We start from the raw sequence: 68,376 nt of genomic DNA, 5'->3' as shown, positions 1-68,376 counted from the left end.
TGGCCCCAGTGCAGTTGGTTACAAACAGGAAGTGCAATGCCCAGAGGGCGGAAAGAGAAGTGCATGACATCACCTGTCAGAGACTCCCAGGTAGCATCTGTCCTCTTGCCTTGAGATGTTTGCGATTCCCATTCTAGCCTCTCACACCTTCACCCAGCCCATGGCTCACAACCCAAGGGAAAAGACATCCTTTGCTGATTATCCAAACCCCCAATCCCTGGCTCCAAGCTGTAAGGAACGCTTCCTAAACACTGATCCTCTACCCACTGCTTTCCAGGAAAGGCCTGGCTCTTACATCACCTGCAGCCAGTCAGCCGCAACTGAGGTCCCAATGCTGAAAAAGAAACATGAGTAAAAGCCAGAGCTCTGCCTTGCCTGACCGGGGTAGATCAGTAAGAAGTCTAACCCTTTGTTTCCACCCCCGGAGGTCTTAGAACTCGTCAAGAACACTGTGGCCGATGACCGGGTCCAGCTGCAAGTGTTGAGAGCCTTTGACCCCCTGCCCATGAGCCCCTCTGACGACCAGGCCTTGGGCTACCAGCTGCTCCGCCAGACCATCCAGTCGGTCTTCCCGGAAGTCAACATTGTCACCCCAGGTAATGACTTCATCAGCTGGGGCCGGAGAGAGGTGGGGACTGGAACAGTTTCCTAGCCAATGTCCGCCGCCCCACACCCAACCCAGCTGTTCAGCCTGGAAACAGCTGGCTGCTTCTCCTCATGGGATTGGAGCTGTATTTTCCTCTTGGGGTGGAAGTCAGAAAGCAAACAGGAAAGGAGCAGAAACAATAAATCAGGTCAGTTAAGCCCCGGGCCTGACTTAACCTAGACCAGCCACTCTGGCATAGAGGGGAGAGTTGACTGGGACTCCCCCCTCCTCTGGAGGAGCCACAGAGGACACCCAGATCCCCTTAGATCCTAGATCTGGTCCATTCAGCAGCAGGGCTCAGGATCCTCAGTCCAGAAAAACTTCCTGGCCCATGCCGTGTCTGTTAAGCCCATTCCCTTCTCCCAGCAGCTCCCTCTTACCTCTCCCCCCAGCCTTCTAGTGTATCGTCCAAATCTATGCCGGGTCAGCCGTGGTTCTGCAACTTAAAGAGTGGCAGAGGATCAGCAGGGGACTACCTGGGCCCACCCCCAGAGTCCGGTGAGCCAGCTCTGAATGGGACCCTGGAACCTGCCCTGTTAACAGCCCCGGGGGATTCTGACACAACGAGGTGGTGGACCGGCTTCTAACACTCTCCCTGGCTTCTAACACTCTCCTTTCCATTAAGTGAGGAGCTCCTGCTCTGTTGGTAAGGCCTGGGGCCAGTTCCATTTTATTTAGCTTTGATCATGGATTCATCCAGGCATCCCGGAACCCTGGCCCTCCCGGTACCAAATTCTCCCCTCTTGACTCTCAGATGCCCCCCTACCCTTGTTAGGCATTTTCAGGAAAAAGGTGGGGCAGGGGGTAGGCAATGGTGGCATTGTGTCCCAGTGGGTTAAGCCACAACTTGTGACACTGTCATCCCGTATCAGAGCACTGGTTTGAGTCCTGGCTGCTCCACTTCCAATCCAGCTCCCTGCTATTGTGCCCAGGAAAGCAGTGGATGGTGGCCCAAGTACTCTTTCCACCCACGTGGGAGATCAGGATGAAGCTCCTGGTTCCTGGCTTTGTCCTGGCCCAATCCTGGTTGTTGCAGCCATTTGGGGAGTAAACCAGTAGGTGGAAGAGCTCTTCCTCTCTCTCTCTCTCTCTCTGTCACTCTGCCTTTCAAATAAATAAAATAAATCTTTTTTGAAAAATAGGCAGAAATCAACTGGCAGGGGCCCATGTTGTGGTGCACAGGGTGAGCTGCCGCTTGTGACACCGGCATCCCATATCAGTTCAAGTCCAAGCTACTGCACTTCTGACCCAGCTCCCTGCTAATGCATCTGGGAAGCAGTGGAAGATGGCCCAATTACTTCGGCCCCTGCCACCCATGTGGGAGACCTAGATGCAGTTCCTGGCTCCTGGCTTTGTCCTAGCCCAGAGCTGGTTGTTGTAGTCACTTGGGGAGTGAATCAGTGGATAGAAAAATCTTTTTGCCCCCTCTGTTGCTCTGCTTTCAAATAAATAAATAAATCTTTTTTAAAATGGAAAAGAAAAATCAACTGGCAGAAAATTCACAAAGCAAGGAACTATGAACAGCCTGGCTGTCCATTGGAAACCAAGAGAGGAAAAGAACAAAGCACAAATTGCCATCTCAGATCACCCAAGTGCTCTTGAACTGATGCTCCAAAATGTCATTTCTGAAAGAACGTGCCTCCAGGGACGTGTTCCAGCCCCTGCTGCCTTGGGGATGAGCAGCAGACTGGAGAGCGTTCTTGGACTTTCCGAACCTGAGGTTTGAGGCTAGGAAGGCAGGGGCATCCTTCAGAGGGTGAGAATAACAGGAACTATGTTTCAGTTGGAGAGGATTGCATTCTACTGCAGGTAGGCCCTCCAGAGGGGGTCATTTCTGACATCAGGTGATACAAGATAAAACTCAAGTGATGAAGGAACACTATCTAGACTTTTGGTTTCTAAAATAGCAAACGGCTGTGCCTATGGGTATAAAATAAAGATAACTGGTCTCCTTTGGTCATCACAGAGAAAGGACATTTAGCTGTGGACCATTCAAGAAATATTTCACCAGTGACCTTGGAACCAGAATCTGTGTTCCTCATTGAAAGGATATTTTTGTAAAATCATAGCCACAGGCTCACAAGAGGACCCAGGGCTCCTGTTTTCCAACCACCCCACCTCCTTGGCTCATAGAAAACCCTCTTCCCCTTATTCTTCCCTTTCTAGGCATTTGTATTGGCAACACAGACAGCCGACACTACACAAACCTCACCACCGGCATCTACCGCTTCAACCCCCTCTATCTGCAGCCCCAGGGCTTCAGTAGGTGAGTGGACCAGGTTTGACAGCAAGGAGGAGATACATCTGGCGTGTCCCTTCCCCCACCCAGCTCATGCTCCTGACAGTGCACAGAATAGGGGAATGCCGGGGTTTAGCAAACTAACATGAGACATTGTAGAACCAAACCAGCCGACTGTCATTCCAGAATCTTGCCAGTCCTCAGCAATTGTGGGAATTGACCCCTCTCCTCAAAGGATGGGGATAATCAGGTGACTGGGGGAGACCCTTGGGTGCTCCCCCAGTTCCTACCTTGGGAGGGTGTTCACACCCTGAGCCTCATCTCCTGCACCCTCCACACGAGGAGACGGCAGCGTCTGAAGCGGGCACGTGTGTGTGACTTCTCAGAGGAAAGCACCGTCATAGCCCAGGACACACCCACCAGCGTGACCCGCTGTGTGGAAATCACTTTTTGTGAGTTCTTCAGAAAATTGTTCATCTCAAGGCCTAGGAGGAATATTTCCACTTAGCTCCACATCCAGGCCAGAACTGCCCACCACAAATCAGGTGTAAAGAGAAGGACAACATTTGCATATGAGTTGAAGAACAGCCTTCACGCTTCTATTTTTTGAATGGAAGGATGTTGGGATGTTGGGTAGATACTCTCTGTTTCTTTCCATCTTTGATGTTCCTGTGTGGTTGGATTAGGTCTTTTTTTTTTTTTTTTTTTTTGGCTTGTGTTGTGTCGTGTGGTGGGGAGGTAGGTTGGTGGGCATGAGACCCGACAGTAAATTTCTAGGTAAAGCAGAGAACCAGATGGCTACCCTGGACAGTCGCCCTTTCTGGAAGTTGAAAGGTGGGGAACTAGCTTGGAGATGCGTCTGGCTAGGGACTCTGTCCTAAGAGGAGGAGAACTAGAAATCCAGCTCTCTCATATCTACCCCAATGTTCTTTGCCATGAGCACAGGTCTTTGAGAGATGGCCAACACGTCGTATGAAACCCCACAAACGGCCTCTCCCACCTTGCCCACGTCCTACCCCGAGAAGGTCAAGGCCATGGGTATCAGGGAATGATGCGAAGAGTAGGGAGAATGCTCTGTGCTAAGTCTTGTGTCCTAGCACATGGCTTCTTTCTCATACCCCAAACGCATCTCTCTTTCCCTCAGCATCCATGGAATCAACGAGAAAATCTCAGTCCAAGCCTATGAGACCCAGGTGAAGTTTATCTTTGAGTTTATCCAGAACGCTGACCTAGACAAGGAACCAGTTCCCCACCTGCATGAACTGTGAGGACAAGGAGCCAACTGGGCCAGGGGTACCCAACCTGGCCAGGGCTAACCCAACAGGGAAAGCCAATGCTCGAGGAACTTCGAGTCAAAACCGCATTGTAGGACATTGTCCCCCTCGCCTAGACTCACCCAGAGACAGGGCCAGGAGGTACAAGGACTCTCAGCAGAAACCTGGCTTCTCCACCCTCCCAGGGGGTGCCTCTCGCCACTGTCTGGCACTCACTGCCTTCTGGTCTCTCTTGGCCTTGTAAGTCTTACCCTGGTTGGCGAACTGCTCCACCTCTGGGCCTGAGCTAACACTGACTTGAAAAGTCTCACCGATAGCAGTGTGTCTAACTGAAGTCACCCTTACTGGAACGCCTTCTCCAGGGCTTATCTATTTCTTCTTCCTAGAACATCCTTTCCTGTTTTTCTCCTCTCTTCTTGGACTTCCGAGCTGTTTCTTCATCTCTCCTTGCCTTCTGCATTCAGACTACGCCTGGACAAGACTTAGTCAACCTGTGTTGCTACCATCAGCCAATTAAAGATGTCTGTGCATCACCAGCTGTCACTGAGGGCTGAATCTGAGTCGCACGGGCTCTGGGGGACTCTCAAACTCCTGGCTCTGGAGGCCGGGGCCTGGAGAAGTAACCTCCGTCCTTAGGATCCTCCTAAAGGCTCCCTGAGCTGTGCTCCCTCCCCTGCCCTGTTCCTGCCACCTGCTGCTGCTGCCCCACTCCAGGAGGTACTGATCTGGAACATTTCGCTGGCACATTCTACGGGCTGAGCTCCCATAACCCGGCCTGTCTGGGGAGCTCAGGACCAGCAGGGCCTGGCCCTGGCATCAGATCCTGGTTTACACCCATCTAGGGGAAGTGGAGGGCATGTAGGGGGAGGGGGCCTGGCTTGAGGGGCTCTGCCTTAGCTGCTGGGCTGGTGGAGGGAGGAGGGGCGAGCCAGCCTCCACTGTGGGACAGCAGCGCTCCTGTCCCTTTTTCTCTGGAGGCCAAGCCCGAGCATGCTGAACCTGCTCAGCAGCTGCCAGGCAGGGGGCACTGGAAGGCAGCATTTCTTGGCTCAGGGGTAGGAGCTGTGCTTTGTGGATCACAAGGGAGTTGGGGGCACAGAGGAAGAGAGAGAGGAAAACGGGACTCCCTTGCTTCCCCTCCCCAGGCCAGGCCCTTCCATGCCTTCCTGGGGTTTCTCAGCAGGGGCTCCTTTTCCCTCTCCTCTCCCGCTGCTGGTGCTTCTCACGCCCCCACTTCCTCACCTCCCTCCTGTGACATGAGCTGTTCCTGGAGCCCAGGCTTAGCAGCGTTAGAAACACAGTGTGGGGATTATTTCAGCTTTGTTGCTACTCCCCCTAAGATTCACATTCCTTCCCTTGCCCTCCTTTGTTTTTGGCCAATTCACTACTTACTTATTCAGCCTTTGTGAGAGGGCAAGCAAAAGCACGAAAATAACTTCGCACTTGCACGGAGCTGTGCACGGTGCTTTCAGACACCTAACCCCAAGGGAGCCCCCAAGGACCCAGGGGAGGAAGCATTGCTCTCCCCGACTCGCGGGGGAGGCCTTGGTTCTCCAAGGGGCTGCGCCTCCGGCTCAACCCCCGTGGCCTGGTCCTAAACTCACTGTTTCTCCATCATGGTAAATTAACTATGGAAGCTGCCTCCCATCAGTTATCTTGCTTATCCCCCACAATTAACCCCTTGGAAACTTGATCCCAAAGTCATTTGTTAATAATATTGAGAGACTGGAAACTCAGTGTCACCGTGGAGTTTAGAGATGATTAGGGGTAGAGAAGATCATTAGGTGGAGCCTTATGAGTGATTACTGGTAGCCTTTTAAGAGGGAGCGAGCCCAGAAGGTGCGGATGCTCCCCTTGTCTCTTGCCATGTGGTGCCCGGTGCCACCTCAGAACTCTGCCAGTAAGCAGGCCATCACTGGAGGCCAAACCACCACCTCAACCCCATCTGACCTTGAACTTTCACCTTCCAGAACCATGAGCCAGAATAAACCTTTCTTTATAATGCGCCCCATCTGTAGTGTGATTAGCATCAGAAAACAGACTAATACAACTCTGAGGTGTTACTGCCAAGGTAAAGTAACCCAAGGTGTCCAAGGTCATACAGGTATTAAGGGCAGAGGCTAAATGGAGAACAAAGGGAGATTGAGGAAAGCCATTTGCCCGAGATGATACAGTTCTTTATTTTTAAGGTTTATTTATTTCAGAGGCAGAGATCTTCCATCTGCTGGTTCCCTCCCCAAATGGCTCTCTCCCATGGGTGGCAGGGGCCCAGGTACTTGGACCATTCTCTGCTGCCTTCCCAGGCGCATCAGCAGGGAGCTGGATGGGAAGTGGAGCAGCTGGGACACAAGCTGGCGCTCCTATGGGATCCCGGCATTGCAACTTAACCTGCTGCGCACAACACCGGTCCCACTCACTCAGTTCTTGAGGAACCGCCCCAGAATTAAAATGCAAGTCAGAAATCCTAAGTCCAGGGCTTCTTCACTTGCACCATGTTGCCGGCCCCAAGAACCTGTGCCATGTGGGAGCTGGCAAGGACTAAGCCTTGGTTAGCTTTCAGCTCTCATTCTCGGTGCTCCCCTGGCCAGCCTCTCCATCTGCCGGGATTTCTTGTTGCCCTCAGCCCCAGCTTCTGGTTCAGTTCGTTTACCTTCTCTGAGTTTAGGGACAACCAAGTATTTAGTGAACTGTGGAGGACCTGGGAGAAGAATAAGCAGGCGGCCCTGCCCCATCCAGTCTCACTACCTTCTTCCTGCCTTGGACCCCCAGAGTGGGGTGGAATACCCCTGGGAGGGAACTGCCCCAAGCCCTGCCCCTGAGAACACAAATGCCCCAGCCTAGTGCCCCCTGAGGGCTTCTGGAGAGAGCAGCTCACAGTGCTGGCCTGGCTGGGACATTGTGAGCTCTGAGACCCTAGACCAGATGGGGCAATGGACCTGGGACAGTCCCCCCCCCCCCCATCTGCCACTCCCCACTTCCACCTTGCAAGAGCTGCAGCAGACAGCCCTGTGGGTCAGGCTTCTTACTCATACCCCACTACCACAAATGAGAAGGAAGACAAACATTCATCAGCAAAGAGAATAGAAAAGGTAAAGAAAAGTTTGGCTGGCCTCTCTTGATTTTGAACCTAAACCCCATACCTTTTTTCTTCCAGGGAGGTAAAGTCCTCATGTAGGAGCTGAATATTTCATTACCTTTGTTTTTGAAAATCTGGATCTATTTTAATTAAGATGAAGCTGTGTAATTCTAGGGTCCAGTGTCGCTCTAAGTAGTACCGTATTTCACACATGCTATATTTAGACCTACATATATAAAAGTTGAAAAGTAATATCAATTACTTAATACTACAAAGCATTCCTCAGCCGCTAATGTTGCAAAAAGGACACTAATTCATGGGACCTCCAGAACCAGGCCTTGAAACGCAGAGAGAAGCAAGAAAATGGGCGCTCAGCACTGCTGGGCACACCGCGGCACGCAAGCCTCTGCTGTAGACTTGCTAGCTGAGAGGAAGCTTCGACAAGTTCGTCTTCTTTGCTCTTGGCAAAGCACCTGGACAGCTCCGTGCCTCCCTGCACTCCAAGGCCACGCCTGTGTCCAAAGTTCCCAGTGACACAACCCGCAGACCTCGGGGCGCTCAGACACTCACCTGTTTCTCTGGAGGTCTAGATGCTTGCACATACCAGAATACCAGCACATACCAGAATACCAGAGAGAAGATGCGCACGGCCCCTGAGCAAGTATGACACGAAAACCTGGGAAGCGTTCCATGCTTTTAGTGTATATTTCAAAATATGTCGTACATAACAAGCATATACCATTTTTTATTTATTTGAAAGGCACAGAGGTGGAGAACTTCCATCTGCCGATTCACTCCCCAAATGCCCACAACAGCTGGGACTGGGCCAGGACAAAGGCTGGAGCCCAGAACTCTGTCCGGATCTCCTACATGGGTGGCAGGGGCCCAAGTACTTGAGCCATCACCTGTTGCCTCTCAGGGTTGCCTTGAGCAGGAAGCTGGAATCAGAAGCAGAGCTGGGACTGGACCCAGGCACTCTGTTCTGAGATACTGGCATCCCGAGCAGCATCTTAATTGCTGTGCCAAAGGCCCACCCTTATTTACCAATTTGAATAAATAAGACATAGGGCAAGATACACAGAGAAGAGTTTCCCTGGGGCCTGAATTGCTTGTAGTCTCAAGAATGGGTTCAGGATGCCAGTGTGTGGCACAGCAGTTTAAGCCATCGCCTGCGATGCCGGCATCCCATATGAGCGCCAGTTCATATGCTGGGACAGCAGAAGATGGCCCGAGTACTGGGACCCCTGCCATCCACATGGGAGACCCGGATAAAGTTCCTGGCTCCTGGCTTTATTCTGGTTCAGTCCTGGTTGGAGCATACCAGCATATGGAATATCTCTCTCTGTTTCTCCCTCTCTTTCACCTTTAAAATAAATAAAATATTTTTTAAAACAATGTGTTCAGGGTTACAGACTGCTGTATGCCAGTACTGAGTGCTAAATCCCAAGTGACAGAAACATTCCTGTGTTTTTAGTAACTTGACTCTTTTATGGACTTGAAAAAGATCACAGAAAAACAAAGTCAAAAGATAAGTCTACTCTGGTGCCAAAAAATGTGAAATCCAGGCATAATTTATAATTTGCATTTCCATGAACTTTGTGAAAGCCCCTCATAGTGCCTTCTAAAGCAAGAAGCCCGGTGGCTCTCCTACACAGATCTAGATAGAAGATAATATCTTCTTTTCTCATATCTCATCGTGCTTGGGCTGGGAAGTCAGGAGTCCTCTGTGGTGATGCAGGCAGCCTTTAAGCTGGGGATTCAAGGTTGGATAAGAGTTAGGCCGGCGCCGCAGCTCACTAGGCTAATCCTCCGCCTGCAGCGCCGGCACACCGGGTTCTAGTCCCGGTCGGGGCGCCGGATTCTGTCCCGGTTGCCCTTCTTCCAGGCCAGCTCTCTGCTGTGGCCCGGGAGTGCAGTGGAGGATGGCCCAGGTCCTTGGGCCCTGCACCCGCATAGGAGACCAGGAGAAACACCTGGCTCCTGGCTTCGGATCAGCGCGGTGCGCCGGCCGCAGCGGCAACCGGGGGGGGGGGGTGGTGGTGAACCAACAGAAAAGGAAGACCTTTCTCTCTGTCTCTCTCTCACAGTGTCCACTCTGCCTGTCCAAAAAAAAAAAAAAAAAAAAAAAAAAAGAGTTAACTAGGCACAGAGCTGGGGGAACGAGTAGGCATACCAGACAGAATCCAGAGTACAAAGCTGGCGGGCCAGTGAGAACCTGAGACCTTCATTAGACTGCAAGGGTTCCAGTTTGGACCTTGTAGGGCAGGAGAGGGATTCTAGCCTTAGACTTGAAGACAATAGGAAAGGGAAGTACAGTTAAGAAGCCCTTTGTTTCTCCTTTCCTTCCTTCAAGTCCTTCTTTTAATTCGTACACAGTATGCACTGTATGCCAGCAACAGTTCATACAGACTCCCATGATCCTAGTAATTACCCTATAAAGAAAGCTGCTAGCATTACAGATGGAAAAGGAAGTCAGTGAATTGGAGAAAGGCAGGTAGACTAAAAAGTTATTTAGGTTGGGGCTGGCACTGTGGTGTAGCAGTTGAAGCTGCTGCCTGCAGTGCCGGCATCCCATATGGGCGCTGGTTCGAGTCCCGGCTGCTCCACTTCTGATCCAGCTCTCTGCTATGGCCTGGAAAACAGTGGAAGATGGCCCAAGTCCTTGGCCCCTGCACCTGTGAGGGAGACCCGGAAGAAGCTCCTGGCTCCTAGCTTTGGATCAGCTCAGCTCTGGCCATTGCAGTCATTTGGGGAGTGAACCAGCCAGGGAATGGAAGACCTCTCCCTCTCTCTCTCTCTCTCTCTCTCTCTGGCTCTTTCTCTCTCTGTAAATTTGTTTTTCAAATAAATAAAAATAATAATTCTTTTAAAAAAAACATTATTTAGGTCGGGGCTGGCGCTGGGGCATAGGGAGTGAAACCACCACCGCCTTCGGTGCTGGCATCCCATATGGTGTTGGTTCGAGTCCTGGCTGCTCCACTTCCGATGATCCAGCTTTCTGCTGTGGCCTAGGAAAGCAGTGGAAGATGGCCCAGATCCTTGGGCCCCTGCATCCACACGGGAGACCCGGAAGAAGCTCCTGGCTCTTGGCTTTGGATCGGCACAGCCCTTCCCTAGCCATTGCAGCCATCTGGGGAGTGAACCACTGAATGGAAGACCTCTCTCTCTTTCTCTCTCTCTCTCTCTCTCTCCCTCTGCCTCTGCCTCTGCCTCTGCCTCTCTGTAATGCTTTCAAATAAATAAATAAATCCTTTAAAATTTTTAAAAAAATAAAAAGGGATTTTCTTCTTTAAAAAAGTTATTTAGGTTAATCACTTAGGAAATGCAAGTCAAAATCACAGTGGGATACTACTTTGAATCTACTAGGTTGACCATAATTAAAAAACGGAAAATAACAAATGCTGGCAAGAATGTGGAGAGACCGGAGCCCTTGTACACTTGCTGGTGGGAATGGAAAATGGTGCACGAACTGTGGAAAACAGTTGGTGTTGCCTCAGAAGTTTAAACTCAGAATTGCTCTATCCCCCAGCAAGTCCACTTCTAAGTACATGGTCAAAAGAAATGCAAAACGGAATGTATTCTGACAAGAGCTTGTACGTGGATGTTGGCAGAAGCACTATCTACAGTAGCCACAAGATGAACACTGCCCAAAAGTCTGTGGATGGATGGATGGGTGGATGGGTGGATGGAGGAACAAAATGCATTGTTTTCCCATATGGAATATTACCCAGCCATAAAAAAGGAATGAAGTGCTGATACGTGCTACAATGTGGGTTAACCTTGAAAACATGTCAAGGGAAGAAATCAGTTATAAAGGTCACATAGTTCACGGTCCCACTTGTGTGAAATACCCCACACAAGGAACTCCATAGACAGAAAGCCGGATGGTGGTTGCCAGGAACTAGGGGATGAAGCGAGTGGACGGTGACTCTAACGCGTGCAGGATTTCCTTTGTAGGAAATGAAAGTGCCTTGGAACTGATTATGCAACATTCCAGGTATATTAAGCACCAGTGACTCATACACTTGAAATGGTTAATTTTATATGAATTCTAACCTGATTTGAAAAAAAAATGCAAAACAGGAAAAAGCTGTTTAGGATGTGGAACTGGTAGATGGCATGGAATGATTAACAGGTAGTGGGGAGGTGAAGAAATACAGGAAGAGATCAGGAGTGACTCCCCGGTGCTGACTGGAACAAATTATGGGAGTGGGGGTGGGGGTGGGGGGTGGGGGCTGGAGCCGCATTCCCTGGGGTGGAGAAGACTGAAGAAGGAAGAGGTGTCTTGGAGGTGACAAGCTCATCAATTGGCTCTGTAAGAGTGGATGACGTTCACCAGCTAAGGGTCTTACAGACGAGTGACACCTAAGCTTGTAAATCTAAATTAGAATGTTTCAGCAAACATTACAGAAATTTTAAAATGTAAAGCAATAAAAAACTAACAAATTTTAAAATATAAAATCTCTGTGCTTGGGGTGAGTTAGTCTAGAGTTAAGACATCACTTGGAAGGCTCACAGGCCCTATCGCAGTACCTGGGTTCAAGTCCCAGCTCCTCCCCTGACTCCAGCTTCCTGTTAGTGCACACCCTGGGAGGCAGCACATGGTGCCTCAAGGAGCTGGGTCTCTAACACCCACATGAGAGACTGGAGTGAGTTCCCTGCTCTTGGCTTTGGCCTGGCCCAGCCCCAGCTGATTTGGAGAGTAAACCAGAGGATGGGAGCTCTTTCTCTGTCCGTCTCTGTCTCTACCTCTCAAATAAAAAAGGAGAGGTTGATCAGTTTGAGCCACTGCTCAGGACGCCCACATCCCATATCGGAGTGCCGGGTTGAGTCTTAGCTTCTGTCTTCCAATCCAACTTCCTGTTAATGCATCCTGGGAAACATCAAATAAGGACTCAAATGCAGGGGTCCCTGCTACCCGCCTAATGGAGTTCTGGGCTTCTGGCTTCAGCCTGACTCAGCTCTGGTTGTTGTGGGCATCTAGGGAGTGAACCAGTGGGTGGAGGTGCTCGCTCTCTCTCTCTCTCTCTCTCTCTGCTTTTCAAGTAGATGAAAACAAAGAAGTCTGTGTTCAAGGACCTTGGCAATCTAGCTGGGAAAAAAACCAAAGCATATCACAGTGACTGAATGTGAAGGAAGTCTCAAGCTGGGACAGCTGTTTAACCTGTCAGAGCCAACACGCTGCCTTCCAGGGCCTGCATCTGCAGGAGGCTGGATCTGGGAGCCTGAGCCAGGAATTGAACCCAGACATGTTGACGTTGGACCTGGATGTTTTAACTGCTAGGCCGAACGCCCACCCTCACGATTAACTTTCTGAGTGAGCACTGATCTGCTTCCTGCAGCAACAGCACTATCTGAGATGACCATCAGCAAACGTTCGAGGCCTTAGTTTCCCCACACCGTTGCCAACACTTTTTGCTGTGCTTTTCATGGCCAACCTAGAAGATAAGTAGTAACTCACCATGATTTTCATGGGCATTTTCTCTCTCTTTTTTTTTTTTTTTTAAGATTTATTTATTGGAAAGGCAGAGTTACAGAGAGGCAGAGAGAGAGAGAGATGGAGAGGGAGAGGGAGAAGGAGAGGGAGAGGGAGAGGGAGAGGGAGAGGGAGAGGGAGAGGGAGAGGGAGGGAGAGAGAGAGAGAGAGAGATCTCCATCTGCTGGTTCACTCCCCAAATGGCTGCAATGGCAGAGCTGGGCTAATCTGAAGCCAGGATCCAGGAGCCTCTTCTAGGCCTCCCACATGGGCACAAGGATTTGGGCCATCTTCTACTGCTTTCCCAAGCCATAGCAGAGAGCTGGATCAGAAGTGGAACAGCTGGGACTTGAACCAGCACCCATATGGGCTGCCAGCACTGAAGGTGGTGGCTTTACCTGCTACACCACAGTGCCGGCATTGGGCATTTTCTTAAAGACTAAGATAAATAGTTTATAAATCTGCGGTCCCCCCGCTCCATTTTCTGTACAGTCTACTTCCTAGGGTAAATATGAGGACTAAATGTGTTCATATATTAACCCAGACAGTCAAGGTCAACCAAGGCACTGCCACGTCTCTGAAGAACTCCTGGGCAGGGCGCAGTGTTTCCTCCGTGACAAGTGTGTCCTTTCGTTAAGGCTCCCTGGGAGGTTCTGATGTGCAGCCAGGAACCATGGGAGTCCCGGGGATGTCGTGACCCAGCCCCAGACCTCTGGAAACAGAATTTCCACAAGAGAGGCCTGGAAATCCCTATTTTAAAGGAAGTACCCACAGGGGATGCCTGGGTCCAGATTTTAGTTTAGGAAACCCTGGGCTAGGGGACATTCAAGTGTAGTAAACACAGAGAGTAGCTTGCAGATAGATTATCTGGTTTGTGAGATACTGTCTTCTTGAATCCTGGCCCTTATAAAATAAAGCTTACTCATCTTTGGCTTCTGACCCCGCACAGGGATGCTGCCCTGATTAGCTCCCACCAGCTTCCACGTGCTGCAACTGTCCAGCCTGTGTCACATTGCTGCATTACCACTAATGCTCCCAGCATCCCTGAGAAAGGGAGTTGTGTCTCCCTTCTATAGATGTGGCTCAGAGACATCAAGGAGCTTGCCCAAGGTCACATACCTCATATGTAGTGTAGCATGGATTCAAACCCATGTGATTGGGGGCCGGCGCTGTGGTGCAGTAGGTTAAGTTTTCACCTGCAGTGCCAGCATCCCAAGTGAGTGCAGGTTCGAGTCCTGGCTGCCCCACTTCCAATCCAGCTCCCTCATAATGTGCCTGGGAAAGCAGTGGAAGATGGCCCAAATGTTTGGGCCCCTGCACCCATGTGGAGACCCAGAAGAAGCTCCTGGCTCCTGGCTTCAGATGAGCCCAGCTCCAGCCATTGCGGCCATTTAAGGAGTGAACCAGCAGATGGAAGCTCGCTCTCTCTCTCTCTCTCTTGCTCACTCTCGCTCCCCCCACCCCGTCCGTAACTCTGCCCCTCAAAGATTGCTTCTCCACCCCTGTTAGAGTTTAACAGGCTGTGCTGCTTGCTGCTACATTTCCCAGCAACATTCAGTGAGTTCAGAATTGCACCTCCAAAACACTGGCACCATCCTCCCCAGAGGAACCCCAGGCTGAGCATCCAGAGGCCTTTGGGGAAGGAGGGCTCAGAGCACAGCCAAGGGGCTGGTGACAGCCACCAGCTCTGAGCCCAGATGGCCACACTTCCCTATCCCACCCCCATCACTGCATCCTCCTCAAACTAAATGAAGCCGGAAGGGGATGTCACCTTGGCTCTGGGCAGCAGGAAAGAGGTTGACCTCTGGGAGGGAGAGAGCAGGGCGAGGGTTACAGCAGGGGGAAAATGGGAGGGGGCAGCCGCCCCCAGCAGAATAAAAGTCGGAAAAGTTTCCAGCCATGTCAGGCAAGTCCTGTGACCGTGCCGCACTGGCTGGGGGGTCCGGACTGGATGGGGCTATGGAATTTTCTGACGTTTCAGGATGAGCATCCAGGTGTTCCAGGGAGAAGCCACTGGTAGGCAGCAGCCATGTCTGAAGGCAGGGAATGGGGTCCAGAGGACCTCAAGATAGGAGCTAAGTGAACTAAATACTGGGACAAGCGCCGAGCAAGACTGAAGAAGGCTGCCTCACAGAGGCTGTTCCCCAAAGGGCTCCTGCACGGGTTCCGGCAGTGAACCACTCTCCCCGGCCACCACCTCCACTACCACCCGCCCGGAGACACTCACACTATGTGAAAACTCTGTGCTTGCTCCACGGGCACCGCGTCATCTCAAGTTATCTAGCCCCTCTACCACTAGACTGCTGCCCAAGCTCAGCCTATATAGAAGTTTCTGGAGCCACCATTCCCTCCTTAAGTAAGTGCCACAGTGTCTTCTGGAGTACCTGGGAGTTTGCTAGGGTGCGGCGAGGGGGAACTCCGTCTCACCCACAGTAATGGGACCAGTCAGAGGCTCCGAAGCAGACCCAGGCTCGGCACTGGGGCTGAAGGAGAGACGGTGAGAGGAAGATGCTGTGCAAGAGGGCTTGGTGGGGAAGAAGGCACTGGAATGACTTAGCTGCCTTCCATCGCCAGCTGGACATTACGGGCCATATGGAAGGTAAAGCCAAATCTGGAAAGAGATTTTCCTGGGTGTGGACAGAAACAAGACCCTAAAAATGCAGTCTTCGGGGACCACCTTTGGAGAGGGCAACGCATTCCCGGGTGAGAAGAGTTCCTGGAGGTGACAAGCTTTGAGGGCGTGTGTCTCAAGGCAGGGAAGGGCCTACATGACTTTTGAGGATTCTTGTCATACTAAGGTCCACAACAACGCCTAGAGACCCGCACTGTGTACTTGACACTGGCCTGAGTCCCTCCTTGTGAACCATGTGGCTGGCTTGCTACCTGCTGCCAGTTCTGGGCTTTTCATCTGTGACCTCTGCTCCTCACCTCACACACTGCAGCTATTTCTGCTCCTCCAGTAGACAAGGGCTGGGGTGCCTTCCTCCTTCCAGGGTCACAGCTGGTTGGGCTGGAAGGAAATCCGCTGTCCCGGAGCCCTCTTGTTGTCTGTAAGAATCGTCACAGTGTAGGACAAATGGTCTCGATGAGTCTCGTCCATCTCACCTATCATTCAACATATTTATTGAGTACTACTATGTGTCTGCGACACACAGTGATCAAAATAGATACAGAGATTTATTGTCTCGTCCTAACGGCCCTGATGCTTCTGTCCTTATAATCATAGAAATATTTGTAGGCTAGCGTCATGGCTCAATAGGATAATTCTCCGCCTGTGGCGCCGGCACCCCGGGGTTCTAGTCCCGGTTGCTCCTCTTCCAGTCCAGCTCTCTTATTAGGAGTGCAGTGGAGGATGGCCCAGGTCCTTGGGCCCTGCACCCCCATGGGAGACCAGGAGAAGCACCTGGCTCCTGCCTTTGGATCAGCACGGTACGCAGGTCACAGCGCGCCAGCCGCAGCGGCCATTGTGGGGTGAACCAACAGAAAAGGAAGACCTTTCTCTCTGTCTCTCTCTCTCACTGTCCACTCTGCCTGTCAAAAAAAAAAAAAAAAGAAAGAAAGAAAGAAAAAGAAATACTTGTAACACCTGTAGAGAACAAAGAACTCCTATGTGCGATATATGAAGAACTACAAAGCGGTAAGATGGAAAGCCTCCTGGGAAATGGAAACAGTACTTGAACAGAGGGGCCTGTGTTGTGGCGCAGTGGGTTAAACCACCACCTGTGCTGCCAGCATACCTTATTAGAGCACCAGTTCAAGTCTCAGCAGCTTCACTTCCTCCATCTCCCCACTAATGTGCCTGGGAAAGCAACAGAAGATGGCCCAACTGCTTGGATCCCTGCCACCCAGGTGGAGTTCCTGGTTCCTGGTTTCAGCCTGGCCCGCCCAGGCCTTGGCAGCCATTTGGGAAGTAAACCAACAGAAGGAAGATCTCTTTCCTTCTCTCTGTCACTTGGCCTTTCAAATAAATGTTAAAAAAGATTTTTTTTTTTAATACTTGAAGAGATATCCAAATGGATTAAAAAAAAAAAAAAAAGAAAAGAAAGACAAGGTGCTCAGGGGCTGGTGCTATGGTGTAGCAGGTAGAGCCACTGAGCAGTGCCGGCATCCCATATGGGCGCCGCTTCGAGTCCTAGCTGCTCCACTTCCGATCCAGCTCTCTTCTATGGCCTGGGGAAGCAGTAGAAGATGACCCATGTGCTTGGGCCCCTGCTCCAGCCTGGGAAAACCCGGAGGAAGCTCCTGGCTCCTGGCTTCGGATTGGCATAGCTCTGGCCATTGTGGCCAACTGGGGAGTAAGCCAGCAGATGGAGACCTCTCTCCCTCTCTCTCTCTCTCTCTCTCTCTGCCTCTCTGTAACTCTGCCTTTCAAACAAATAAATAAATCTTTAAAAAAAGAAAAGAGAAAAGGTGCTCAGCCTCATTGGTTATCAGGACAAGCAATTTAAACCACGTACACCCTAACTATAATGGCTAAAATTTTGTTTACCTTTTTAGATAAACATTTCAAGTGTTGATAAAGATATAGAGCAACTGGAACTCAATGGCACTACTGTCGGGAGTGTAAATTAATATGAGCACATTGGAAGATTGTTTTGTAGCATTCACCAAGCCAAACAGACACCTACCCTATGCCCCAGTTATTCAGTTTCTAGGTATATAGCAAATAAAAGTGTGAACAAAAGGGTACCAAAGCACCTGAAATGAAATTTTATAGCAGCACTATTCATATTAACCCCAAACTGGGAACAACCCAAATATGTATGATCAAATGTGGCCTATTCATTTGACAGCATTCTGGACTATGAAAATGAATGAGCTACTGTTAGCACACCCCATGGGTATGTTCCTCAAACATATTGAGTTAGAGAAGCCAGACACAAAGTGATACCTACTGAATGGTTCCATTTGTATAAGAAGTTCAAAGGCAGGCAAAACCAGTCTGCAGTTGTAGATAGCGGGTACCTTTGAGGAGGCTGGGGGCTGGCCAGGAGGGGAGGGAAAGAGGGCTTCTGGGGTGGGAGTGGTGCGCTGGGCAGGGGTTACCTGGCTGTCTTCACTGTGGAGACCTACTGATCAGTACACCGAAGTGGTAGGCGCTGTCCCACACTTGGTATACACTGCATTTAAAACAGACACAGGTGGAGGAACTGTTTGCAAGTGGGGAAAAAAAAAAAAAAAGCAAGGTGAGCAGGAAACAGGAGGGAACCCAACCTTTTATACCTAGGTAGCCGCGCTGTGGCAAGATTAAATGGGGCAGGGCACTGTTGACTGCACAGGAGGGAAGTCCTCTCCAGCCCTGCAGGTCAACCTCCCCCAGCCCTGCACCTGCTAGCTACAAACCTGATTCCTCTGGGCCTGCCCAGGGTTTCCTGGTCGGGCAACTGTTTCTGTCTCCCCACAGAACTGGAGGAGCCGTGGGGGCCCTAGACCGGCGCAGGGTGCAGGGTGGGGCCGTGCACACACACGTGTTTGACCGGCTCAGGACGCTGTGCGCGTGTGCCGCCCTGGCACCGCGTTCTCTCTCCAGGCCCATCTCTGCTCCAGCCCCTTCCAGAGCGTTCCCAGAGCCACCTTCCAGGAGGAAATGGGCAGGGAGGAACCACTGGGCATAGGTTCCACCATCAAGAGGGGAAAACCTGCAGGCGGGGGTTCCTTTGTGGAGGTCACACCCCCTGCACAAAAACACGCCCGAGAGCCCGGGCACTGAGTCTGCGCTGGAGAGGTGGCGGTACCCAGGGCGGAAGTGCACGAGCCAGCCGGGAACACCCCCTCTTTGATCCCACAGGGTGCGTCAGGGAAAGTTGGATTTCGCTTAGGCCGGGATGAAGGCGCTGTGTCTCCCCACGCGGTCATCAGGCTGGCCCCCGCCCCTGACCCGGGCGTGCGCCGGGGACCCCGGCCGCGAGCCTGACCTCTGCACCCGCGCGCCCGCCCTTCCCCACCCCTTCAAGGCTGAGACTTTATTAAGGCCGGATCCGCCAGCGCGGAGCCGTTTGCTCAGAGGACGCGGAGCCTGGCGGAAGCACGAGGCGTCGAGCCAGCCGGAGAGCAGCTGGGTCCAAGAGCGAGGTGGGTTCGGTTCTGCCCGGGCTCGGAGCGCGGGGACGAGCCAGCACGGGGCGGCCGCGGGGCCAGGGCCGGCGGCGGGCGGGCTCCCCTGGGATGCTCGCCGGTTCTCGGCGAGGCCAGGGCTCAAGGGAAGGGCTCAAAACGCGGGGGTGGGCGGACAGGGGGGCACGCGCCTCCCGAGGGCCGTGGGCGCCCGGGCGCGGCAGGCCGGCTCCCCGGCCCTCGGCCGATGGGCGCTGGGACCCGCGAGCCCGCCGCTCCGGAGCCGGCGCCCAGTTCCCGGCACTCCCGGCCTCGCGTCCCCCGCGCTCCGCCCCCCGGGCTCGAAGCGCAAGAAGGGGGCGGGGCCTGCTCCGGCACGCCCCCTCTCCAGTCGCTGATTGGCTGCGGCGGGTGTCCATCCGGAATCTATTTTTGATGGAGGGGGGGTGCCACCCAGCCTGCCCCAGATCACGTTTGCCACCAGCAGCCAACCAGTCGGGCCCAAGTCTGCGGGCCAGAAGCGATTGGGGGCGAGTGAGCTCGGCCCCCCAGGCCCCGTCCGGGTCCCCCGCCCGGCCGCGGCGGTATATCCTGCCCTGCCGGGCCGCCTGTCCCTCGTGGAAGCGGAGCGGCGGCCTCCTGAAACGCAGAAGCGAAATGTAGCCCGCCGGGGGTCGCGGCTGGACGCTCGCCTAGGCTGGGGGTGTAGGGGGCACGTCGGGGCCGAGAGGACCGCCGAGGAGGAGGAGTGATGAGAAGAGGGGGAACTCTGCACCCCCCGAGACCGCGGGCCCCTGCTGCCACTCGCCCGGCGCCCCTCTCCCGCCCGAGCGAGGGCCAGGTCAGTCCTGGCGGGGCCGGGGGCGGTGGCGACGGTGGAGGGCGGGGGTCCCGGCGCGCAGCGCATTTGCGGAGCGGAGTCGTGGAGGGTCGGGCGGTGTCTCCCCCGCCCTGGGGTTAAGGAGAGCCCCAGCCTGGGAGGGTAGGGCGTCCCGGCTCACTTTTGCTTCTTTGGTCCCAGGGCCTTGTCCCGCGCGAATTCTCTTTCCTGGGGGAGTGGGTGAGGGGCCGGCTGGCTGCCAGCCCCCTTTCAGGTTAAGCGGCCTGCGGGGCCCGCCGGGAGCAGCAGCGGGGGCGCTAGGTCCGAGCGGACTCAAAGTTTCTTGGCATGGGGGCAGTGAACCTGGCGGATGCCCCCTGGCTCCGTGGTGAGGGTCTTTGAAAGGGCGGCAGGAGCCTGGGACAGGGGGTGGTGGCCGGTGGCCGCGCAGATGGAAGAGACCTTCCCATGGGCCGGGCCAGTGCCTGGGGTTTGCTCCAGGCTCTCCCACATTGGAGTTGAGTGTGTGTGTTTGGAATACTTAACAACCTGTTCACCCTACCTGGGGAAATGCACCGTGCTTTTATTTTTCGCTTGAAAGAGTGGTTGTGGTGAAATGGAATAGAGTGGAATCAAGGCTGGGAATTCCCTTAGGCAAAGGGAGATGGGCGCATTCTGGCATTTGGTAGCAAGTGCATTTCAGCTTATGGGGCTTAGGTGTTTGTTTGGCTTTTTTTGTTGTTGTTGTTGTTCTGTGCTGCTCTCAGTAACCCCAGAGGACCGAGGGGGAGCCCAGGGCTGCCCTCTGTGCCTTCTCACTAAGATAACTCCCTTGTCCTCCGAGGCCGAGCACAGGGGGAGAGAGGCAGAGGCCTGGATCCAAGTCGGCATCTGCGCTGTTTGTAACACTGTTGACTCTCAAGGGCAGGAGTGGGTAGGCCTTGGCTCTTGGCCCTGGGCTGGCAGACTTGCCCCACTGCCCAGGGAGTCTTCCTACTCTTTTACTTCTCAGGGGCTAGGACCTTTGGCCATGTGTGGCTCTCTTATGGCTGCTGTCTTGTGACTCTACAGTGGGGTGGCTGTGGGGCACGGAGTTTGTAACCGAAGTTATAAGTGATCACGCTTAGATGATCCTTGTTCTTAGTGGACATTCAGGAAGGGATCTCGCTGAAGACGGCAGTGCCCACCGCGGGTGCCAGGAAGACAATGCGTGTCGTCTTTGCAGTCGCAGGCGGTCACATCGCATTGCTGTTGACCCCAGTGGTGATCCCTGTGCTTGCTAGCTGGGAGGATGGGGGGAGTGCACCTGCTGGGCCTCCAGCTGTAGCAGCACAGGATGGAGTGAGTAAATTTAGTGGAAAGGGGGCGGCAAACAGCAAGCTGCCTGACACTTGTATAACAAACTCATAACTGCTTTGGGGAGAATTCTCCCAGTATGAGCTGTTCTTGACTATATCGTGACAGTCTCCCTCTCTTTTTTTTCCCCCTTTCTCCTTCCCACATAAGGTGTTCCACACAGATTCTCGTGACCTTAAGGACCAGGAATTCGGGGAGGCACAAGGTCTTCCCACGAAAGGAGCAGATATCTGGAAGAGAAAGGGTGCCCGGCAGATCCTGCCTTGGGGCCAGCAGTGTCCAAAGAGCCGTGGGAAGCCGGCAGAGCCCAGCGCAGGGAGTGGGAAGGAGCCCCAGCCCCAGGCTGAGCCTGTGTTCTGAAGGATTTGCTTGTTGGGCTGTCCTCTGGATGCCCTGCGCTCTGAGCCTGCCGCCGAGAACCAAAGAAGATACCAGAGCAGGCACCGGGCTGGGCGGCGGGAGTGCGGCCTCCGCACCCCTAGTGGCTGGCTGCGGGCTCTGGCGGGGGGACTCTCGCTTCCTGCCAGCTCGCGGCTCCAGTGCTTGATGGGGCTGCCTTTTGGTAGAGCAGCTTTTGCCGAGCCTGGTAGGAGCCAAGAGCCGTGGGAAGAGGTCCCGCGGCGCCCAAGCCTCGGGTCGCCCCAAGACTAAGTTCTTTCCCAAGTCAGAGAGGGAGAGAGAAAGCGACAAAAAAGAGGAGAGTTCTGTCCACCCGCCCCCTCCCTGCCCGTCATGTCCTCCAAGCCGGAGGCCAAGGACGCCCACCAGCGGAACGGGACCGGCCCACCTCCCTCTCCCTGCTCTTCGGATGGCCCCGGGCGAGAGCCCTTGGCTGGGACCTCAGAGTTCCTGGGGCCTGACGGGGCCGGGGTGGAGGTGGTAGTGATCGAGTCCCGGGCCAACGCCAAGGGGGTCCGGGAGGAGGATGCCCTGCTGGAGAACGGGAGCCAAAGCAACGACAGCGACGACGTCAGCACCGACCGCGGCCCCGCGCCCCCCTCGCCGCTCAAGGAGACCTCCTTTTCCATCGGGCTGCAAGTGCTCTTTCCCTTCCTCCTGGCAGGCTTTGGGACTGTGGCTGCCGGCATGGTGCTGGACATCGTGCAGGTAAGACCTGCGAGGGCCGCCCCGCCGCCCGGGAGCTTCAGAGCTGCTGCTGCTTCCCAGAACTCCACTTCCTCTTGGAGCATGGCCTCGGTGTCTTCTCGATCCAGTTGCTTCCTGCAGAAGGCTCGAGGAAGCCCCTGCGGCCCTGGGGAGGTGGTCAGGGCGGGGATGCTTCCCGGAAACGGAGTGGGTTCCAGGGCTCAGGTTGGCAGAGGCGAAGTGGATCATGGCTGCTGCTTGCCATCGCTCGTGGGCAGTCCTGCCAGGTCTAGCCCAGCAGGAGACATTGAGCTGGGCTCTCCCTTTGCCTTTCCCCCCCTCCTCTTGGGGTTTCAAGGATGCCCGGAGCCAAAAGTTCAGTTTCAAGCCTCTCCTCCATCTCCCTGCTGGGCAGGAATCTGTTCAGCTGCCAAGAGGGTCTCAGATTAAGAGAGAAGGCTCTTAAAGGCATTTTTGTGTTGCTTATCTTCCTGGAACCCCAGTCTGGTCTCAAGGAGTGCTGGTGGGCACATTCCGGGGAAGCGTGATTTGGAGAGTTGGCATAACAGGCCTTAATAACTGCATGCCGTGGTTGGGAACAAAATGCAGCCAGGGCACATTCTGGGCAGAACTGTCTCTCCTCTGCTCCTCGCCTGCCTTTCCTGAGCTCCTTCCGCAGTCACTGGGCAGGATAGAGGAGAATAGCTGGCAGGTCCCGGGAGCTAAGAGCCAGGGACGTGTTATGTCAGCTGATGGTGAGCTGGGACTCACCCAGCACCTCCAGCTCAGCGGGAGATCAAGTCTTACTTCCAGAGAAAAGGTTTTGAAGCCTAGTAAGGCACACAGAGCTTTCTAAAGATGCTAGGTTTGTCTGCATTGTCAGCAGGGTTGTCTCAAATTCACAGAGGCAGGAGGGAAGTGGTCTTTGCCCTTTGAGATCCCCCCAGTGTGCCCTGGCCATGACATCTCTCAGAAGGACTGGAGCTTGGCATCAGCTCCCTTGGCTCAAGCCAAGCCTGGACACTGTGCGTGTAGTCATGTAGATTGTCCTGCTGGCAGCTCACCCCTCACCCACGCCCCTGGGGACTGAAGGTGCTTGGCTCTGGGGGGTTCCTTCAGTAGTGTCCACGTGGGCCACTTGGACGTGAGCACTCCAGGAGAACCCTACACCTTTGGCTGCTGATGAGAATGGTGTCGATATGAAGCCAAAGTGCCTCATGCCGCCTCCCCTCTCCGCACACCTGTTAGCATGTGGATTGTTCCTACAGGGAGCTCAGGAAGCCAGCCTGGAGCTTTCGATTCCACTCCTTACCAGCTACCCCCCTCCAAGGGCACTGACTGTGGGGGGAGAAGGAGGAGGAGGAGGAGGAGGGTTGGAGGTGGAGGGGCGATTTCTCCGCCTCTTCCATCCGCTTCCGGTGGCCTTGGTTCTCATTCTTAAAGCTTTTGAGCTTTGGTTTGGTGTCTACAGAGAGGTGAAAAGCTGGGGCCAGTGGTGACCCGAGAGAGGTTGTTTTATTTCTGGATAATAGGAATGACGCTGGAGAGCGCTTTGGGAGCTGTTCTGTAGCCTGTGAGATAGGAAACATAATCAGCTCCACATTGTAGACAAGGAACCTGTGGCTTGAAAGATTAGGTGACTTGTCCCTGGTCATCTGGCCCCAGAGCCCCCTGCTGCTAACCTCTGGGGCCCGCTCCATGGCCAGTCGCTGGAAGACTCGGAGGAGTCTGCTTGCTTTGACTTCTCCTGAAGAGCAAGGTGGACTGGAGTCTGGAACAAGAGGAGTTAGCTTCTGATGTGAGCAAAAATGAGGCTTCCCCAGTGAGAAGGCAGCCCCCCATGCCCCTGCACCTGCCCATCCGCATCACACACACAGGGATTCCGGGGCTGGAAAGCCCTTTGACACCTTGTACTACCCTTACACCACACCCGTGACCCTGAGACCTTGAGAGCCCCCTCCCCCCCCACCTGCCCACAGAGGGCCAGCGTTTGCCCTCAGCATGGCCTCTTGGCTCACTGCAGAGCTAGGGTGCAGGTGGTGTAGATGACAATGGCTGGTCTGTCCTTGCCCCCTCCCCCAGCTTTCCCACAACAGCTGGGCTGGAGCAGACCCCGCAGATGGCTGCAGCAAGACCATGGAGAGGGCCGAGCGCAGAAGGACCGGACCCCGGGGGAGTGGCAGGGGTGAGCAGTGCTCTCGGTTTCAGGAATCTGAGCAGGACGATTTCCAAGGGTCCACGGTCGTCTTCTGCTCAAACAAGCGAAGGTGGCAGCCTTCAGTGAGAGCGAGTCTGGGAGTGCCTAAGAGCCTGGGGTGCTCTGAAGGAGGGGGCTGCAGAGGGCCCCCGTGGCTCAGAGAAACAGCACGAGTCTCGGCTGGCCGCAGCAAGACACAAGGTCCTTCTGTCGTTCTTTCCGTGAGGACTCGTCCACTGCTGGGTCACATGTCCCTTTCCTGCTTTGATGTCCTGTAACTTAAAACCGAGGTACAAGTTAACTGTTATTAGCACGTCTGTGTTAGGTGGTAGGAGAATGCAAGTGGGGAGAAAACCTCTTCTGGACAGTCACATCAAACGTGGACGGCTGTTCGCGTAATGTTCACAGTTCTCATTTCGGCAAGTGGCCGTAGTGAGTATTTGTCACTGCTCTCTTCTGCTGTCCGTCCCATATTCAGCTGTCCTGTTGCAGAAGACCCTGTCTCTTCCCCAGGGACCCAAGGCCGCCTGCTCTCCACAGCAGCAGCCTCTGCAGGGAAGTGAGGGGCTGGTGTGCAAGCCAAAGGCAGGACAAGGAGAACTGAACCTCCAACTGCTGCAGCTTCCCCATCGTGGCCCTGGGGAGGGAAGCAGGCCTGGGCTCTGTGCTGGGGTCAGGGGGAGCCTCCACGCTGCAGGTGCTCTGGTTCTGGGCTGTGCAGGGTATCTCCCTCCCTCCCGTGGTCAGCGTCGGGAGGGGTGGGGATGGCAGGAGGTTGTGTGCGTGGGAAATCCCAGTAAGGTGGGGACAGGGAGACTCCACAGGTCCTTATTTTAACTCCTCGCTTGCTAAAGATCCCAAGGAGAGGCCGGTGCCGTGGCTCAATAGGCTAATCCTCCACTTGCGGCGCTGGCACCCCAGGTTCTAGTCCCGGTCGGGGCACCGGATTCTGTCCCGGTTGCTCCTCTTCCAGTCCAGCTCTCTGCTGTGGCCTGGGAAAGCAGTGGAGGATGACCCAGGTGCTTGGGCCCTGCACCCGCATGGGAGACCAGGAGAAGCACCTGGCTTCTGGCTTTGGATCAGCGCAGCACGCTGGCTGCAACACGCCGGCCGTAGCAGCCATTTGGGGAGTGAACCAACAGAAGGAAGACCTTTCTCTCTGTCTCTCTCTCTCACTGTCTGACTCTGCTTGTCAAAAAAAAAAAAAAAAAAAAAATATATATATATATATATATATATATATATATCCCAAGGAGAGTAGACCCTGCTCCCCCAAGTACGCCCTGTCTGGCTTCCATGCCCTGCTGTGTGTCTACAAAGGTGAAAGTGGATGGCGGATGTGGCCTTGGGGAAGTGGAAGGAAGCCTTCCTTCATGGCTGGGCTGCTCCCGGGCCGCTGTGTTCCTGCCCAGAAGGTTCAGGTCCCGTCTCACCTGAGCACCCATCCGCCCTTCTGGCTCTGCCTGCTGCCTGCTGTCAGGGTCCCATTTGCATTTCCCATTCTTTCTTCTTCCCTGTGTGTATCCAGGTGAGGCCCTGCTCCTTGGCCACCTAGGGGATGCCTCTGAGGACAGCCTCATGCTGGTGCGGGCTGGGGGTCTGTGATCGCCAGCCAACTCGGGGGGCGCCTCCAGCTGGTGTCCGAGAGCCTAGGGTTGCTTACTGTCTAGATTCCATCTCTCCCTGGCTGAATTTCTTGCGTGCCGCTCCCCTCCTGGAGCAGAAGCGGGCCCAGTCCGGGATGCCGCGGAGGGTGGGTGCATGAGGCCAGAGGCCGTGAGAGGCGAGGGAGGCAGGTTGTCAGGATGAGGAAGAAGTCCCGGCAGGGCCGCTGAGGTTGGAGATGGAGGGGGACCGCTCTGAATCAGAATTCTCCGCGAGTGTGCAGGAAGCAGCCACATCCCCTCCCGCCAGGATGGCAGGGACCACTGAGCCCCCCACTCCAAAGATGGAGAAAGCAGTGAAAGTCTGCAGATGCTTCCTGGACCCCCCCTTTGTCCATCGTCAGCAGAGCAGGAAGGTGTGGGAGGCAGCAAGGCCGCAGCTCGGCCGACTGGTTTGACTTCGGGGCACTCCCAGCAAGGATGGGCAAGATGGGCCAAGGAGGAAGAAGAGCCACTCACTGTGTTCCCGTGCCACATCCTGCCCACACCTAACCTCAGCCACCCTGCTTCCCGGGCAGGGCCCCCCCCACCAGCCTGGTGCCTCTTCCCAGAGGCCTGTGCAAGTGTGCATCTTTGAAAGGACTCTGTGGGTGAGGAAATAGGCGTGTATGCACTGGCTGCTGTGACCCACGTGGTCTCAGGGCTTTGCTGGGCTGTGGGGCAGGGGGGTTGGGGAATGTGAGGTCGGGAAGCCTTTTGCACAGGAGCTGTTGTGACCGCTCGTCCTGTGGCTCCCAGAACCCCATGGCCTCCGGGTCACGTGGTGAAGAGAAAGCAGGCTTATGTGGTGCAATGTTCCCTGTAGACGGTTCAGAAAATATGGCCTGCTTATACCCAGAGTGCTCCTACCGGGCCTTTCCGCCGTGCCAGGGCTCACCCGTGCCCTCCGCCCACCTGAACAGCAGGCGGCCTGCTGTCTTGGGTGAGGCTGTGCCCAGAGAGGAGCTTTGGAAGCCCAAGGTCAGCCATCCCCCAGGGCACAGTGGGCAGATCCTGACCCTCCCTGGAGCTTCTTTCTTCTTTCTTTTTTATTTGTTTGGAAGGCAGAGCTACAGACAGAGGGAAAGACAGAGAAGTCTTCCATCCGCTCGTTCACTCCCCAAATGGCCATAATGGCTGGGACTGGGCCAATCCCAAGCCAGGAGCCAGAAGCTTCTTCCAGGTCTCCCACTCAGGTGCAAGGGCCCAAGCATGTGGGCCATCTTTTACTGCTTTCCCAGGCCATAGCAGAGAGCTGGATCAGAAGTGGAGCACCCAGGACTCGAATTAACATCCGTATGGGATGCTGGCACTGCTGTTGGCGTCTTTACCCACTACACCACAGCACCAGCTCCAGGTTTCATAGTCTTAAAGGTTTCTGTTGGGGCTGGTGCTGTGGCCCAGCAAGTTAAGCTCATGGCCTGGGAAAGCAGTGAAGGATGGCCCAAGTGTTTGGTTTTCCATACAAGTTACACCGTTTTACAACCCCACCAGCAGTGCACACGTGTTCAGTCTCCTTGCTGACCTGTTCTTTTCTGGGTTTTGTAACAGTAGCCATCCTGATGGGTGTGAGCTGGTATCTCACTGTAGTTTAGATTTGCAGCCGTGCCCTTCTGGACCATAGAGCATGGGTGCTGGCATTGCCTGCAGAGAGCATCTGATTGGACTGCTGAATTGGACATCTGACAGCTTGGAGCTAGAGGCCCTGTGACTTGCCTAAGGTCCCCAGCTGGTCTCCATGAGATAGTACGAGGCCCCTCCCGCCAGTCTCTCGGGGAGACCTCCTGACACTCACAGCCCAGTACCCGTGTGCCTTGCAGAACTTTGCCTGCAGGTCATGGTACCCACACCAACCAGGGCAAGACACCTGCTCCTCCTCCCTCTCCAAACCAAGAGGTTTTCCATTCTTTTTTTTTTTTTTTTAAGGTTTATTTATTTATTTGAAAGTCAGAGTTACACAGAGAGAAAAGGAAAGGCAGAGAGAGAGAGAGGTCTTCCGCCCACTGGTTCACTCCCCAGATGACTACAAACGGCCGGAGCTGCACTTATCCGAAGCCAGGAGCCAGGAGCTTCTTCCGGGTCTCCCACGTGGATGCAGGGGCCCAAGGGCTTGGGCCATCTTCCACTGCTTTCCCAGGCCATAGCAGAGAGCTGGATCAGAAGTGGAGCAGCCAGGACTCGAACCCGCGCCCATGAAGTTTTCCATTCTTAAGACAAGTGAAAGAACAAACAGGAAACCTGCCTGACCCAGAGCACAGAAGGGAACTACAATCCCAAGCTGCTGTGCACGTCGTCAGCGTCAGTTACAACCAAAGGAGCTTCCACGTGGCCACTTGGAGCTCTTGCATTTTTTCCCCCTTATGCTGACTGGTAAAATAGTCTGGGAACCTCAGTTTCCTCATTTACAACACAGGTCTAAAAATAACCCTTACCTCATTGGGTGCTTGAGATGATGAGATGAGAAAATACACATAGAGCACCTGGCCTAGTGCAGAGCTGGTACCTAACAGATGTTAGGCCAAGAACCGGGGGTGGGGGTGGTAGGGGGTGGGACCAGGGCTGCTGGTCTGGCAGCTGGAACCTGTGTCTCCTGGCACCAGTCCTGGGCTCTTCCTACAGGGGTACACTTGCTGTTCCTCGCTGGGAGATCAGGGCAGGTGTGGGGGGAGGAATAGGAACACTCTGGAAGGCCAGCAAACAGGTTCGGGGGCCCCAGGCTTCATTCAGAGCTGTTCCAAAGGGGAGTTGCTGTGGCTGCAGCCAGAGCCCTGAGAGATAGAAACCAAACAAACTGTAATCTCCTCGGCCCCAGCCCCGCAGCTGACACAACACCACCCAAGGCTGAGGCCACAGAGGGACTGGACTAAAGGCAGAGAGCTGAGGAGTGCGATTTGAGGGGGTTTGCAGAGGAATTCTGGGGTGTAAGCCAGCCTGTGGGGGCTCAGCTGCCTGGGGGTCCACCACCCTCTTCTCCACCTCCCCCCGCTCCAGGAAAGCAGGCAGAGGAAGCAGAGCCAGGCCAGGGTCTCGGCTATTCTGGGGTGCTGTGTTGTTTAGAAACCATGGGCTTGGTTTGCTTCCAGGGTTCTCACCCCCTGCTGTTGCCGTTCCCTCCTCAAGCCCCTGATCCCAGACTATTTGCTCCACCTCCATGCCAGCCCTCTGGGCCCTGGAATGCCTGGGTTCTGTTTTCACCTTGTAGCACTGGGAAGTCTTCCAGAAGGTGACGGAGGTCTTCATCCTGGTGCCTGCGCTGCTGGGACTCAAAGGGAACCTGGAAATGACCCTGGCATCAAGGCTGTCCACGGCAGTGAGTGTCCTGGGACGAGGGGCACAGAGAGGCCTCTGGGCAGCACAGGGCCCCACTGGGAGATCCCTGCAGGCCCTCTCCCCTGCCCAGGCCTAGAGAGCCTGAAGCATGGGGCTGGGGTGGGAAGGGAGGGCCGGGCTGGGCAGGTGTAGGGAGATCCCAGGCTGGGCAGGGGCTTCCTGTGCAGAGTGGTTCCCAGGCCTGCTTTCTGGAGGTCCTGGCGTCCCTGGACTCCTGCCCCACCCCCTGCTTCACATCCCGCCTCGTGACTGTTTGTGCAGCTTTGACAGGCGGGCATCATGCTGCTCCGTCCACCCGCACAGATGGGGGCCGCCTCTGATCTTTCAGCCCTGCTCTGCAGCTGGCCAGGAGCCGGGCCAGCCCGCCCCCTCCACCCCTGCCTGCCTGTCCCCTCTCCCCGTGGACAGGGAGGGGCTGCTCATCATTCCCCATCCCCACTCCCAGCCCCTTAAATCAACCAGGATTCAGGGACTGAATCACATGCAGGGCCCTGGGGTGGAAGGCCGGGGTGATAAAGCTCAGGAAGCCAGGGGTGTCCCCACATGACCAAGAGGCCGGAGAAGATGGCAGAGAGAAGTCGCTGTGTGCCTAACCTAGCCCAGCTTGCCCTACCCGCTTGGCCAGTGCCACCTGCTCCTTCCCAAACACCCTTGCAGCCTCAGTCCCGTGCCAGCAGCCGACCTGCCCTTCCCTAGGAAGGAAAACTGGCTTCAGAGCCAGAGATTGGGTCATTGAGACCCACGCAGGGATGGGCCGCCCAGATCAGCGGAGCAGAGGACAGACAGATGGGCAGAGCGGATCAGCAGGTCCACTCCTGAGAGGGAGAGAAAAAGAGATGGCTGCCGTGGGAGCCCCCACCCCACTCCCACTCCACTCTCTGGTGGTCGTGTCCCAGCCCCTGATCCAGGGAGGGGCCCAACAGCAGGAGCTGCTGGCCGTTTTCAGCCTGGAGCTCCAGTCCCTTGCCCTCCCTTTCCCAGGCCAACATTGGGCACATGGACACGCCCAAGGAGCTCTGGCGGATGATCACGGGGAACATGGCCCTCATCCAGGTAAGAGGGCAGGGGGCAGAGAGGGTGGGCTAAGCTCCCCCCAAGTCAGGAGTCTCTAAGAGGCTTAGCTCTGCCCCCGCCAGCTCCCAAATGAAGCTCCAGAATCCTGCTGAGCTGAGACGCTCTGGAAGGTTGCCCAGGAAAACGGCCAACAGGCGGCGCGAGGCCTCTGGGTCTGCACAGATCCTGGCAGTGGGAGCAGACTCGGGTACTAAAATGTCCCGTGCCACTGTTCTCCCAGCGCCCCCTGAGGTCACCCAGATTCCAGACTGGACGTCTTCCGTCTTAAGTCCCAAGTCTGGTCCCCGGCTCTGTTGGCCCTTACCCAACGCCCAGAGAAACGCCCCATCAGTCAGTGACATCCCCTGGGCTCCTGCAGAGCACATGGCCCAGTGCTAGTGTCTGGTGTGAAACCAAACAAACAAAGACATCCTTCCAGCCAGGGAGGGCAGACAGTCCTGTCCAGCCTGCCTCCGGAGACTGCTGAGGGCCCGGGCGGGCCTCCTGAGAGCTCGGTGGCCTCCACTGAGAGGCACTTTGCACCCAGGGCTCTCCAGGTCACCACTCCTCCCGACAGGTGCAGGCCACTGTGGTCGGCTTCCTGGCATCCATAGCAGCCGTCGTCTTTGGCTGGATCCCTGATGGCCACTTCAGTATCCCACATGCCTTCCTGCTGTGTGCCAGCAGCGTGGCCACAGCCTTCATTGCCTCCCTGGTGCTGGGTAAGCAAGGGAAGGGAGTGAGGGCTAAGGAGGGCTGCCCCTCCCCCCTCCCCCCTCTCCTTTCGTTTGTTGGTGAAACTCCTGTAACCCTTCTTACCCTGCCTGGCCTTCCTCCTTTTCCTCGCCAGGTATGATCATGATCGGGGTCATCATTGGCTCTCGCAAGATTGGGATCAACCCAGACAATGTGGCCACGCCCATCGCTGCCAGCCTGGGTGACCTCATCACCTTAGCACTGCTCTCAGGCATCAGCTGGGGACTCTACCTGGAACTGAGTGAGGCTGAGGCCACCGAGAGTGTGGCGGGGGTGGACTCCTGGGTGGGGTTGGCAGAGATGGTAGACAGGGACTTCTTCTGTGTTCTGAACTGGTTTTAACTTAGTTTATTAAAGCTGATCTGAGAGAAGTGAGGCTAAGTTCTCAGCTCGAACTCAAGCAGGCAGCGGGGCAGGAGTAAAAGTGTCAGAAATACTTCCTGCTTGGTCCTGTGGACTCTTGCTTCCCTCGGAACGGGCCGGTGGAGAGCGCTTGCCAGATGAAGCTGGGCGTGGGAGGTCGTGATCCCTGGGTCAGATCAAGAGACCTGGAGTCTGAGACTGGGGAGCTCTCTGCCTTAGCTTCCTGGTCAGTGGAGAGTGGACAAGGCCGGCCCCGCCCACCCCCTAGGCTGACAGTGAAGGCCAGGGGAGGCGGGATGCTTACAGGCGTTGTGTAGGGATGCTGTTGACCTGTTGGCTGTGCAGGCTGAGCCAGGGGGAAGCTGGGAGCAGGGAGCCGCAGTGCTCACTCCCTTTGCTCTCTGCCCTTCCAGATCACTGGCGATACATCTACCCGCTGGTGTGTGCCTTCTTCGTGGCCCTGCTGCCTGTCTGGGTGGTGCTGGCCCGACGGAGCCCAGCCACAAGGGAGGTGTTGTACTCGGGCTGGGAGCCTGTCATCATTGCCATGGCCATCAGCAGGTGGGCCCGTTCCTGAGAGCACACCCCACTCCCCTCCCACCCTGCCATAGACTCCTTTTTAAGCCCTGAAGAAAGAAGATAGGAGGCGAATCCTAGAAATGCATTCATACGTGCTTCCGTTGCAAGTGATAGAAACTGGCTTGATTTAGTTCCATCCCAAAGCAGATGTATTGGGAGAACAAAACAGGCACAGCTGGACTTGGGGTCATCACAATATCATCAGGGCCCCAGCACTCTGCACCTCTGAGCTCTGCTCCGTCTGGGCTGTAGTCCTGTGTATGCTCATTCCCACCAATTCCAGAGGGAACGGTAGGAATCTTTCCCCTACCAGTCATTTCTGCAAAGTCCCAGAGCAGAGTTTCATTGGTTCTCATCTGGCCACCTGACTGTCCCCAGCCTTGAGGCTGCTGTCCTCTGATCGGATGGGCCTGGAGCCTGGCGGTCATTGAAACAGTGTCACCTGAGCCCCAGGGACTGAGTTGCAGAAGTGGTTCCTGGGGCCCAGTGCCACTGCCAGAAGGGAGAAGAAACGCTGGGCAGGTGGGACAGAGACCCCACGGGCAGTGAGAGGCTCCTGGAGCCAACCAGAGGGCGGGGACAGGAGGCTGCTGCCCCTCCCAGCACCGCTGGCTCATTCTGCGGCCACTGAGCCAACCCAGGATGTTAGGAGCAGCGACTGGTTCTGGCGAGGGAGGCACAGACTGGAAGTTGAGGACCTCCTGGGATCCGCCCTGCTTCCCTGTGTCCCTCAGGCAGGGTGGGCCTGGACCTGACCGCTCCGAGGAGCAGAGCCTGCCAGTAGCCTTGGTGTCATTTTGTCTTTGTGCCCCTGCAGTGTGGGAGGCCTCATCTTGGACAAGACCGTCTCGGACCCCAACTTCGCAGGGATGGCTGTCTTCACACCAGTGATCAATGGTGAGGGCTCAGCCTCAGCCGTCTGCCGGAAAGGGGGGGGGGGCTTGGGGTCCATCAGGGTCCCCACAGGCAAGACAGTCCAGCCCAGAGAGTCCCTGAGGGGACAGCTCCTGGAGATGGAGATGGGCCGCGGGGATCAGCAACAGTGGGAAGCGTCTGCCCTGAAGAGTCCCGGGGAAGAAGCAGTGTTCCGCCCCCAACAGGGGTACCTCACAGCCAAGAAGTGGGGAGGGAGCAGGCTAGAAATGCGGGGCCTCTTCCTGCCCCCTGGCCTCTGATCAAACCCAAGGGAGGCTGGCTGATGTCCTCTGGAGTTCGGCCGCCCGGGGCTCAAGGCAAGGACGAGGCAGGGCTGTGAGGGCAAACAGTAACCAGCACAGTTCTGGAGAGTGTCACAAACCCGATACCCAGACTAATCACTGGGACCAGCACGGGAGCACGGCGTGCCTGGGCTGCCGGAGCGCCGGGGCGGGCTGTGAGTGGAGGAGCGTGCCGGTGGAGGAGGCAGGCCCTCTGGCTGTGCAGGGCCACCTGGGGCCCATCCAGCACACTCACAGCCCTGCCGGGCACACGGCACCACCACATCTCCATAGAGGGGAGGGTGCCGGAGCCTGGGAGACTCCCTGGAAGTGGAGGTTTCTTTTTCTTCCTTCCCAGTGTCTTACTCTTCTGGGTGGTGCCTGAGCAGATCCTAAATGAAGACAGGACAGTGCCTCTCCAGATAAAAAATAGTTGGGAGATCGTGTCCTGCTCACTGCTCCCCGTACGTGTCCCTGCAGGTGTCGGGGGCAACCTGGTGGCAGTGCAGGCCAGCCGCATCTCCACCTTCCTGCACATGAACGGGATGCCAGGAGAGAACTCGGGGCAAGCTCCGCGCCGCTGCCCCAGTCCCTGCACCACCTTCTTCAGTCCTGGTAATGGCAGATTCTCAGCCTCCCCGGCCCAGCCCAGCCCTGGAGGGAGGGGGAGCCTGCAAACAGTGACCCTCACCCCCACAGCAGGGCCTGGGCTCCCCCTGCCCTCTGCCGGGCTGCACCGGCTGTTCTGGAAGACAGAGCCCTTGCAGGAAGGAAGGCTCTTTTCCTGGGATACCCTGAGGGCTGGGGGCCAGAGAGGGGGAGGTGGTCAGCTGTCTTCTGCCCCTGGGTGTGTGTGGTCCCTAAGAGGCTTCCGGGGAGGATCCCTCCCCTGTCCTCCTGCTCACTCCCTCTCTTCCCCATCCCAGATGTGAATTCCCGCTCAGCCCGGGTCCTCTTCCTCCTCGTGGTCCCAGGACACCTGGTATTCCTGTACACCATCAGCTGCATGCAGGGCGGGCACACCACCCTCACTCTCATCTTCATCATCTTCTATATGACAGCCGCACTGCTCCAGGTACGGTCTGCCAGGAGCAGGGGCTTGGGGTAGGCCCAGGGTTGCCCTGCATGGTGGGAGAGGAGGCGCAGCTTGGCCCGTCAGACACCCGGCAGCCCCTCTCCATGGGGCAGGGCTTTGGAGAGCAGACTGTGGTTCCAGCTGGGTCCTGCGTGTGACCTTGGCCCAGTTCTCATCCTTCTCTGAGGCTCACCGCTGCCTTGTAAATTGAGGAGCATGGACCAAAGGTGGTGATGGTTCAGGCAAGTGGTTATAGGAAGCTGAGCAGGTGGGCTATGGACCCCACCCCAGTGGCCTGGTCACAGAACTCCAGTGGCTCTGTTTTGCATGCTGGGCTTCCTCAAGAAATTCCCTTTGAGTCCAGGGTTTCACAGAACCAGCGCACTAGGCAATCTGTAGGCACCTCTCCAGCCTCGCCATCCCAAACTACTATGACTCATTCTCTTATTGTATGGTTACCTTTTTTAACTTTTTATTTTGGAACAACTATAGATTTACAAGGAGTTCCCCCAAAAAAAGTGCAGGGACGTCCCATATCTCTTCACCCATGAGTAACAGCGTAGTGACTGTGCTACAGAATCAAAATTAGCGACTTGGCCTTGGTAAATCCTTAGTGCTTGTTCAGGTTATACCAGATCGCCAGGGAATTCCCCGGTGTGTGTGTGTGTGTACATGTGTGTGTGTGCTCATTTAGTTCTCTGCTGTTTTATCACAAGTGTAGATTTGCCACTATAATCAAGATACAGAAAGAACTATTTGGGCCGGCGCTGTGGCTTAACAGGCTAATCCTCCGCCTTGCGGCGCCGGCACACCGGGTTCTAGTCCCGGTTGGGGCGCCGGACTCTATCCCGGTTGCCCCTCTTCCAGGCCAGCTCTCTGCTATGGCCCGGGAAGGCAGTGGAGGATGGCCCAAGTTCTTGGGCCCTGCACCCGCAAGGGAGACCAGGAGAAGCACCTGGCTCCTGGCTTCAGATCAGCGAGATGCGCCAGCCGCAGCAGCCATTGGAGGGTGAACCAACGGCAAAAAGGAAGACCTTCCTCTCTGTCTCTCTCTCTCACTATCCACTCTGCCTGTCAAAAAAAAAAAGAAGAACTATTTGGTGACCACACGGCTCCCGTGCTATCCCTGACAGCCGCACTCACTCTTTTTTTTATTTTTTATTTTATTTTTTTGACAGGCAGAGTTAGACAGTGAGAGAGAGTTATAGACTGTGAGAGAGAGAAAGAGACAGAGAGAGAGTTATAGACAGTGAGAGAGAGAGACAGAGAAAGGTCTTCCTTCTGTTGGTTCACTCCCCTAATGGCCACCACGGCTGGCACTGCGCTGATCCGAAGCCAGGAGCCGGGTGCTTCCTCCCAGTCTCCCATGCGGGTGCAGGGCCCAAGCACCTGGGCCATCCTCCACTGCACTCCCGGGCCACAGCAGAGAGCCGGATTGGAAGAGGAGCAACCGGGACAGAATCTGGCGCCCCAACTGGGACTAGAACCCGGGGTGCTGGCGCCACAGGCAGAAGATTAGCCTAGTGAGCCGCAGCGCCGGCCCGCACTCACTCTTATTATGAAATTTTAAATTTTTTGTGGAGTATTTTTTTTTTAAATATATAACAGTCACATAGTTCAAAAATTTGTAAAGTTTCATGGCAAAACCCGAGACGAAGGTCTTTTCTGCCTTCTTCCCAGGCATCTAGTTCTGTCCGCCATGGGCCACTGGTGTCCCCCATTCCCTGTGTGCCCTCGGAGCTTATTCTGTATCTGTGCAAGCAAGCACAGATCCTTTCCTCCTGTTCCTTCTTGGTTTACACACACGTAGCGTATGGTGTACCCTGTCTGCACCTGCTCCCTTAACAGTTTCTTCAGAGATCATCGTGTGTCACGATGCAGAGAAGGGCACTCTGATGGCCGTGGCTGATTCCCTCCATTATATAGAGACACCAGTCCCATGTCGAGAAATGTCAGTCCCTCCCTCAGCCTGAGAAAGCTTGTGTTGGGGCACCTTGCGGGGGCCGGGTGGGGAATCGGCCATATGCTGTTCCCTGGCAGCACGTCCCAACATCAGAGTCAAGTGCGGCCGTTGCGGGGAGGGAAAGATGCTGTTATTCCCGAGCCTGTGGGAGGTTTTCAGTTCATCCCTGGGCTGTGGTGGGAAGAGTAAGCCTTGGCTCCCTTAGGTGTTACAGATACCCTCGGGGATACTCTGAGCTGGGCTCTCAGATGTGTGGAAGGCAGGAGTGTGGCATTCCATCCCCTGTAAAAGTTCTTCCTGATCCCTGTGCCGTCGCCTCCTGGCCATGTGTTGCGGGGCCTGCTTGGGAGGCTGGACGTGAGGACAGCTGCTGCCATTCACATGCAGCCTAGGGCACGTCCCAAAGGCCTCCTGGCCATGCTGTTTGTTTGGGACTCTCCTGCAGCTGCTGGGAGGATGTGAAGTTGGGGGAGGGGGCGGGGGGAGCTACAGAAATCAAGACAGCTGTGTGCAGGGCAACGGGGAATGACCTGTAACCTCTGGCTTCCTCGGACACAAGACAGGAGAGCAACCGAGTTTGTGGCAAGGTAGGTATTAGCCTCTGCTTCCTGTCTGTGGGTCCCTCAGGGCGGACTTTTATACTGTGGTACTTACAAAGTACTAATGACTGAGTAGAACCTTCCAAATGACTGGCAGAGCTTAGCCATTTCATTCGCACACAGATGCAGGCCTTGGAAGAGCGCAAGTGTCAGGCATTGTGCAAAGAATCTGGAAGACGCAGGCCTGGCCCAACATAGCATTCTAGATCAAGTGTATCTCCAACCTCAGAGTACATGCAAATCTTGTTAAAACGCAGATTCTGGGTCCCGATGACCAGAATGGGGCCTCCTGTTCACGGCTCTAACGGTCTCTCAGGCTGCTGTTGATGCTGCTGGCCATGTGCCCACTGGCAAGATTCTAGTGTCACTCAGTCTGAATTACCTGTAGTAACAGAGGGCAAGCAAGGGCAGATATCGGAGCAGAAGATGGGGCAGTGAAGTCGCCACTTGGGACGCCCGTATCCCCTGTCAAGAGTGCCAGGGTTTGAGCCCTTCCTCCACTGTCCATTCCAGCTTCCTGCTAATAGACACTCGGAGGCAGCAGGTGATGGCCCGGATACCTGGGTCCTTATCACCCATGTGGAAGACCTGGATTACATTCCCGGCTCCTGAATTAAGCCTGGCCCAGTCCCAGCTGTTGTGGGCATTTGGGAAGTGAGCCAACAGATGGGATCTTTTAAAAGATTCATTTTATTTATTTGAAAAGCAATGTGACACAGAGAAAGGGAGACAGAAAAAAATGTTCCATCTGCTGGTTCACTGCCCAGGTGGCAGGAGCTCAAGTACCTGTGTTATCTTTTTGTTGTACTTGCTTTTTGCAAGTACCTGTGTTATCTTTTTCCACATTAGCAGGGAGCTGGATCAGAAACTGAGCAGCCAGAACTCGAGCTGGTGCCCTGATACGAGATGGCTGGCATAGCGAGCGGCATCTTAACCCACTGCTTTACAGTGCTGGTTCCAAATAGATAAATTCATAAAAGGTAGCAGATAACCCAAAATGTATGCGTTATCTGCTCTATGTTTAACTGACTTACTCACAGTCGAACTCTGCCAGGACTAACAGGAACACAAAGTGCTTGCAGGGAGCCCATGGCAGCAGAATAGAAGGGGACAGGAGAAAGTCACTTGGGATGATCACCTGTTCCCCTGACAGCTGGGCTGCAGGTAGCAGCCTCAAATACTGTCCCTACACCACTCTTCCCAGAGAAGGAATCCCTGTAGGAAAAGCTGGCTGCAGCTGCTGACCCCCTCCAGGCTGCTAGCAAGGCCAGTACCACAGGGATTGGCATGACCGGAGAATGGGGTCATGCAGAATTCGAGGCGAGAGGGCTGGATGTCTGTAGCCCGTGGGGTGCAGTCTAGGAAGCCTCTTACTGGCAGTGGGGAGCAGAGTGCTGTGCTGAGGCGGGTGACCCCAGGCGGCGGCAGCGTCTTTCTGAAGAGTTCTCATTCTGCCTGTTGGTAATTGTAGGTTGCAGGAACAGAGAGAGGCCGCCAGGGTGGGAAGAGAGCTGTCCGGGTGAAGGACTGGGGCCTTGCCAAGCCTCGTGAGTCACTGAATGGTCTCTGGCTCCCCCTGGAGAGAGGGGATGGCTCCAGGCAGGCCCTCTGTCTCTGCAGGTGCTGATTCTCCTGTACATCGCAGACTGGATGGTGCACTGGATGTGGGGCCGAGGCCTGGACCCAGACAACTTCTCCATCCCGTACTTGACTGCTCTGGGGGACCTGCTTGGCACTGGGCTCCTGGCACTCAGCTTCCACGTCCTCTGGCTCATTGGGGACCGAGACACAGATGTCGGGGACTAGCTTTGGTCACTCAACCTTTTCCCCATCCCTCTGCACTTTCTATGTGGATTTTTCTTTTGTTCTCCTATCCTTACCCAACCCCACACTCCCACCTCTTTCTAAGACTTCACTTTGATACCAAATTCTCATTATTTTCAATGGGAATTTTTTTATACATTGAGCCAAGTTTGGATAGCAAGAATTCGGGAAGGACAAACGGACTGAGATAAGCGTACAAGGAGCTTTCTGAGACAATCACCAAGTGCAATTTCGTTGTGGGTACCTCCAGGTGGAGTGGCTTGGGGCAGGGGGTTTCTATCCGGGATCCGTGGACATTTGGTTTGCCTTTCGCGACTTCAGTCTCGCCCTCACGGGAAACTCCTTGTGAACAGGCTCTGGGTTTTTGTTTTTTTTTGGGTTTGTTTGTTTGTTTCTCTTTCATTCTTTCGCTTTTTGTTTTGTGTTTTTGTTGTTTTGGGTTGAACAGAAGGATAGGTGACACTCCCCACCCCCACATCCGCTTTTGTAGAAATGGACCAATTTCAAAGCACTGAGCAGGAGACAGCTGCTCCAGGCCCCCAGAATCCTAGCCCCGCCCCCACCCTCCAGACCCCGCCCCTCCTGCTCTCAGAAGGACTAAGCTGGACCGACTGTTGGAGCTGTCTACGTGCCTGGTGCCTGACTGCCTGAATGACATCACCAGCCCCTCCTGAAAATTTCCCACTTGATTGGCACCTGCAGGAAAAATAAGCAGTGGCCTGGTCTTCATTGGCCGCATGTCCACCTATACGTTTCCCGAGACCCAGGGCTCAGAGGATGGATTCTGTGTCTGTTCCACCTTACCCTCAAACTGTGTCTAAGCACTACCTTGCCCCGAGGGCACCGGTTGGGATGTGAGACTGGGGACAGAGCACGGGTGCGTGGTGAATGACTTGGTGGGTGAGGGCAACCAGCAGTGCCACATGGCTGCTCTTTGCCCTGAGGACATCACCCTGTGGTCGCCTTAGACTGTCACTTTCTAAATCACTCATTCTACTCCTGCCCACCAATGTCTGTCATTCATTCATTCACTCATTCAACAAACACAGCCTTCCAAGATGAGTGCTGTGGCAGGCATGGTCTAAAACACTCTGAGCAGTGTGGATTGTGCACCTGCTGTGGGTCAGGTACTGTGCCAGGCACTGCCTAGCCCAGGGTGAGGGGATCAGTGCTAACTGACCCCATCCCCTACACCCCAGAGGCCTCGTGCAGTCTGGCAAGAGAAAGCTTCCTCACTGGACGGATGCATTTGCCTCTCCTTCACCAAGTCACATTCTGCCTCCTTTCCCCTCCCCCATCCCGACTTTGTGCAATGCTGACCCACCAGCCCCAGTGCTCAAGCAGGGGCGGTGTCCCTCAGCTGCCCTTCCCACCTCTCTCCCCAGGCTGGACAAAGCTCCTCTCTGCCTGGCACAACACTGGGGAAAAACTGGAGCCCTGTCTTCCCCTCACACTGCTCCAAATGGCTCAGAAACTGTCCGCACTCACGGGCGAGCCGGGGCGTTTGGGTGCAGGCTTTTGCTCAGCTCTGTCCGAAGCCTTCCCATGAGCCCTCCCCTCTGTAGCTGTAAGGTTCCACATCCAAGGCAAGGCCCCAGCTGTGGCCTCTTCCCACCGACACCATGCCCTAGACCTGCAGAGCCTGGCTTTTCTCTCCCTCCCTTGCCACCCAGGCCCCGTCCAGAGTCCTAGAACCTTAGAAATGGAAGGAGTCATAGAGGTTCCATAGTTGAAGTTGGGTCCAACAGCTCATTAACACCAGCCTGAGCTTGTGTCCGCTCGTCTTTCTGGCTGCCTTTCACCTTTGCCTCCACCTCGAAACAATGGACTCTTGTACAGGCACCAACCCAACTCCCGCCCCTGAGCCTGTGCCCCTGTGCCCCAGCCACTCATCGCTCCATCTCGAGCTCAGCCAGGCTGTCCAGGCGGGCTCTGGAGCGCCCTCCTCTGCCTCACAAGCAGGCAGGCGGGCATGCCCCGGGCCCATGTCAGCAGAGGACTGTGGGGACGGGGAAGACAAGTTGACTGTGGAAGATTCATTTCGGATCCCCCGACTGTACCAACTGCATGAGCTTTAGGCCTGGCTGCACGGAGCAATATTGGTTTACTCTTGTATCCTTAAAAAGTTACAGAACTGTGTCTTAAAGAGAATTATTTATAGTTACTATAACTGAATTGACAGATGTCAACTTAACTGATAAATTATATTTGGTAAAATAAAGAGGATGTTTATTTAGATGGCTGGTGTTTCCTGTGTGTCCGTCAAAACACAGCTGCATCCTATGCCTGACTCCGCTCTGTGGCCCCACTCCCTCCGCACTCAGAAACAGAAGGGGGCCAGCGTGACAAGAAACACAGCACTGCTGAAATACGGAGGTTGTGTCTTAGGAAACACACAGCAGTTGTTCACTGAGGAAGTCAGTGGTGCCCGGGGACACATCCCAGAAACCAAGTGCACGATCCTTGCTCTCAAGGTTGTGCTACGGTCTGTTTGCTTTAACCCCTCTCCACTGGGGAACTGTGCTAGGGATGGCAGCACTGCGGGTTAAGGTCCTTTCCCTGCAGACACTTAGAATCTGGTCAGAGAAAAGTAATAATAGCTGCTATTTGTTGAGTGCTCACTGTGCTCAACTCTAAGCTTTTAGAAATGTACAATGGGGGCTGGCGTCATGGTGCAGCGGGTTAAGCTACCACCTGCCACGCTGACATCCCATGTGAGTGCCAGGTCAAGTCCCAGCTGCTCTGCCCACATTCCAGTTCCCTGCTAATGCATCCAGGAGAGCAGGGGAAGGTGGCCCACGTGCTTGCACACCTGGCCCTCCCATGGGAGACCTGGATGGAGTTCTAGGCTCCTGTCTTCTGTCTGGCCCAGCCCTGGACTGTTGTGGCCACTTGGGGAGTGAACCAGCAGATGGAAGACCTCTCCTTCTCTATATATCTTTCCCTCTCTCTCTCTCTCTCTCTATATATATATATATATATATATATATAGAACTCGGCCTTTCAAAAAAATTAAGTAAATATTTTTAAAGGTTCATTTATTTATTTGAAAGGCAGAGTTACGGGGGGAGGGGGGGTGTCAGAGAGAGAGAGATATCTGTCCACTAGTTCACTCCCCAAATGGCTGCAATGGTCGGAGCTGGGTGGATCTCAAGCCAGGAACAAGGAGTTTCTTCTGGGTCTCTCATGGGGTGCAGGGGCCCAACTACTTGGGCCATCTTCTGCTGCTTTCCTAGACCATTAGCAGGGAGCTGGATCGGAAGTGGAGCAGCCAGGACTTGAACTGGCGCCCATAAGGGATACTGCACTACAGGCAGCAGCTTAAGTTGGCCTCTAAAGTTATAATTTAAAAAAAGAAAAGAAGGCGCCAGTTCTAGTCCCAGCTGCTCCTCTTCCCATACAGCTCTCTGCTGTGGCCCGGGAGGGCAGTGGAGGATAGCCCAAGTGCTTGGGCCCTTGCACCTACATGGGAGACCTGGAAGAAGCTCCTGGCTCCTAGCTTCAGATCAGCATAGCTCTGGCCGTAGCAGCCACTTGGGGGGTGAACCAATGGAAGGAAGATCTTTCTCTCTGTCTCTCTCTCTCACTGTCTATAACTCTACCTGTCAAATAAATTAAAAAAGAAAAGAAAAGAAATTCACAATTGGCTGCCGTGGGTTTTGGTTTCAGGCCTGTTTTCCAATGCCAGCTCTTCTGTGCGTATTCGCATGACCTTGGGCAAGCCATTGACCCTCTGTGAGCTTCGGGTTCCTCATCCGTACTGATGCCTGATGCTCGAGAGAGTTAGGAGACTTCAGTGATAACGTACGTTGAGCACCAGGCCTGACGCACACGGAAAATCAAAGTACCGAGATTACGATGGAGGAGGACAGGCCAAGGACACACAGTGTGGGTGCACTGCAGGGGTAAACCGAGGGTGGCCGAGGGGGCAGGCAGATAGGATGGGCGCCCAGTCAGCGGAGATGGAGAATAGGAGGGAGCTGTGCAGAAAGTGCGGGGACAAAGCCCCCTGCAGGGACACCAGTGGGCTGAGCTCCAGGTGAGGACTGGAGTGTGACGTGCAGAGGGTGATGGCACCACCTCATGGGACACACACAGTGGCGACCACGGCAGACACGGAGGGCAGAGTCCGAAGGCAGCCCCACCCCCGTGTGTCTGACTCCAGAGCCTGTGTCGAGAACAAGCCCCGCCCCCGCAGCACCTGGCCCACTGTGACGTGGGGTGACTGGGGCGCTGGACATCTGCCGATCTCGGAAACCGCGCCTTTGCTGTGATGCTGGGCTCAGGACTGACTTCAGAGCAGCGGCATGTAGCTCAGGCTGTTAAGGCTCACGTCCACGTTCACGTCCCTAGGGTGTTTTAGAATACAGTGTGCTTTTTATTCAGAGCCTCATCCCAACGTCAGGATGACTTCTGGTTACTGTGAGATGGGGATTAGCACCATTTGATAAGGAAGGAGTGAGTTTCAGAGAAGTTCAATGTTTTACCCCAAATGTTCACACCTGGGTCTCTCTCAGCCCAGTGCTTGGAGCCAGATGAAAAGGCTCTTTCCGGCCGGCACCGTGGCTCACTAGGCTAATCCTCCGCCTGTGGCGCCGGCACCCTGGGTTCTAGTCCCGGTCAGGGCTCCAGAGTCTGTCCCGGTTGCCCCTCTTCCAGTCCAGCTCTCTGCTGTGGCCCGGGAGTGCAGTGGAGGAAGTGCTTGGGCCCTGCACCCCATGGGAGACCAGGAGAAGCGCCTGGCTCCTGGCTTCGGATCGGCGCAGCGCACCAGAGGTAGCAGCTATTTGGGGAGTGAACCAACGGAAAAGGAAGACCTCTCTCTGTCTAACTCTGCCTGTCAAAAAAAAGAAAGAAAAGGCTCTTTCCATAGATGATCCTCTAAAAGGACCACAAACAGTGCTGGAATGATCCCCAAAACTGCTGCCTGTTACCTCCATTTTGCTCACGAAACACCTCACATTACAGCAAAATGCGGACAGTCTTGAGATAGACAGCATCTGCCAACGGACATTGAAAAACACACCTCGCGGGTGCAGCCTATCTCTGAGGATATTTTTGCAGCATAATTACAGGCGGCACGAGCAACCCTGCCATCATCAGCTGACAGTCTCCCGGAGACGGCTGTGTCCTCCGCTAAAATTCTCAGCCTGAATAATTCACACGATGCTGCACTGCATGTTACCGTCTAAATATAAAATCTTGGGAGTTCAGCTCCCCAGAAAATGGCTGGCCTGGGAGGCTAAAAAAAGGGAAGAAAAAAAAAAAAAAGAAAACAGAAATTGTTGGAAGGAAAGGACATTTTGGCTAACCAGAAGAGTATTCTGAAAGGCAATTTGAGGGACTGGCACTGTGGCATAGTGGGCAAAGCCGCCGCCTGCAGTGCTGGCATCCCATCTAAGTGCCAGTTCGAGTCCTGGCTGCCCCACTTCTGATCCATCTCTCTGCTATGGCCTGGGAAAGCAGTAGAAGATGGCCCAAGTCCTTGGGCCCCTGCACCCATGTGGGAGACCTGGAAGAAGCTCCTGGCTCCTGGCTTCAGATCAGAGCAGCTCCAGCCATTGTGTCCAGTTGGAGAATGAACCAGCAGATGGAAGACCTCTGTCTCTCTCTGCCTCTCCCCCTCCCTCTGTGTAACTCTGACTTTCAAATAAATAAATGTTTTTTTAAATAAAAAGAAAAAAAGAAAGACAATTTGAAAGCTTTTATGGCTGTATTCATGTTTAACTAAGTGGACGATTAATACTCTGAAGCTATTAGTGATTTTCAAAAACTTTTTGAGAAAAATAAGTTTAAATGTCATGTCACATGCAGTCATTTATCCATGACAGATCTTCTGATTTTGGGCCAGTAGATGGTGCACATCGCCGTGTGACCTGCCTGGGACTCCCATGGTTATCTGTCCTTGGCTCAGCCACAAATTGTCATGTGCGTAACTTTCAGGCATATGACCTGGTTGTCGACTACTTCCCAAATTACTCAGAAATGGAGAGTTTTGTTTTTCGAAATTAGAGATCCGTGGAGGGAGTTGCGTGGTGGCACAGCAGGCTAAGCCCCCTAGGGACCTCCACATCCCATATCAGAGTGCCTAGTGCAAGTCCTGGCTACTCCATGCTTCTAATCCAGCTCTCTGCTAATGTGGCCGGAAGGCAGCAGGTGATGACCCAAGTGCTTGGCAGACCTGGATGGAGCTCCTGGCTCCTGGCTCTAGCCTGGCCCAGCCCTGACTACTGGGGGCACTTGGGGAGTGAAGCAGCAGATAGAAGACCTCCCCCTCTCTCTCCCCCCTTCTCTGTCCGTATCTCTGCCTTTAAAGATAGGTAAATAAATCTTTAAAACAAAATTAGAGAAATAGGAGGTACAGCGTGCAGTGATGTGAAGGAGCTAAGGAGGAAGTCACGGAGCTGGAGCTCCCCTGGGTCTCACTCAGCCGTGAGGTGGGGGCAGATGGAGGAGGGCATGGCCTTGCAGACAGGCCTGCCCCCTCCGCACAGAAGCCACCGCTGTCGCATCTGGGAAGCCAAAGAGACCACGTGTGGCCACGAGCTGAGAGCGGGAATCCCAACCTGGGTCCATCCATCTCTAATTATTCCTGCTTTTTATTTATTTACCATGTGTTTGGGGGCCATGATAGATACGCCTCCCCTGGGTGAGTGCCCCACAACCCAGAGCCTGGCCCATCCCAGAGGCTCAGAAACCTAGTCCCATCCAGAAAGCTTCCCACTCAGAGAGGCCTGTGCATAAGACCAGGTGGCACTGGTCAGTGGGCTGGACAGACACGCCCGCCGGACCTGCACGCTTGCTCCCTGGAGGCAAGCATGGGGGCAGGCTGAAGTCTGGAATCCTAACAGAGAAGCTTGCTGAGTGTGGCAGATGCTCCTCACCCAGTGTCTCTGAGGGTGGGGACCGCCTGCGCCGCTCTTTAAACCTGAGTCTTCTCACCAGCTTCCACTCCTTCCCACCTCTTCCCCTGGTCCTTGCTTGGCATGAGAGGGAGGGAGGCGGATGGGCAACAGAGCAGGAGAAACATGATGTTTCCTCTGGGTACCCTCAGGCTCAAAACTAGTGACTGCGTGGGGCTCGCGCCAGCAGAGCAGTGGTGGCAGGATGCTCTTAGAACTTGCCAGCCTCGGCCGGCACCATGGCTTAACAGGCTAATCCTCCGCCTTGTGGCGCCAGCACACAGGGTTCTAGTCCTGGTTGGGGCGCCGGATTATGTCCCGGTTGCCCCTCTTCCAGGCCAGCTCTCTGCTGTGGCCCGGGAAGGCAGTGGAGGATGGCCCAAGTCCTTGGGCCCTGCACCCCATGGGAGACCAGGAGAAGCACCTGGCTCCTGCCTTCGGATCAGCGAGATGCGCCAGCCGCAGCGGCCATTGGAGGGTGAACCAACCGCAAAAAGGAAGACCTTTCTCTCTGTCTCTCTCTCTCTCACACTATCCACTCTGCCTGTCAAAAAAAAAAAAAAAAAAAAGAACTTAAAAAAGAACTTGCCAGCCTCTCCTTCGCGGGTTTCCTTGGGCACGCGGCACCTTGGGGCTGAGCGGCAGCTGTAGCCCTTTCTGTCTGAAGCCAAGCTCCCAGTCCTCAGATTGCTGGGCACCAGGTCATTTCTCTTGTTCTTTTCCCAAAGAAACCTTTTGTTTAAGAGATACACATTTCATAAGTACAACTTTAGGGATACAGTGATTCTTCCTACCATACCCACCCTCCCACCCACACCCCACCCCTCCTCCTCCTCCCTCTCCCATTCCCAGTCCCATTCCCCATTAAGATTCGTCTTCAATTAACTTTATACACAGAAGACCAACTCTATACTAAGTAAAGATTTCAACAATTTGCACACACACACACAAACTGAGAACAAGTTTTACAGTTAACTTTCATAATACAACTCATTGAGGACAGAGGTCCTGCATGGGGAGTTAGTGCACAGTGACTCCTGTTGTTAACTTAACAATTAACACTCTTGTGTATGACGTCAGTAACCATCCGAGGCTCTTGACATGACCAAGTCATTTCAACAAGTGTTCACGGAATTCCTACGGTAGGCATCGCCCATAGACGCTGACATTAGCCATGTACCAAGACATACATCACAGCCTCTGTGTAGAGCACTTGCCACGCATATTTGTCCTGATTCTAATCTTGAGGAAACCACCAGGCAATCCAGAATGCAGGACTTGCTGCCAATCACCTGGCCTGCTCTCTTTAAAAAGAAAGTCAGCGCCATAGAAAGCCAACGAGGAGGCAGGCATTCAGCTAGGAACTAAGACGCCGGCGAGGACAGCTGCACGCCACCTCCGACGGCCTGGGTCACTCGATACCTGGTTCTGGGTCCCGACTTCAGCTTCCTGCTAATGTGCACCCTGGGAGGTGGTGGCGATGACTTAAATAAACGGGTTCCTGCCACTGTCGTGGGAGACCTGGGCTGAATTCCCAGCTCCTAGCTTCGGCTTGGCCCAGGCCCAGGAGTTACAGGTAACTGGGGGAATGAACAAGTGGATAGAAGCTCTCTCTGGGTCGCTCCCCTTATCTGTCTCCCTATTTCTCTCTCTCTCTCTCCCTCCCTCCCTCCCTCCAATAATTAAAAAAAAAAAAGCAAAAAAGGGACCAGTATTGTGGCACAGCTGGTTAAGCCGCCACCTGTGACACCCGCATTCTAATATGAGCACCAGTTCAAGTCCCAGCTGCCCCACTTCCAATCCAGCTCCCTGCTAATGCACCTTGCAAAGCAGCAGAAGATGGTCCAAACCCTCGGTCCCCTGCACCCATGTGGGAGACCTGGAAGAAGCTCCTGGCTCCTGGTTTCATCCTGGCCCAGACCTGGCTATTGCAGCCATTTGGGGAGAGAACCAATGGATGGAAGATATCTCTCTCTCTCTCTCTCCCTCCCTCCCTCCCTCCCTCCCTCTGTAACTCTGCCTTTCAAAACAAAACAAATAAAATAAAATAAAATAAATATTTTTTTAAAACGACAACATTTAGTGCGTGATTGGCGCACACGGCTCGAGGGCAGGTGGTAGGCCGGCACTCTCCTTTCTACTTTCTCTGTGGGCTTGACAGTTTTCAAAATAAAAAAGTGGGAAGTAAGAAGTAAAAAACAAGAGAGGCAGACAGCCGTGGGAAGCGTGATGATAGTAACCAAGCAGGCGTGACCACTCTCCTACTCCCCAAAGCATGTCCTCAGAGATCAGTCGTGTGCCACTCTGAATGTCGTCACTCCCTCTCAGTGACAAGTGTCTGTCCGGGGACTTGCTCAGACTTGCAGCTCTGGTGAAGAAGTACCCCTCCCAGGGGCCAAAGGGATGGTTGACTCCTATGAGAGACTGACTCAGGAGAGTACCAGAAACTTCCTTCTTCAGTCTGCACTCCCCACCTTGCTGCAGTGGGAAACCTAGAGCAGTTCCTCTCACACAGGGCCAGAGACAAGGTCAAAACTCCGAGGTCCCTGTTTATTTCGCAACGTGCTGATTGCTTTTAAATTAGATGATTATAAATTGGTCACATAGTTGGAAGACTAAAAGTCAAACAAATTGTAAATGTCATGAGTTTCCGCTGAAGCCTGCAAGACTGAGGGAAACGTTCATATATGAGTAGGTATGTATACAACTCAGGCCTCGATGTCCCATTTCTCACAGTGGAACCTGGCCTAGGAATCACACGGGTACTTGCCGAAAATGCAGACTGCTCTTGGTCCTACCCCAGCCCCACACAATCAGGGTATCCCTGTTTAAAAAGCACCCCCGACTGATTTTTTTTTTTTTTTTTTTTTGACAGGCAGAGTGGACAGTGAGAGAGAGAGACAGACAGAAAGAAAGGTCTTCCTTTTTGCCGTTGGTTCACCCTCCAATGGCCGCCGCAGCCGGCGCACCGCGCTGATCCGAAGCCAGGAGCCAGGTGCTTCTCCTGGTCTCCCATGAGGGTGCAGGGCCCGTCCTTGGGCCATCCTCCACTGCCTTCCCGGGCCACAGCAGAGAGCTGGCCTGGAAGAGGGGCAACCGGGACAGAATCCGGTGCCCCGACCAGGACTAGAACCCGGTGTGCCGGCGCCGCTAGGCGGAGAATTAGCCTGCTGAGCCACGGCGCCGGCCTCGACTGATTCTTATGCACACCAGAGTTTGAGAACTGAGAGTGCCATATGATTTAGATAGACAGAAACACGAAGAGTATTCTGGAAAGAGAGGCATCCTAGGCAGAGATACAAAACCAAAGTGAAATTGGACTTTAAGGAGTATATGAAGGGGTCAGCATTGTGGCACAACAGGTTAAGCCAGTGCCTGCAACCCCAGCATCCCATATGAGTGAGCACCAGTTCCAGTCCTGGCTCTTCTGCTTCTGATCCAGCTTCCTGCTAGTGCACCTGGGGGTGCAGCAGAAGATAGCCCAAATGCCCCCCATATGTGGGAGACTCCAGAAGGAGTTCCTAGCTCTTGGCCTCAGCCTGGCCCAGCCCTGGCTGTTGTAGCCATCTGGGAGGTGAATCAGCAGGTGGAAGATCTCTTTCTCTTTCTCTCCCTCCCTCTCTGTAACTCTGACTTTCAAATAAATAAATGAATCTTTTTTTCAAAAAGAGTATCTCAGGGCCAGTGTTGTGGCACAACAGGCAAAGCCACCGCCTGCAGTGCTGGCATCCCATATGGAGGCCGGTTTGTGTTCCGGCTGCTCCACTTCCAATCCAGCTCCCTGCTAATGCAGCTGGGAAAATCGGAAGATGACCCAAGTGCTTGAGCTCCTGCACCTACATGGGAGGCCTGGATGGAATTCCAGGCTCCTGGCTTCAGCCTGGCCCAGCCCCAACCGTTGCGACCATTTGGGGAGTGCACCAGTGGATGGAAGACTTTCTCTCTCTCTCTCTCTCTCTCCTTCTCTCTACCTCTGCCTTTCAAATATTTTTTTTTAAATGAAGGAACAAATAATGGTGTTCTAGGACAATCACTCTGGCCAGCAATATGGGATGAATTAAAGAGAAAAAGTACTAGAATCATGGAGACCAATGACTAGGTTATTGCAGTCATCCAGGTGTGAGATGATGAAAGCCAGAACCAGGAAAGCATCACTGATCTCACAGGTGGGAGAAACCTTTCTGAAGAAGAAACGTCCAGGATGCGGTAACTGACTGTTAAAAGGGGAGAGAGCCGTAAAGGCCACGTGTAAGAAGAAATGGCAATAATGCTTGAGGTGTGACATCCCAGAGGAAGGCAGACACCGGCAGGCCAGTGTCAGAAGTAGGGAGCTGAGAAACGGAGAGGGACGCTGTGACAGGACCCCCACTTTGGCTGCTGCACATAATTGATTGGGGATATTTTCAAAAAGGAAAACAAAGAGTTAGTTGACATCAAGGGTAACCTACTAGAGTAAAGTCTTATAGGATCACCAACTAGGGACCAAGAACTAAGCCTTCAGATATCCTCTGGGGGAGACGGGAGGGAGAGAAGCCTGAAAGGTACAGGTGCTCCTCAGAGGAGGAGGCTGAAAAAGGAAAAGAAAAAAAACACCACAGAATCCTAGAAGGCACGCGGGAAGCAAGTCTCAAGGAGCAGTGAACTACATCAAAGCAAATGGGAACTAAGAACACTGGATCCTTACAGATGAGCAGCCTCGGCGAACCTCCCGTTCCTGGAGCACACACACCTGGGGCTAAACGTGTCTGGAACAAGGCTGATGTTTTCTCCTCGCTGAAAGTGGCAGTCTCCCTAGCAAGACACGGGGACAAGATTTCACAGAGTTGGCCCCTGAGCTGTCTTCCCGGCCCCTGATGGCTGTCTCCTTCTATTCTTGGGAAAAGCATGGCAAATGGAGCTCATGTAGCTAGCCGTGGAGGTCCCTGCTGCTGACTCCTACCTAAGAGACAGGCAAGTCAGAAGAGTTACAGGCTGGAAAATTACAACTGTTTGCCATACCTTCCTTCTATGATTAGACCTGAGCAACAAGCAAAGAAGGAATCCCGGTGTACACCAACCAGCTGCCAGGTCAGAGGCTGTAGGCTGCAAGCCCGCAGTGTGGAGGTCTCTTTGTCACCATGGCCACTTAGTACATGTAACTTTGGAACTGGGTCGGGTTTTTTTTTGTTTGTTTAGATTTATTTATTTATTTGAAAGGCAGAGTTACAGATAGAGAAGGAGAGAGAGAGAGAGAGAGAGAGAGAGAGAGAGAATCTTCCATTTGCTGGTTCACTCCCCAGGTGGCCACAACTGCTTGGGGCTGGGCCAGGTCAAAGCTAGGGGCCTGGAGCTCCATCCTGGGCTCCCACATACATGGACAGCAGGGGTCAAGCACGTGGCCATTTCCTGCTGCCTTCCCAGGCACATTAGCAGGGGCCCGTACGGGATGTGGGTGAGGCAAGCAGCGGCTCAGCTCTCGGGCACCGCCACGCCGGTCCCTGGTCTGGATTATTTTAAGCGTCGGTTTGATCTACTGGGTTAGGTTCTCCTGAGCTTGCCTGGTATTGGGTCTTATGGAAAATATGAGATTATGTTCACAAGGCCCTCGACTTCCTTATTTGAAGGAACTTCACTTGGAACATGGTGGATGAGAAATGGGCTTTCATTAAAGTGATCATTTTTAATCTTAACTCCATAAAACCTTTAAAGATATGAGAAAACTGAGGGTGGATTGAGGCAGGGGATAGCAAGTCTAACAAATGTCCCCTGACGGCACTTTACTCTTCCAGAATTAGGTTCCAGACGGCCGGAGGAGTTCGAAAGTCTTGAAAACTTCACGTAGGTTTTCGCCAAACAAAAATAGTGACGAAACTACATTTCCCAGGCGGCACTGCGGGCGGCTCTCTGCGCTCGGCCAGTTCTCCGGGCCGTGGGGCACGGTGGGAAATGTAGTGCGCCAAGCAACCCCGCGCATGACGCCCACGGAGGAAGGCACGGGACGGTGCGCCAGGGGCGAGAGGGGTGCCGGGGACCGAGATGTGGGCTGCTCCAGCCCCTCAACATGATTCGCGCGGTGCAGGGAGGGCCCCCCTCCCGGCCCCGCCCGGGTCATGAGCTGGCCGGGGTGGGGGAAATCCCGGTGGGCGAGGCTCCGCGGTGCCTGGTCCCGTTTCTCGGCAGCCGGCGGGGCGGGGAGAGGTGCGAACTGCGGGCTGCGGGGGGCTAAGCGCGCGCCCTGCGCCCCACCCCAGCGGCGGCCGCGCGGGGAGGAAGCGCGCCTGGGTTTGCGTGCCAAGTTTCCTTTTTTTGCTTTCTCGTCGGAGCAGCTCGAACGCGTGGCGGGTGAGAATGTCGAACTTGAGCGCGGAGGGGGCCCGGAGCCACAGGGGTTAAAGCAAGTGACCCCCCCACTTCCCGCCGCCTGGCGCCGCCGGCCATGGGCAGCCGCGACCACCTGTTCAAGGTGCTGGTGGTGGGCGACGCGGCGGTGGGCAAGACGTCGCTGGTGCAGCGGTATTCCCAGGACAGCTTCAGCAAGCACTACAAGTCCACGGTGGGAGGTGAGACGCCGCCGGGCCGGCGCGGTGGGCGGAGGCCGCGGACCCGAGGCGGCGGGAGGTGGCCCGGGGCCGCGTCCGGCTCAGGAAGTGGGCGCCTGGCACCCGGCGGCGTCGGGGCCGGGGGTGGCTCTGGGCGCCTCCCGCGCTCTCCCTACCTGGTTTAACCCAGCCCAAGCCGTCCATCTGTCCGCAGTAGGAGGTGAGCCGGCGTGTGCGGACAGGCCTGGGGCCGGCTGGGAGGCCGAGGGCGCCTGCCACGGCTCGCCGCCTTGCGAGCGGCCGGCCGCCCGTGCAGGGCCCGGCCAGCTCCGGGGCGTGAGGGGCGGCTGAACACCTGGGTGTGCAAGCTGGCTGGGGGCGGGGGTGAACCTCGGAAGCGGAACTGGGCTCCAGGACGCTGGCCTTGCCCTGGGGATGTGGGTGGCCTGGGGGAACGCAAAAGCCCCTGCTGGCCCCCGGGCCACACCGTCAGACACCTGTGTTTTTGTCCAGCGATGGCTTCATTAAGGTAACCGAGGTCGTTCGAGGAATGTGAATTGCACCACTTCTCCCGCCTCTGCCCACCCGGGTTCCCCGCTCTGGGGAAGGCCGGGCGCAGGGAGAACCCAGAGGGCATTCGCCGCCCGGCCCGGCCTTTGGACCCAGCCTCGCTGATTTTCCAGAGGTGGAAGCGCTTTTTTTGTTGCTTAGCAGGCGTTTAGCGGGAAGGAGCTGGTGGAGAGAGCGGGGTCACTTAACATGGATTTATTTCTGCTCAAAAGAACTTTTTCTGGGCCGGCGCCGCGGCTCACTAGGCTAATCCTCCGCCTTGCGGCGCCGGCACACCGGGTTCTAGTCCCGGTCGGGGCACCGATCCTGTCCCGGTTGCCCCTCTTCCAGGCCAGCTCTCTGCTGTGGCCAGGGAGTGCAGTGGAGGATGGCCCAAGTGCTTGGCCCCTGCACCCCATGGGAGACCAGGAGAAGCACCTGGCTCCTGCCATTGGAACAGCGCGGTGCGCTGGCCGCAGCGCGCTACCGCGGAGGCCATTGGAGGGTGAACCAACGGCAAAAGGAAGACCTTTCTCTCTGTCTCTCTCTCACTGTCCACTCTGCCTGTCAAAAAAAAAAAAAGAACTTTTTCTAAAGAAAAAAAAAACTGCACTGATGTACATTTTTGAAAATGTGTGCTGGTGTTCATATGGACTTTTTAAAGAGGAAACCATTTACAGTGCTATTTAAAATATCCTCCTTAAGAAGATCCAGTGGGTTTAAATTTCAGATTATCCCCAACCACTGTGCGCCTCGCTCCCATATAACACGAGGACCCATGGTTTGTGGACTTGGGTTTAAAGTGGCCTGCTCCTTAATGTTTAGCAAGTGCTCCCCTTTCCCTTGAGTAAAGAATATAATTTTTTAAAGATTTATTTATTTATTTATTTATTTGAAAGAGTTACAGAGAGAGAGGAGAGGCAGAGAGAGAGAGAGAGGTCTTCCATCCACTGGTTCACTCCCCAAATGGCTGCAAGGGCCAGAGCTGCACCAATGCGAAACCAGGAGCTTCTTCCGGGTCTCCCATGCAGGTTCAGGGGCCCAAGGACTTGGGCCATCTTCTACTGCTTTCCCAGGCCATTGCAGAGAGCTAGATCGGAAGAAGAGGAGCCGGGTCTCGAACCAGCGCCCATATGGGATGCCGGCGCTTCAGGCCAGGTCGTTATCCTGCTGTGCCACAGCGCCAGCCCCAAGAATATAGTTGACTCTAATTTTTTTTTTTTTTTTTAACGGTGCTTGTACTAAATTTCTGCTAGCTTTTTTCTGTCACAGATCAGAAGGATGTGTCTCCAAACCTTGGACACTCTTCTGTTTCTGTCCTTAGCAAAAAGCTTTCCCCAGACCGCTCCTGCAGCCTTTGGTGGTGGAGCCCAGCACAGCTCTCGCAGCTGCAGCTTCTTCCTGGGAAGCCTCTCGGTGCGGGACAGGCAGGGATTCGGAGAGGGACCGGGAGCTAAGGTCAGCCCAGGCACTGCCCACATCCCGCCACCTTCCCTGCACAGCTGGCCTGCCGTCACTCCGGGGCCATCTGCGTTTTCCCCGTTGTGGCTGGAGAGCATTCCTGCAGCCAGGCCGATTGGAAACCAACAGTAAAACTGAATGTAGAAGACGCAGATGCAACGCCCTTACCTCATTTCCCCATCTCCCCCATCGTCTCTGAAAAATCCCCTAAATCTCCCAGGAACTGCTCAACTGGAGAGAGGGGCTGTTCTCACAATCACTGCTGCCCTTTGCGCCTGGCCTTGGAGTCACGTAGATTGTGTGGGCGGGAGAGCAGAAGTCAGGGACCCCTTTGTAGAGTAGGAATTCCCTGTCCCCCACTTAATACACCAGTCTGGGCTCATTCAGATCTACTGAGGGCTTAAAAATAAACAAACGAATGGCTTTGGAATTGTGTGTCCCCAGGGTGGTAACTGCTTCTCGGATATGAGTTTGTCCCTGTGTTGGTTTTTTTTTGTTTGTTTTGTTTTGTTTTTGTTTTTTTAATTTTCAGGGAAGGATGATTGTGGCCCAGCCTGTTAAACCCCGGCCTGGGATGCCCGCACCCCATGATGGAGTGTCTAGTGACTGCTATGCTTCCTGCTAATGTGCTCCCTAGGAGGCAGCAGATGATGGCCCAAGTGCTTGGGCCCTTGCCACGTATGTGGGATACCCTGATTGAGCTCCTGGCTCCTGGCTTCAGCTTGGCCCAGCCCAGGCTGCTGCAGGCATTTAAGAATAGAACCAATGAATGAAAGATCTCGTTTGCTCACTCGCTCACTGTGCATTCAAGTAGATGCAATAAGTGAATAAAAATCTTTTAAAAATAAAAGTAAATTCTGGCCGGCGCCGTGGCTTAACAGGCTAATCCTCCGCTTTGCGGCGCCGGCACACTGGGTTCTAGTCCCGGTTGGGGCGCCGGATTCTATCCCGGTTGCCCCTCTTCCAGGCCAGCTCTCTGCTATGGCCCGGGAAGACAGTGGAGGATGGCCCAAGTGCTTGGGCCCTGCACCCGCATGGGAGACCAGGAGAAGCACCTGGCTCCTGGCTTCAGATCAGCGAGATGCGCCAGCCGCAGCAGCCATTGGAGGGTGAACCAACGGCAAAAAGGAAGACCTTTCTCTCTGTCTCTCTCTCTCACTATCCACTCTGCCTATCAAATAAATAAATAAAAATAAAAGTAAATTCTGTTAAGATACGACCTACCTGTGTTTCAGTGGACTTCGCGCTGAAGGTGCTGCAGTGGTCCGACTCGGAGGTGGTACGGCTACAGCTGTGGGACATCGCAGGTGAGCTGGGAAGGCTGGCTAGGAACAAGGGAAGGCCTTGTGATCTCACCAGCAAGTGCTTAGAAAAGAAGCAGGCTGGCGAGACCAGAAAGGTTTTTTCAGATTGGGCTGCTCGGAGGAAAGGAGCGGAGAGGAGGGGGCGCTTGGGCAGATGCGCTGCCCTGGATGGTCGTGGAGCCGCGTCTGGCTAGGAGGGGGAGCTATCAAGGTGGTGGACTATCCCAGCTGGGGGTGGATGTTCCCACAGCTGACCCTGAGGAGAAACGAGGAACCCAGAAGACAGGATGATAATACTTGACCCTTACTATGCCCCAAGCACTTTCCTGAGGATGTTAAATTCAGTTGGTGGGGTGCAGGGGAGGGAGGAGAGCAGACAGAAACAGATTGGATAACAGGTACCAAAATGCAGAGAGAAATAAGATTCTAGGGACCGGTGTTTGGCACAGCCTCACAACGTCCACATGCCGTATCCAAATGCCTGGATTTGAACCCCAGCTCTGCCTCTGAAGCTAGCTTCCTGCTAATGTGCACCCTGGGAGACAGCAGATGATGGCTCAAAAACTTGGGTCCTGCCACCCACCTGGGAGACCCAGATTCAGTTCTGGGTCCCTGCCTTTGACCTGGCCAACCCTGGCTGTTGTGGGTAAACCAAGGAATGAAAGATTTTCCTCTCTTTTTCTCTTTCTCTGTCTACCTTTCAAATAAATAAAAGTGAATAAATATTCAGTAAAAGAAGCACTAGATCCTAGTTTTCTATAGCACAGTAGGACTACTGTAGTTCACAGTAAGGTATGATATTCTGTGTGAAGAACTGGAAGAGAAGAGCTGGTAGGCTCCACATGTAAAGAAGAGATGGGAGATGGAAATGCCAGTCGCCTGATTTGATTGTGGTTTTTTTTGTTTGTTTGTTTTTTGACAGGCAGAGTGGACAGTGAGAGAGAGAGACAGAGAGAAAGGTCTTCCTTTTGCCATTGGTTCACCCTCCAATGGCCGCCGCGGTAGCGTGCTGCGGCCGGCGCACCGCGCTGATCCCATGGCAGGAGCCAGGTGCTTATCCTGGTCTCCCATGGGGTGCAGGGGCCAAGCACTTGGGCCATCCTCCACTGCACTCCCGGGCCACAGCAGAGAGCTGGCCTGGAAGAGGGGCAACCAGGACAGAATCCGGCGCCCCAACCGGGACTAGGACCCGGGGTGCCAGTGCCACAGGTGGAGGATTAGCCTATTGAGCCACGGCGCCAGCCTGATTTGATTGTTTTATGCTATATACATGTGCTGAAATACTGCACAGTACCCCATGAAAATGTACAGGAAATGGGGGCCAGTATTTCGGCATAGCGGGTAAAGCTGCTGCCTGTGACGCCAACATCCCATATGGGTGCAGGTTTGTGTCCTGGCTGCTCCACTTCTGATCAAGCTCCCTGCTAATGGCCTGAGAAAAGCCGTGGAAGATGGCCCAAGTGTTTGGACCCTGCAACCCATGTGGGAGCTCCTGGCTCCTGCCTTTGGCTTGACCCAGCGCTGGCTGTTGTGACATTCTGGGTAGTGAACCAGCAGATCTCTCTCTGACTTTCAAAATAAATAATAAATAAATAAATAAAATGTATAGGTGTTACATGTTAGTAAAAACTTTTAGAATAAAATTTTCTTAATTCAGGGACTCATTAATTCCAACAACCCTATCATAAAAGCTGATTTTTTAAAAAGATTTATTCATTTATTTGAAAGCCATAGTGACAGAGAAAGAGAGAGAGAGAGATGGATCTTGCATCCACTGGTTCACTCCCCAAATGGTTGCAACAGCCAGGGCTGGGCCAGGCTGAAGCCAGGAGCCAAGGACTCCATCTAGGTCTCCCCCAGGGATGGCAGGGCTCCAAGCACTTGGGCCATCTTCTCCTGCTTACCCAGGGGCAATAGCAGAGAGCTGGACTGGAAGCTGAGCAGCCTGGACTCAGACTGGCACTCCAGTTTGGGATGCCAGTGTTCCTAGTGGCACCTTAGCCTTTCACTGTGCCACAACACGAGCCCTAAAGCAACTGCTTTTGACTTCACTTCACACACGAGAAATCTGAAGCACTGAGCAAGTCACACAAATAACAGTAACCGAGTCCAGATCTGGACGTGGGAGACTGGGAGCAGAGTCTGCCTTGGGGATGACTGAGTTTGGTAGGCCCTCTGTGGGACGGAGAGAAAACGAGGAGTGGGAGAGGGCAACTCAGAGGGTTTCTGTGCCGCGTACGTATGAGGCCTCCCCGACAAGAAAGGGCCAGTGGGTGGGCGGGGTCACCTTCTTGAGGGCAGCCCTTCCTCCCCAGGGCAGGAGCGCTTCACCTCCATGACAAGGCTGTACTACCGGGACGCCTCCGCCTGTGTTATCATGTTTGACGTTACCAATGCCACTACCTTCAGCAACAGCCAGAGGTGGAAACAGGACCTGGATAGCAAGCTCACCCTGCCCAATGGAGAGCCCGTGCCCTGCCTGCTCTTGGCCAACAAGGTCTGTGGTCAGTGTGAGAAAGTAACTCCCATTTCTTTCTTCTCTGTGGTCAGAGAGCAAGCATTTCTGAAATGTCCTCTGGGGGCAGGCTTTTCCCCTGGCAGTCAAACTGTCATTTGGGGTGCCCGAATACCATAGCAGTGCCTGGATTTCTGTCTGTGCCCCACTCCCAATGCCAGCTTCCTGCTAATGCACACCCTGGGAGGCAGCAGGTGAGGACTCAGCTGGGAGACCAGGATTGAGCTCCTGGTTCCTGGCCTAAACCTGACCTAAGCCCAACTGTTGTTGGCACTGGGGAGTGAACCAGTGAAGGGGAACACACACAGACTCTCTTCCCATGTGTCTCTTTGCTTCTCAGATAAATACAAGGCTTAAATGCTCTCTCATTCTGAACATTTGTTTCACCTTTTCAGTTTGGCAGAATCTTCACTTCCTCCCTTCAAGGAATATTGTGAGTGAGACTCTCCTTGGGAAGAATGGGATTATAGGTTTTAGATGCTAGTGTTTATTGCCATTGGTGGAGAAAGGTTTAAACTGACAGAATGGGGCGGGGGGGGAGGCAGCAGCTCTGTGGTCCAGTGGGCTAACCCTCTGCCTGCAGTGCCTGCATCCTATATGGGCACCAGCTCATGTCCCTGCTGCTCCTTCCAATCCAGCCCTTGGCCTGTAGCCTGGGAAAGCAGTGGAGGATGCCCAAGTGCTTGGACCCCTGCACCTGCATCAGGGACCCAGAAGAAGCTCCTGGCTCCTGGCTTCATTTTGGCCCAGCTGTTGCTGCTGTGGCCATTTGGGGAGTGAACTAGCGAATAGAAGACCTCTCTCTGTCCCTCTCTCTGTATCTCTGCCTCTCAAGTAAACAAATAAATCTTTTAAAAAATAAAAAATAAGTAAATTGGCAGGTTATCTGAGCTGTGGTCCTATTCCCAGGAAGGTTATGATGTTGCCTTTTCTTTATTATCTTTGTCAGTGTGATCTGTCCCCTTGGGCAGTGAGCAGGGACCAGATCGACCGGTTCAGTAAAGAGAACGGCTTCACAGGTTGGACAGAAACATCAGTCAAGGAGAACAAGAATATTAATGAGGCCATGAGGTGAGTAGCTCCTGCTTTTCTGGGGGTAGGCACACGGACTTGCCCATCTTCCACTGTGACTCCAGGGGCCCCCTTTTCTGACTTCTGAGGGAACAAGAACAGATGGAGCCCCTGAAGCGCCCGGCCCTGCAAGGCCAGGATGCTGTCCTCTCTCTCGAGATACCTGCACACTGTGGTGCGTGAAGCCTTGTGGCTTTACCACCTGCTGGCTAGTTTAGGACCAACAATGTCTGTGGCTTCTGCCCTTCCTCAGCCAGCCTCTCGGGCTTATTTTTATTTGCTTTTCAGAGTCCTCATTGAAAAAATGATGAGCAATTCCAAAGAAGAGGCCGTGTCTTTGTCCACCCAGGGGAACTACATCAACCTGCAGAGCAAGTCCTCCTCCAGCTGGGCCTGCTGCTAGTGGTTTCGGCTGCCTACCCAGCCCTCTTCTAGGACTTTCTGTCTTCTCCGGTGGTGGTCCATCCGTCAGTTCCATCAGCTGTGGTCCGTACACTGGAACTGTCTTCTGCTGACCATCCAGGAAGGAGGTCCACCATCCCTTGGTAAAGACCCCTGGGGACCCGTGTGCCTTTCTGTACCCCCTAGAAGTTGGCTCTGACCTGCTGCTGACTCGTGGGGCCCAGCGGGTGCTTTCTGTCCAGGGAAGATCGTCTCAGCCCTCAGTCGGTCATCTGGAATTTCGCGGCAGGGATCTGTGTTTTAAAGATCCGAATTCTCACCTACTCTTGGACTTATTTTTCCATTGGATGCATGTTGGTATCATGACTTCAGTTTGAAAATAAAATGAGATCAAATGACACTTCCCAAATTAGTGTAGGACTTCACTTTCAAATTCTTTTAGTCTTGAACTTGGAATTTAAACAGCTGGGATGCAGGAAGGGGACCAGGTTTACATGGGTTTGGCCACCTAGAAGTCACTGGTTTTTTTTTTGTTTTGTCTTTTTATCTTTTTTTTTTTTTTTAATTTTTATTTATTTATTTTGACAGGCAGAGTGGATAGTGAGAGAGAGAGACAGAGAGAAAGGTCTTCCTTTTATGCCGTTGGTTCACCCTCCAATGGCCGCTGCCGCCGGCGCATCGCGCTGATCCGAAGCCAGGAGCCAGGTGCTTCTCCTGGTCTCCCATGCGGGTACAGGGCCCAAGCACTTGGGCCATCCTCCACTGTCTTCCCGGGCCATAGCAGAGAGCTGGCCTGGAAGGGGGGCAACCGGGATAGAATCCGGCGCCCCAACCGGGACTAGAACCCGGTGTGCTGGCGCCGCAAGGTGGAGGATTAGCCTGTTGAGCCACGGCGCCGGCCGTATTTTTGAAACTTCTAAAGTCATACTTAACTTTCTCTTGTCATGGCTTCAAGAATAGTCAAGCTTTCAAACTCCCCATCTTGTGCGATGAGAACCTTTGTTTCCATGAGGAACTTAAGCCACACACTAGGGGTTTCTGGCATCTCCCTAGCAGTGCAGGGGGACAGAGCCACAGCAGTTAGCTGTGATGCTCCAAAAACAGGCCTGTCCTTCACAACTTTGGGAATCTGGATGGGAGAAGAAAAGGCAGAGAGGTTAACAGAACGGAGTCCAGCCGAGCCACCTTGTAAGCACTGCAGCAGCAGGCACTGAACAGCCTCAGGAAACTGTGGGCCTCGGCCCTGCAAAGGATGCTTAGACAGAAAATCATTAGGCAATTCCAGTCATAAATTAGGCAGGGCTTTTAGGATCACATCTCTTCTAGACAGTTTAATTTGTTAAATTCTCTCTAGGATGGGGATATGTAACCTCCCCGAGGCTCTGAACGTTTCTAGTGAGCTCGGAGGCCGAAGTTCTCTGCTAGACCTTAAAGAAGCGTCCTGAGTCAGTGGTTCCCAAACCTGGCCCAACCCCTCGAGAAGCTGAAAAATGTATAAATGTTAAGGTTTTTGGATCAGAGTCTCCAACTTACTGAATCAAAATTTCCAAAGGTGAAGCCCAAGACTCTCATTTTCGGAGCAGGTGATTCTGACGAGCCTGGTTGGAAATCCACGCTGGAGAATTCCGTAGATTCCGTGTGCCCTGAGGTCTCTGGGTCCTTCTGCCACTGGTCAGATTTGAAAGCCACTGTCCTGAGAAAGAAGGGGCCAACAAGCAGAAAGAGAGCCGGGGCCGAGCCTTCAGCCTTTTGCTGTTGGTTATTAATAGCAATTGTTGTAACTTGAACAATCTGTTAGGTCCTTAAAGTTCCCCTTTGTGTTGCTGTTTTCAGGTAGTGTTTTGCTACAGTGATTCTAAAAAGGATAGTGGAATACCAGATTTCCTTTATATGAAAAGAAAACTGGCCTTTAATCCCTGATTCCGACCCCTGAAAAATCATAAATAAACGAGAACTGAATCTTGTATTCCTGGCAGTCACTGGCCTTCCGTGTGAGTTTGTAAAGTGCTACTTTATACTGCTCGTTCAAGAGTATGTGGAAACGAGACTTTACATTTTAAATAGACCTTCTTTTAAAATGAAGATAAATGTTACTGTTTATCTGTTGGTTTACTAGTACCACTTGGATCCAATTGCCTGGTTCTAATTCAGTACTCAGTGTAAGGAATGAGCCACCTACTGCTTGGAGATGTGACCATCTGAAAACTGGATGTGCGTGCTTTGCCCTCCGCTGACTCAGGACTTACCTACCTCTTCGAGCAGTGCTAGGGGCTGGCTTCCAGCCCTTCTGGATTTTCTCTCCCAACTGGAAAGCATTTTAGGCCTAAAACTAGTAAAAAGAGGACGTGAGAGAGAAGTATTTCCTCTCCGAGCTCCTAACCTTAAAGGAAAGCAAACTGGTTAAGAAGAGGAAGAAAAACGTTGACATGAATGGAAATGTGATTCTACTAAAAACAACTGGGCCCGTCACTTGGCTGCCACCTCTTGGATAAACTTGTTAGCATGCGGGTACTGTTGGGGCCCCTCCCTGGAGAGGTTTCTGTGTTTGAATCAAGATGCCCCTTCAACCACTCAGCCGGCCTTTGGCCAAGAAGAAAACATAAGAATTTCCTACAGAGTATATTGAGAACAAGCCGTGGGATCCTGGCTGTCTTGGCTCTCTTCTCTGAACAAAGTAGCTGAGTGACCAAATAAACAGGGGGCGCGAGATCATAGGTCAGTAATGACCGATGACTTCTGTCCCAACTCATGAGCCTGAATTACTCCACGATTCTTTTAATTCGCTTTTCCCAGCTATTGCTAAGGTATAATTGGGTTTCTCATTTTTTGTCCTGGTATCTCCATTCTTTGGGTGTCTGTCTGCTCTCCATGGGAAATGGCACTGTTCCACCTAACGTGACACTTCTCTTGCCTGTCTTTATCGTTGCCTGCGTTTGGCATGACCTGAGGCATGGCTGAGGGGTGTAAAAACCCCCATGAAATTCTCTCAAATCCAGAGACCATATTGCCCAAGGAAACAAGCTTCAGGGCCATTTTCCCGTCCACCCTCCTTGCTCCGCTGTGTGTAGGAAGATAGCTCAGCTGTGTCAGTGCCTCATCTGTTAACACCAAATAATGCCCAAAGCTCCAGGGCAGACTAGGTGGGAAGTCAACAGAAAATTATGTGTTGGAAAGAACTCTACATGTGTTTTTTTTATTAGCTTTTCTTTTTTTTTTTTTTTAAAGATATTTATTTGAAAGGCAGAGTTACAGAGAGGCAGAGGCAGAGAAAGGGAGAGGGTCTTCCATCTGCTGCTTCGCTCCCCAAATGGCCACAATGGCCAGAGCTGTGCTGATCTGAAGACAAGAGCCAGGAGCTTCCTCCGTGCCTCCCACACGGGTGCAGGGGTCCAAGGACTTGGGCCATCTTCTACTGCTTTCCCTAGGCCTTAGCAGAGAGCTGGATGGGAAGTGCAGCAGCTGGGACTTGAACCAGTGCCCATATGGTATGGCGGTACTGCAGGTGGTGGCCACAGAAGTGGCCATAAACACCAGAGGCTGAAGAATATTTCCATACATGACATTTGCTGTTAGAAGAACCTGCCTGACCTTAGTTTTCAATCGTGATCTGAATTCTCTCAAGTTTTATCTGCAGAGTTTCAGGATAATAATGCTATTGTCCTGTATTAAGGTCCTCCAGGGAAAGAGAACCAACAGGAGAGAAAGAGGTAGGTATAAACATGTAGACGTATAAACATGTAGCCCTATAAAGATGCAGCTTTAAGTGTATATATATATATATAGAGAGAGAGAGAGAGAGAGAAATCTTTATATATTTAATATTAGGAATAGTCTCCCTTGATTATCAAGGCTGGGAAGTCCAGAATCTGCCAAGCCCATGTCCTAGCTCAAGTCCAAAGGCTGGGAGGCTGGAAGAGCCACTGTTCCAGTTGAAGACCAACAGGCAGGGAGGAGGCAGCCTTTAGTTATAGTCAGGCCTTCAAATGAGCGCATGAGGCCCACCTGCGTGAGGAAAGGCATTCTGCTTCCCTGAGGCTGCCAAGTCAGATGTTCATCTCACCCAAAAATATCCTGGCAGAAACACCTAGGATAATGTTTGTACAGTTACCTGGGCACCCTGTGACCCAAACAAGTTGACCCATGCTATTAACAGTACTCAGTGGGCAATGGTACTGTTTCTATGCCTTTTCTTCACACTCATTTAATTTGGCTCATATTCAAGTTGAAGTCTGTCTCATTCGGAACTACTTACTTGTCCATGGGAATAAGGAGGAGAAAATGCATAGGAAGACGAAAGAGATAACATAGATTTATTTATTTATTTGAAAATCAAGAGTTACAGAAAGAGGGAGAGACAGATCTTCCATCTGCTGGTTCATTCCCTACATGGCCATATCAGCTGGGGTTGGGCCAGGCTGAAGCCAGGAGCCAGGAGCTTCTGGGTTTCCCATGTAGGTGGCAGTGCCATCTTCCACTGCTTTTGACAGGCCATTAGCAGGGAGCTGGATAGAAAGGGCAGCTGGGGGCCGGAGGTGTGGCGTAGCCTGGAAGGCTTCCGCCTGCAGTGCCGGCATCCCATATGGGCACTGGTTCAGGTCTTGGCTGCTCCACTTCTGATCCAGCTCTCTGTTATGGCCTGCAGAAGCAGTAGAGGATGGCCTAAGTCCTTGGGCCCCTGCACCTGTGTGGAAGACCCAGAGGCAGCTCCTGGCTCCTGGCTTCGGATTGGCCCAGCTCTGGCCATTGCAGCCATTTGGGGAGTGAACCAGCGGATGGAAGATCTGCCTGCCTGCCTGCCTGCCTTCCTTTTTCTTTCTTTGAAAGGCAGAGTTACAGAAAGGCAGAGGCAGAGAGAGGTCTTCCATCTCTGGTTCACTCCCCAAATGGCCAGGCCAAAGCCAAGAACCTGGAATTCCATCCAGGTCTCCCATGTGGGTGGTGGGGGCCCAAGCACTTGGGTCACCTTTCCCAGGCCATAGCAGAGAGCTGGATCTGAAGTAAAGCAGCTGGGACTCGAACTGGTACCCACCTGGGATGCTGGCATTGCAGGCAGTGGCTTAACACACTGTGCTACCATGCTGACCCATTTTTTTTTTTTTAATGAAAAAAATGTATTTGAAAAGCAGACAGATCTCCCATCTGTTGGTTCATGCCCCAAATGCAGCCAACAGCCAGAGCTGGGCCAGGCTAAAACCAGGAACTGGAAACTCAATTCCAGTCTCCCATGTGAGTGGCAGGGACCCAACTACTTGAACCATTATCTGCTGTCTCCCAGAGCGCACATTAGAAGGGAGCTGGAATCCAGAGTGGAGCTAGGACTCAAACCCAGGCTCAGATATGTGGTGTGGGCATCCCAAGTGACATTGTAACCACTGCATCACAAGGCTGGCCCAGACACAAGTATTGTATGACTTACCATGGTAGCCCAGTAGCACAAGACACCAACAGCTCACTTTGTATAGAGCTCTTCCTTCAGGTCTGTGAGTTGTTAAGAGGGTCCTTCAAAAAGTTCATGCTGGGGCCAGTATTGTGACACAGTGGATTAAACCGCCACCTGCATCACCAGCATCCTACATGAGCACCTCTTCAAGTCCCAGCTGCTCCACTTCCAATCCAGCTCCCTGCTTAATGCACCTGGGAAGGCAGTGAAAGACGGCTCGAGGTTCTTGGGCCCTTGCCACCCACATAGGAGACCTAGATGGAGTATCCAGCTCCTGGCTTCAGCCCGCCCCAGCCCCAGCCCCAGCCGCTGTTGCCATTGGGGAGTGGACCAGCAGATGGAAGAGCGCTCTCTCTCTCTCTCTCTCTCTTCCTCTCTCTCTCTCCCTCTCTCTATAACTCTATCTTACAAATCAATCTTTAAAAAAAAATTCATGGAATGCAGAATTAAAAGTTAAGTTTACTTTCATGTAAAAAATGTTGAAATCCATGCTTAGTTTTTTTCACAATGCATTTTCCATGAACTTTCTGAAAACTCCTCATAAGCATGGATTTCAGGTTTGTTTGGTTTTTTTTTTTTTTTTGCATCAAAACAGCCTTATCTTTTAATTGCATTTTCAAACTTTTGAAGTATCCTTGGCTATGTCTCTTAGACTATCTTTGAAATCCAGCAAACAGTCCTTCCCATTTTATGCCTGAGAGAACAAATGTCTCCAAAAGTGACTGAGAGGCAGCCGGCTGCATTTGTAATAAAGCCAAGACATGACTGCACGTCTTCTAGTTCCCTGTCTCCATTCTGTCATTGAGGTTTCTGGGAAACATTTGGCCTGAAAAAAAAAAATCTATTTTAGAAAATAAGCCCAGACATTTAGAGAAACAAAACTGAACCCGTTGGGGTTTGAGACTCTTGGTTTGTGTTAGATGGCTTCTGGAGCATGTTTATGTGTGGGACAGAGACAGGCATAAGGAAATTTGAGGCCAAATAAGGTCTAGTGTGACCAGCATGCAGTGAGAGGTGTCCTGAGATATTTCATGACCAAGGTCCACTCGCTCAGTGACTGCCGTTTCATTGTGACTGTCATCCTTCTTGTTTGCAAGTACAAGGGTTTTTAAGAGCCATTCAAGTTTCAACTGTTGCTGCCAGTAGCTAATGTTAATTCAAGTGTTTGCTACAAACCGGGTAATCTCCCGAGCACTTTCCACTGGTTCTATTTGCACAATGACCCGGATGAGACAAAGGTAAGAGGGATTTGAGGCACAAGAAATTAAGACCTCTGCTCAGATTACAAGAAATTAAGACTTTGCTCAAGGTTACTGAGCTGGCAAGTGGCAACGCTGTCATTTTTAAGCCTAAACAGTGGGACCCCAGCAGCCATAGACTTCTCTGTAGGACACTGCCTCCCGTTCTGTATGTGTGTGTGCTGGTGTCCTTGGAGGTTTCCACTTAACAAGCTTACAGCATGGTGGAAACAAAGAATAATTTATTTAATGGGAATACAAAATTTTCAATACATTTACAATGAAAGATTGTAAACCTGCTCATTAAGGAAAATGAAGAAAAAACCCAAACCACTTATAGCCCCCAACCCAATCCAGATCTCTATTTATATTTCAGCAAATTAGCTTTCAATCCACTTTTTATGCAAAGATATTTTTCACATCATTATACTCACACTTAAACCAAACATTTGCAATTGCACACCATATGTATTTAGTATTGTAGTGAGCATTATAGGGGGTATAAAGATCTATACCACAGAAATCCAAAGGGGAAAAAGGTCAAGGAAGAGTTTGTTTTGTTTTGTTCAAAGATTGATTTGTTTTTGTGAAAGAGTTACAGAGAGAAAGGAAGAGACAGATCTTTCATCTGCTAGTTCACTTCCCAAATGGCCACAACAGCCAGGGCTGGGCCAGGCCAGAGCCAGGAGCCAGGAACTTCATCCGGGTCTCTCATGTGGGTGCAGGGGCCCGAGCATTTGGGCCATCCTCTGCTACTTCCCAGGCCATTAGCGGGGAGCTGGATCGGAAGTGGAACTGCCAGAATGGGACAACGATGTTGCAGGCAGCAGTTTGACCCACAGAGCCACACCAGCGGCTGCCAAGTCTTCTCTAACAGTGACGGAGGAGGAGGGGGGCGGGCGGGAAAAGCCATGTGGAAGAGAAGGTAGTGGGTCTGGACTGGAGTCTGCAAGCGAAGAGTGACTGGAGGGGATGCACTTCAGACAGAAATGCAGTGCGCTCCCTCGGAATGAGGAGATGAGTTCACAGTTTAGGAAGACGGCAACGTCTCTGATCGATGCTGGATCACAGAGAAAAGGAAAGCTGCTGCTGTCCTTTAAGGGTGCACGGTAACAATGGAACCAGCAGCGCCTGTGGTTTGTATATGTCTTGTCCCCCAAAGCCCTGTGTGCTGGACACTTGGTCCCCAATCTCACAGTGCTGGAAGGAGGTGGGATCGAGTCAGGGTCATGGGGTCATGGGGCACCCCCTTACAAATGGACTGGTATCTTTTTCAAGAGACTGGATTGTCCCTGGAAGAGTGGGCTGTTGTAAAAGCAGTCAGAGCCCTGCCTCCCGCACCTGTCTCTGCACGCGCCTGGATCCCCGGGCTGTTCCTCCATGAGCTGGCACAGCACGGGGTCCTCACCAGAAGCCGAGCAGATGCCTGTGTAATGCTCTTGGATCTCCAGAACTGTGAGCTAAAAAAACTCTCTAAGTTACCCAGTCTCTGGTATTTTGTGACAGCAACAGAAAACGGACTAAGATAGCGAGTGACAAAGTGAATCTGAGAAATACAATTAAGAAGGAAGCTAGAGGTCTCACGCTGCAGATTAACAGTGAGGCCAGGGAGTAGCATCCCTAGCACCAGGATTTGAGCTCAGGTGACTTCAGAGAACAATACTTCACAGCCAAGGCGACACCATCATGATGAGAAGGACTTAAGAGGAGCCGGCGCTGTGGCATAGCAGGTAAAAGCCGCCGCCTACAGTGCCGGCATCCCATATGGGTGCTGGTTCAAGTCCCGGCAGCTCTACTTCCGATCCAGCTGTCTGCTGTGGCCTGGGAAAGCAGCAGAAGATGGCCCAAGTCCTTGGACCCCTGCACCCACATGGGAGACCTGGAAGAAGCTCCTGGTCCTGGCTTCAGATTGGCGCAGCCATCTGGGGAGTGAACCAGCGGATGGAAAACGATCTCTCTCTCTTTCTCTCTCTCTCTCCCTGCCTCTGCCTCTGCCTCTGCCTCTCTGCAACTCTGCCTTTGAAATAAAATAACTCATAAAAAAGAAAAATAAAAGGACTTAAGAACAGGAGAAAGGACATCTGCAATAAGAATTGATGCCCAAATATATATAACAAACTCAGCAAACTCAATCACAGAGAAACAGAAATGGGCAAAGGACCTAAATAGACATTTTTCCAAGGAAGACATACAAATGGATAACAAGTCCGAGAAAAGGTACTCAGGAGCACTGGGCATCAGGGAAACAGACGCAAATCAAAGCCACAGTGCACCCTCAGCGCACACCTGTTAGATGGGCCACTACCAAAAAGCCAAAAGGTAACAAGCGTTGGTCAGGACATGAAGAAAAGGAAGCCCTTCTACACTGCCG

The 68,376-nt window shown here is 53.5% G+C and overlaps 3 protein-coding genes and 1 non-coding gene across 8 annotated transcripts in view; all 4 read left to right on the top strand.

Annotated features, from left to right (window-relative positions):
- The window catches only part of PM20D1 (peptidase M20 domain containing 1), a 20,520-nt gene extending 15,828 nt beyond the window's left edge, over positions 1 to 4,692 (top strand). Inside the window, exons 11-13 of the mRNA XM_062211289.1 lie at positions 428 to 596; positions 2,813 to 2,912; positions 4,030 to 4,692. Coding sequence (XP_062067273.1) covers positions 428 to 596; positions 2,813 to 2,912; positions 4,030 to 4,153 — 393 coding nt within the window. The 3' untranslated portion in view covers positions 4,154 to 4,692. The remainder of the gene's footprint in view (positions 1 to 427; positions 597 to 2,812; positions 2,913 to 4,029) is intronic.
- A 3,133-nt stretch (positions 4,693 to 7,825) lies between these two features.
- On the top strand, positions 7,826 to 7,933 carry LOC133774039 (U6 spliceosomal RNA). Its single transcript, XR_009868017.1, has one exon. It is a non-coding gene; the product is annotated as a U6 spliceosomal RNA (small nuclear RNA).
- A 10,564-nt stretch (positions 7,934 to 18,497) lies between these two features.
- SLC41A1 (solute carrier family 41 member 1) lies at positions 18,498 to 40,841 on the top strand. 2 transcript variants are annotated; one of them, XM_062210225.1, is made up of 11 exons: positions 18,498 to 18,783; positions 21,092 to 22,048; positions 29,070 to 29,177; positions 30,179 to 30,250; positions 30,828 to 30,972; positions 31,101 to 31,247; positions 31,783 to 31,930; positions 32,766 to 32,845; positions 33,625 to 33,759; positions 34,071 to 34,219; positions 38,402 to 40,841. In XM_062210225.1, the coding sequence occupies exons 2-11, from the start codon at positions 21,674 to 21,676 to the stop codon at positions 38,585 to 38,587; spliced, it is 1,545 nt and encodes a 514-aa protein (XP_062066209.1). In that variant the 5' UTR covers positions 18,498 to 18,783; positions 21,092 to 21,673; the 3' UTR covers positions 38,588 to 40,841. The 2 variants fall into 2 exon arrangements, with proteins under 2 accessions (XP_062066209.1, XP_062066210.1); XM_062210226.1 differs by lacking the exon at positions 18,498 to 18,783 and adding an exon at positions 19,257 to 19,606.
- A 10,586-nt stretch (positions 40,842 to 51,427) lies between these two features.
- On the top strand, positions 51,428 to 61,291 carry RAB29 (RAB29, member RAS oncogene family). Of its 4 annotated transcripts, none has more exons than XM_062210222.1 (6): positions 51,428 to 51,487; positions 51,813 to 52,046; positions 55,271 to 55,342; positions 57,655 to 57,836; positions 58,804 to 58,925; positions 59,275 to 61,291. In XM_062210222.1, the coding sequence occupies exons 2-6, from the start codon at positions 51,923 to 51,925 to the stop codon at positions 59,438 to 59,440; spliced, it is 666 nt and encodes a 221-aa protein (XP_062066206.1). In that variant the 5' UTR covers positions 51,428 to 51,487; positions 51,813 to 51,922; the 3' UTR covers positions 59,441 to 61,291. The 4 variants fall into 4 exon arrangements, with proteins under 4 accessions (XP_062066206.1, XP_062066207.1, XP_062066205.1 ...); XM_062210223.1 differs by lacking the exon at positions 51,428 to 51,487 and adding an exon at positions 51,669 to 51,684; XM_062210221.1 differs by lacking the exon at positions 51,428 to 51,487 and having other exon boundaries at positions 51,709 to 52,046.
- Positions 61,292 to 68,376: the final 7,085 nt, after the last annotated feature.

Source organism: Lepus europaeus, chromosome 14 (assembly GCF_033115175.1).
Source record: "Lepus europaeus isolate LE1 chromosome 14, mLepTim1.pri, whole genome shotgun sequence".
NCBI lineage: Eukaryota > Metazoa > Chordata > Mammalia > Lagomorpha > Leporidae > Lepus > Lepus europaeus.
Note: the sequence above shows the minus strand (reverse complement) of the source record. Positions and strands in the feature narration are given on the sequence as shown.

Coding starts and splice junctions, on each gene's coding strand:
- SLC41A1 (XM_062210225.1), top strand. CDS start 21,674: ATGTCCTCCAAGCCGGAGGCCAAGGACGCCCACCAGCGGAACGGGACC. Junction 22,049..29,069: donor TGGTGCTGGACATCGTGCAG/GTAAGACCTGCG, acceptor TTCACCTTGTAG/CACTGGGAAGTCTTCCAGAA. Junction 32,846..33,624: donor CTTCACACCAGTGATCAATG/GTGAGGGCTCAG, acceptor GTGTCCCTGCAG/GTGTCGGGGGCAACCTGGTG.
- RAB29 (XM_062210222.1), top strand. CDS start 51,923: ATGGGCAGCCGCGACCACCTGTTCAAGGTGCTGGTGGTGGGCGACGCG. Junction 55,343..57,654: donor ACAGCTGTGGGACATCGCAG/GTGAGCTGGGAA, acceptor CTTCCTCCCCAG/GGCAGGAGCGCTTCACCTCC. Junction 57,837..58,803: donor GCCTGCTCTTGGCCAACAAG/GTCTGTGGTCAG, acceptor TATCTTTGTCAG/TGTGATCTGTCCCCTTGGGC.